At 44.6% G+C, this 72089-nt stretch overlaps 4 protein-coding genes and 2 pseudogenes across 10 annotated transcripts in view; 2 read left to right on the forward strand and 4 right to left on the reverse strand.

Moving 5' to 3' along the window:
- The first annotated feature begins 10353 nt into the window (after window positions 1–10353).
- LOC310777758 (ankyrin repeat domain-containing protein 34B pseudogene) lies at window positions 10354–12527 on the forward strand (annotated as a pseudogene). The gene is made up of 2 exons: window positions 10354–10520; window positions 11027–12527. The product of its transcript is annotated as an ankyrin repeat domain-containing protein 34B pseudogene (transcript).
- A 523-nt stretch (window positions 12528–13050) lies between these two features.
- oclna (occludin a) lies at window positions 13051–24645 on the reverse strand. Its single transcript, XM_083639293.1, has 9 exons — window positions 24593–24645; window positions 24185–24291; window positions 22689–23355; window positions 22084–22251; window positions 18025–18155; window positions 16002–16187; window positions 15254–15425; window positions 14356–14397; window positions 13051–14199 (listed from the first exon to the last, which is right to left on the reverse strand). The coding sequence occupies exons 2-9, from the start codon at window positions 24235–24237 to the stop codon at window positions 14101–14103; spliced, it is 1518 nt and encodes a 505-aa protein (XP_083495419.1). The 5' UTR covers window positions 24238–24291; window positions 24593–24645; the 3' UTR covers window positions 13051–14100.
- Window positions 24646–25398: 753 nt separating this feature from the next.
- marveld2a (MARVEL domain containing 2a) lies at window positions 25399–41643 on the reverse strand. 3 transcript variants are annotated; one of them, XM_083639289.1, is made up of 9 exons: window positions 41593–41643; window positions 40651–40711; window positions 38580–39560; window positions 38268–38488; window positions 37723–37758; window positions 36892–37049; window positions 31583–31754; window positions 29900–29950; window positions 25399–27273 (listed from the first exon to the last, which is right to left on the reverse strand). In XM_083639289.1, exons 3-9 carry the CDS (start codon window positions 39541–39543, stop codon window positions 27154–27156), a joined length of 1722 nt encoding a protein of 573 aa, XP_083495415.1. In that variant the 5' UTR covers window positions 39544–39560; window positions 40651–40711; window positions 41593–41643; the 3' UTR covers window positions 25399–27153. The 3 variants fall into 3 exon arrangements, with proteins under 3 accessions (XP_083495415.1, XP_083495416.1, XP_083495417.1); XM_083639290.1 differs by having other exon boundaries at window positions 40618–40711; window positions 41593–41616; XM_083639291.1 differs by lacking the exon at window positions 41593–41643 and having other exon boundaries at window positions 40605–40692.
- A 20271-nt stretch (window positions 41644–61914) lies between these two features.
- pi4kaa (phosphatidylinositol 4-kinase, catalytic, alpha a) overlaps window positions 61915–72089 on the reverse strand; it is a 69260-nt gene continuing 59085 nt past the window's right edge. For all 3 annotated transcript variants that reach the window (XM_083638978.1, XM_083638979.1, XM_083638977.1), the window contains exons 51-53: window positions 65147–65230; window positions 63834–63917; window positions 61915–63653 (exon numbers count right to left, since the gene is read on the reverse strand). In XM_083638978.1, the coding sequence (XP_083495104.1) occupies window positions 63602–63653; window positions 63834–63917; window positions 65147–65230 (220 nt within the window). In that variant the 3' untranslated portion in view covers window positions 61915–63601. The remainder of the gene's footprint in view (window positions 63654–63833; window positions 63918–65146; window positions 65231–72089) is intronic.
- LOC310778294 (palmitoyltransferase ZDHHC4 pseudogene) lies at window positions 67020–68030 on the forward strand (annotated as a pseudogene). The gene has a single exon. The product of its transcript is annotated as a palmitoyltransferase ZDHHC4 pseudogene (transcript).
- Window positions 71725–72089, reverse strand: part of LOC310778596 (caspase-7-like) — a 2270-nt gene continuing 1905 nt past the window's right edge. The window contains exon 3 of the mRNA XM_083639072.1: window positions 71725–72089. This exon is cut by the window's right edge and continues 511 nt beyond it. The gene's annotated coding sequence lies outside the window, so the exon portion shown is untranslated.

The raw sequence follows: 72089 nt of genomic DNA on the forward strand, positions 1-72089 counted from the left end.
CCCACCTCCTCCCTTTCCTGATCTATCCTCCCCCACTATTCTAAAGCATGGCACCCATTCTATCCTAAAGCATGGCACCCATTCTATTCTAAAGCATAGCACCCATTCTGTACGACTCTACAAACCAAGGAAATCTGAGAGAACTTATGAAACTCCGTGCCAAAGATAACGATCAAATCAGACGTTTCTTAATCAGAAGAGAGAAATTCTACACACACATAAATAGTGAATCACAAAATGAGATTCTTGATATAATGAGAGGTCCATACAAGGGGGTCGCTTCACGGATTCTAAAGGAGAACCCACTCGCCTATTATGTACACTGTCATGCACATATATTGAATTTGTGCATAGTTGATATCATCCACTGTGGCTAATGGTCGTAACGACTTTAGGAACATCTACAAGGCACTTAAGAAATCTTCATTCTGAGGAAGTGATAACGCCAGTAGCTGTTTGTGAGCTGTCAAAGCGTTCTGTACGAGGCTCGCACAGCTGTAAAACCCTCATGCTCTCTCAAACGTGTCCCACACCGCTTGGACATGTCGGGTGGAAGCCGACCTCAAGCGCCCATGTGCTCTCAAACCCTTTGATGCTTTTCTAGCTGCTCTGGCAGAAATAGCATGTTCAGGTGCAAAAGCTGCGGCCTCCTTCGAGGCACCTGCTTACCAGTGCTGAACGAGTATGCAAGACCTTTAAGCTTCATTTATTGTACTGTTTTCATGCGCCCGAGTGTTGGTGGGTTAACTGATACGCGTCAAAGCCACAGCGAAGACTGTACAAGAGATGAGAGGAGAAGCTTTTGCACAAAAAACATTTGACTATGTCCGCCAGATATGTGACAAGAACGGGTTTGCTGGTCCCACTGTGCCACGCAAAGGCATACCTGCAAGACTGGGTGGAGGTGGAAAGACCACGTTTGAGAGAGCAGAGGACTATTACAGGTGTGAGAGACTGTACAGAACGCTTGACACACTCACACAACAGCTCCAGGATCAATTCTCAGAGAATGACATGCATATTCTACAGTGCCTTGCTGATGTACTAAAGTCCCCCCGTAAGCCATGAGACACAAGTCTAAAAACTGTGTGCCAGACGTACAATATGGATCCAGAGGCCGTAGGCAATGAGATCAGACTGTTTAACGCCATGTACAAAGATGAGGAGCACAAAGATGACAAGCTGACACTCTTTGAAAGGAGGCTGAAATATTTTGGGGAAGAAGAGGGACTGCAAGATGCATTTGTGAGACTGAACGAGCTATATAAACTATCTTACCATACCAGTCACATCTGCATCAGCTGAACGTCGACACTGAAGCAACTAAACACTTACTTGAGGACCACAATGGGTGACATAAGGGTCTCCAATCTGGGAATACTGCAAATAGAAAAGGCCCAGGAAATCAAGTTTGACAGAGTCATCGAGAAGTAGGCCTATGCAGCAACGAAAAACAGGAGACTTCAGTTTACGGTAAATACTTAATTTATTTTATAGATTAATGCTAATGTGATGTGATCCATTTGATTTAGCATCTTTGGTCATTTGTGTATAATGGATTTGAGGCAGACGAATAGATGTTCCGTTGCTTCATGTTATGTCACTCCAGGCATGAGTCAGCAGTTACAGAGATGACGGAGAGAGGCAGAGGATCCGTGAGGTAAACATCTGGAGAGCAGGAGCAAGAGATCAAAGATGAGAGTGTAGCTTCTGCTACACTCAGCTGGGTAAGGATGGGTATAACCACGCCTCTCATGCACACGCACGCACGCACGCACGCACGCACGCACGCACGCACGCACGCACACACGCACACACACACACACACACACACACACACACACACACACACACACACACACACACACACACACACTTCACACTAAGACAAGTTTATTTGTATAGCACATTTCATATGCAGGCAATTCAAAATAATCTACATAAAATAGATACAAATAAAAAAGCATGCGGAAGTAAAAAGATCCCAAAGTGAAAAAGGTAGAGTTCAAAATGTAGGATAAAATAGTGGAATACATTGTTCCATTAACTGTGTCTCTCTTGGGGGGGGGTGCTTTTCTGCACAGACAGCAGATGTTATTAACAGTGACTGTGAAGCTAATCATCTGCTGTTGAAAGCAGGTCATGTATCAGTATTTTATAAGGCAATATTCCTATGCTCTCTGCTCCAGGTTGCTGGCTGAGGAGGAGAAGACCCTGATGTCCCTGCAGGAGGGGCAGGCTAGTATCAGCCTACATCCTGAAGACCCAGTAGGAGAAGCAGGAGGCTCAGGAGCTGAGGAGATGGAGAATAAGTCCCAGTCACTGCACGAGGCACAGAGGCAGCAGGATGAGGTCTGTGCCAACCGCCACCGAGTGGACCAAGACGTGGTGGTAGAAACAATCATTTTCAAATCAGATGAGCAAGATGAGGAGAGCAGAGAAAACAATGACACCAGCGCTGGGTGGGAGTTAGAGAAATGCCACTCACCTGCATGCCTCTAATGGAGACATGGACATCCCAAAATCAACCAGAGAGACTGTCAAATTACTTAATCCATGTCTTACTACCATTTCTATTAAATTCTGTATTTCTATTAAATGTATTCAACAACATGATGTTGTATTGTAAGTAGGCCTGCACGATATGAGGAAAATCTGTGATGTGCAATAACATTGTTCAATATAGCAATGACGATACGACTTGCGATAAATAAACACATATTAAAGTATGCATATTAGCTATCCAGTTCCTATGTCTTTCTGCTTTAATAATGCAAACATAGACCCCAAACATAGCCTATCTATGCCCACTGAAAAAATAAATGAAATACACACTGACTCTAGCTGAAAATATGATTAATTGTGCAGCCCTAATTGTAAGCCTGTCGTATTAAAATATCAAGATACTTGCCTCTGTTCAGATAACAAATGTGACATTTTATGAAACAATTTGGCAGTTTGAAAGATCCACCTCTGCTTAGATTGAACTGTCATTTCTCCAGACAGTAGTGTGAGAACAGATCATGTTCCATGACAATGGATATACTCTTTTGGTACCTGTTTAATGTTGAAGAACTGTCATAAAAGTGTCAACTGTCAAAAAAGAGAAAAGAAAAACTTCACAGACTTGAGCACATTTTGAAGATGAATATGTTCTTTCAATGGAGCTGTCCAGTGAGAAAAGAATTACAGAACAAACATCCTGTTGATGAAAAAAGCACAGTAGCCTAACTACTTATTTTTCATGTCTCCTTTCTTTTTGGGAATTATTAAAATGGAAATTATTGTGATTTGTTTTATGGCATTTAGTCTGGCATTTAGTCTGCTCTATTCTTTTTGCAATTTAATTATGTTGTTTTTATTGTAAATGATTTTGTAACTGTGTTTAAAAAAAGTGCTATATAAGGTTTATTATTATGATTATTACAATTAGTAAAGAGAAGCTTAAAATAAATAATTGTGCAATGCAGTATGTTTCTGACATTAAAATAAATGAAAGCCAATGTTACACAACTGTTATTTTCTTGCATGCTCTATAAAGTATTTAACAATCAATGTTTGAATAAGGTTTTTTTCTCCAAAAGCTAATCAACACAATGATAACACAAATGAACCATATCTATTGTACACTGATGAAACAGACAAGTCAGAGGCATATTTGAGTTCTGGTATTGGGCTGACCTAGATGATGTCAGAATTTTCATTTTTGGGTGAACTGTTCCTTTAACTTGACAGCATATAGTGGTGGGTGAGGGAGCTGAGAGAGAGAAAGTGGGTGACATGCAGCCAAGGTCATTTCCTGGAGCCAGTCCCACAGCTCCAGCGTCTAACCAGAAGGGTTAGATCTGTCTCCTGCAACACTGGGAAGTGTTGGAATAGTTCATGCATATAGTCCTCCATGCATATCTGTAAAATACGCAAATTTTCATTAGTTCAAGGATGGAGCAGCAGAGAAACAAACTAGCGAGCACACAAGTTGCAAAGTGAACACTGTCAGGGCTTTGTTGAAATAAAAAAAACACACACAAAAGAAAACAATAGGGATGGGACAAATATCTAAATTCAATATATCACAAATCATGGGGCAGAAAAATGATGCCCAATATTACCTACATTTTATTGTAGGCCTACTGTATAATTACTAATGAGATGGCTTGACAATCACACAAACAGGCTCAGACACAGGAAAAGAAAAAAACATACATATATTATCGTTTCAACATTACAATGTGGTGCTACCAGCTTATGTGCTTTTCTCGCACGCTACGCCCTGCAGCTCAGTGACATCACAACTACAGTGACATCACTGATGATGTACTTTTTATGCTGAAATCCTCATTAACCCATTGATACCTGATGCAGCATTTGTGTGTGTATCCCTTTAAAGGATACGCACACAAATGAGGGATATACACGCAAATGCTGCATCAGGTATCAATGGGTTAAGACCTCTAGGGGTGAGGGTAGCCAGTGTGTAGATCCAGAAAAGTTCTCTTCTCAGGAGTAAAGAATTAAGGTGGCCTCCCCTCCGGGGGCTTTGGACAGCTTCAATACCGATGTATCTGAGAGTGGTTTTATTGTGCCGTGCCTCTGTGAAGTGGACAGCTACAGGGTAGATGGATCATGATTACGGATTGCACACCTATGTTTGGTGATACGAGTTTTGAGGGCTCTAGAGTCTAGACGTTTTTCCAATGTAAACAAGACCACAGGGACATTGCAGCATGTAGATGACATTCTGTGTTTTACAAGTCCCTTGATATAATTTTTTTTCCCATAGTGTGGATGGTTGAAGGTCTAGGTTTTGTATGTAAAATGGCACTGCTGACAATTTCCACATCTGTAATTGCCTGAGGGGATTTGACTGAGAAAGTTAAGGGGGGGGGGGGGGATCATGGAAATGCAACAGTTGGGTTTTAGGACCTGTCCATATGAAGGAAATGTCATCCAGATAACTCTTCCAGTTACAGATGTGATGAAGAAAATGATTGATCTGTTTGTTGAAGATGGCATCTGCCTCAAAGAGTCCCACGTACAAGGAGGCAAAGCTCGGTGACATCTTGGACCCCATGGCCACTCCTGATACCTGTAAAAAGAAATCAGCGCCATACAGAAAATAATTAGATGTGAGTACACATTCAATGAGATCCAGGATGCACTGTGTGCTAGGAGTGTCCACAGTTCTCTTATCTGAGAAAGTAAAGTGTAGCTACTGTGCAGGAGTTCACAGTCTCCCCCTTTGAAATAATTCTTTCTGTATCAGCCTATTCAAGTTCAGGATGAGTGAGTCATCACATGACTTGTTTTCTTCAATGAGATCAGTGTTACTTTTCTAGAACAAACTGTCCGAGAGACTAGAGATCTGTAGCTGCCACCAGCGAGCCAAGCATGAAATTACCTGGCTGCTGAGGTGCTGATAAGTAGCCAGATCGCCCACAGACGTGCATGTGTATCATGCATGCATGATAATATGCATTTAAACTCGTGAATACACACACATACATGAATAGCTCCTACAATGTGCCGTCATTCCGCCTCCCTGACGGTTGTCATGGAGATGTCATTGATGAGGTGGACAAAACAATGTTTCTTCCTCTGCATCACTGACTCCTGTGCAGTGGTCTCACGTGCTTAATGGGCCCTCGTTGCATCAGATTCACACGAATCTAAAGACAAATCAGATAAATGATATGGCTTAATTAACTTGTTACACAAGAGTGCTTCACCTCTGTCACCGTTCCTGCTGCTCTCCCTCTCTCTCTCCCCCTCTCCTCTTAAGAGCTCTGCTGCTTAGTGATGGACTCATTATGTCTTTGAGCTGGCTGACGACAAGGCTGTGTGAGTCTCTCTCACTCGCATAGCTCCTCTAGAGGAGGACATACAATCTGAAAAGCTTGACTGCAGTCTGCCTGGTCAGAGAGGACCACATATCTGCAGACCTGCTACAGGAGAGTGCATGTGCGCAGGAGACGATTCACCCTGACTGAAGATTGGTAAGTAGCAACAGATGGAGCAAAAGTTCTTGTTTTGTCATTCTTACACAACTTTGTACATTTTGCATTAGTAGCAATGATTAGTATACTGTAAGCTAATGACAGAATCTGGTTGATAACTCTTTGAACCAAATTGACAATATAGTAGATATTATGAGCTGTGTGTGTGGGTGTGGTTGCTGAAAATGATGGTATCTTACAGTACATCATGTGATGGAGTATATAAATATGTCAGTGGTTGTCAATATGGGGTCCGGGGACCACCAGGGGTCCTTGAGGGGGTTCCAGGGGGTCCGGGGACCACCAGGGGTCCTTGAGGGGGTTCCAGGGGGTCCGGGGACCACAGGGGTCCTTAAGGGGGTTCCAGGGGGTCCGGGGACCACCAGGGGTCCTTAAGGGGGTTCCAGGGGGTCCGGGGACCACCAAGGGTCCTTAAGGGGGTTCCAGGGGGTCCGGGGACCACCAAGGGTCCTTAAGGGGGTTCCAGGGGGTCCGGGGACCACCAAGGGTCCTTAAGGGGGTTCCAGGGGGTCCCCAGCAAATCGATGAATTGTTAAACTTCAGAATTATTCCATTTACAAGAAGTAAACACAATCACATGATGTAGAAGAATGGCTAGTTTCACTGTTATCTCTCTACCGGCAATACAGAATTCTGGACACAATCATATCTGACCAAGAAAAATGAGACACACTCAGATTTTGGGCGAAGAGACAAAACTCTCTCTCTCTCTCTCTCTCTCTCTCTCTCTCTCTCTCTCTCTCTCTCTCTCTCTCTCTCTCTCTCTCTCTCTCTCTCTCTCTCTCTCTCTCTCTCTCTCTCTCTCTCTCTCTCTCTCTGACAACAGTCTGCTGACTGGGCAGAGAACAGAGAGTACATATACACACATGGTGTGTGTGTGTGTGCGTGTGCGTGTGTGTGTGTGTTAATAAACAAAAATATGGTTACTGGTGCACTGTGAAAACTGATGCGTCGCTAATGGCAAGACATGTTATATAAATACATAATTGATACGTAGGCTATAGCACTGCCCGTCAGGTAGACTCACTCAATTTGAGCAATATTTGTTTGGCATGTGCAGACATTGCAGACCATTTTCACTAAATCAGTCAATATGACAACTATGACAAGAATGCTTTGTTGTTCCATGCATATGTATGCATGCTGACACACACACAAAAAACAACCTGGAGAGGAAATCTATGAGGGAGGGGGAGTTTTTTTTTACTGAGCCAACTTCCTAACTTCCAACTTCCTCCAACAATTTGAAAAGCCCACCCGAGCATGTTCTTCTCTGACCTTGAATGAGACGAAGACTCTCCATCCTTTTACGACGCCCACAGACAGTCTGCTGCTCTGTCAGTGGTGTGTCATTCAGACACACAGGCTGCTCTGTCAGTGGTGTGTCATTCAGACACACAGGCTGCTCTGTCAGTGTGCCATTCAGACACACAGGCTGCTCTGTCAGTGGTGTGTCATTCAGACACACAGGCTGCTCTGTCAGTGGTGTGTCATTCAGACACACAGGCTGCTCTGTCAGTGTGTCATTCAGACACACAGGCTGCTCTGTCAGTGGTGTGTCATTCAGACACACAGGCTGCTCTGTCAGTGGTGTGTCATTCAGACAGGCTGCTCTGTCAGTGTGTCATTCAGACACACAGGCTGCTCTGTCAGTGGTGTGTCATTCAGACACACAGGCTGCTCTGTCAGTGTGCCATTCAGACACACAGGCTGCTCTGTCAGTGTGTCATTCAGACACACAGGCTGCTCTGTCAGTGGTGTGTCATTCAGACACACAGGCTGCTCTGTCAGTGGTGTGTCATTCAGACAGACAGGCTGCTCTGTCAGTGTGTCATTCAGACACACAGGCTGCTCTGTCAGTGTGTCATTCAGACACACAGGCTGCTCTGTCAGTGTGTCATTCAGACACACAGGCTGCTCTGTCAGTGTGCCATTCAGACACACAGGCTGCTCTGTCAGTGTGTCATTCAGACACACAGGCTGCTCATTCAGTGGTGTGTCATTCAGACACACAGGCTGCTCTGTCAGTGTGTCATTCAGACACACAGGCTGCTCTGTCAGTGTGCCATTCAGACACACAGGCTGCTCTGTCAGTGTGCCATTCAGACACACAGGCTGCTCTGTCAGTGTGTCATTCAGACACACAGGCTGCTCTGTCAGTGTGTCATTCAGACAGGCTGCTCTGTCAGTGTGTCATTCAGACACACAGGCTGCTCATTCAGTGTGTCATTCAGACACACAGGCTGCTCTGTCAGTGTGCCATTCAGACACACAGGCTGCTCTGTCAGTGTGCCATTCAGACACACAGGCTGCTCTGTCAGTGTGTCATTCAGACACACAGGCTGCTCTGTCAGTGTGTCATTCAGACAGGCTGCTCTGTCAGTGTGTCATTCAGACACACAGGCTGCTCTGTCAGTGGTGTGTCATTCAGACACACAGGCTGCTCTGTCAGTGTGCCATTCAGACACACAGGCTGCTCTGTCAGTGTGCCATTCAGACACACAGGCTGCTCTGTCAGTGTGTCATTCAGACAGGCTGCTCTGTCAGTGTGTCATTCAGACAGGCTGCTCTGTCAGTGGTGTGTCATTCAGACACACAGGCTGCTCTGTCAGTGGTGTGTCATTCAGACACACAGGCTGCTCTGTCAGTGGTGTGTCATTCAGACACACAGGCTGCTCTGTCAGTGGTGTGTCATTCAGACACACAGGCTGCTCTGTCAGTGTGTCATTCAGACAGGCTGCTCTGTCAGTGTGTCATTCAGACAGACAGGCTGCTCTGTCAGTGTGCCATTCAGTCTCAATACAAAATTGAGTCATTGCAGCTTCATTATGGCGGGCACATCTTTGGACCACACAGCCTATGATATCTACAGTATATCATATTAATTTCACATCTTCGATAAAGACATGAAATGTATCTATTTCATTGCCTGTAAATCCACAGGACAATATTATGTGAATGATAGGTCTTCTTTCGCCCCGGGCGGGGCAAGTCACAAATGGAGTAAGGTGAATCAGGGGACAAGGGCTGACTGAGACGACCTGGCACGAGGGTTAAGTAGCGGGCATGTCCTAGGCCAGACGACTCGAGGCCCGCTCGGGTTTGGCAGTCATTTCACACCGAGCGGTGACCTCACTGATGATGAGGTCAGAATGAAGAAAGGTTTTTGTGAACCATATTTATTATTTTAATGCCTAATTGATAATTTGGCATGGGATGGGATACGGTCATTTACTTTACTTTACTAGGTAAGGAGGAGAAGGTGAGGTTGAAGAGGTGGGTCTTGAGGGCCTGTTTGAAGGATGTTATGGAGTTTGATTGACAGATGTGGATGGGGAGAGTGTTCCAGAGGGTGGGTGCGGCAACTGAGAAGGCCCTGTCGCCCCAGGTCCGGAGCTTGGTCCTGGGGATCGTCAAGCAGTTGGTGTCTCCGGACCTGAGGCTGCGGGTGGGGACGTGGCGGGGGAGGAGATCAGAGAGGTAGGGGGGGGCCAGGTTGTTGAGGGCTTTGTAGGTGGTGAATAGAATTTTGTAGTTGATCCGGTATTTGACTGGGAGCCAGTGGAGGTTATGGAGGACGGGGGTGATGTGGTCTCGGCGGCGGGTGGAGGTGAGGAGGCGGGCAGCGGAGTTCTGGATGTATTGAAGTTTGTTGATGATTTTGTGGGGGGAACCGTAGAGGATGCTATTGCAGTAGTCAATTCTGGATGTGATGAGGGCATGGATGAGGGTTTCAGCAGCGGGGAGGGATAGGGAGGAGCGGAGGCGGGCAATGTTCCGGAGGTGAAAGAAAGCAGTTTTGGTGATATGATTTGCATGGGGGAGGAGGCAGAGGGTGCGATCGAGGATGAGACCGAGGTTATTAATTGATAAAGGCATAAGATAATGATTGATTGATTACATGTGATTACATTCACTTGTGTCACAGGCTTCATTTAGCTGCCTGCTGCTGCTCAACACTCACGCATCATGTGTGTTTCAACAATGGGGAGTCAGTGAGTGAGTGAGTGAGTCAGTCAGTCAGTCAGTCAGTCAGTCAGTCAGTCAGTCAGTGAGTGAGTCAGTGAGCCACTAAGATCCTGAGCCTTTTCTAGGCCGGCCCGTTCCGGGTCCAGAAAAAACATTGAGGTAACTTATTTCCATCACAATATTTTCAAATGCAAAATGGTTAACAAAAGTAAAAACAAACTTTTTTTTTTGCGCAAATACATTTTCAACTTGCTTTAATTCTGCATAATTCTCTAAAATCATTCTTTTATTCCCAACAGAACCCTGTCCTGCTGCTGTACCTCCAGAGCTGTCGGTTCTGGCTGCGCCCTGGGCCGCAGAGAGGGGAGCCATGGAGGGAGAGGGCGGCGTCTCTGGGCTGGCTGTGGACTCAGGCCACCCCCTGCTGAGAGCCGTCTTCCTTCGCCGCCTGCGCCTCACGCGGCTGCTGCTGGAGGGAGGGGCTTACATCAACGAGAGCGACGGGCAAGGGCAAACGCCCCTGATGGTGGCCTGCAGGTAAGGTGTTAATACAGTCTCATATCTATTCACAACTCGCAAAACACAATGCAAAAAACAACAACAGGGTAAAACCGGGTAAAACAGTCTCAAAATAATCCACACAAATAGGTGGAGATTCACAAATAGGCTATTTCCATTTAAAAATGCTAAGTGGATGCACAAATGATTATATAATCGTTACAAAACAGTTCTAAATTATGATATTCACCTTATGTAGCCCGGCCCACTTGACCCAGTTGTGTTATGACTTCCTGTTCAAAACACTGTCTGTTTTACCTGCTCACTAGTACTGTACTGTCACAGGAAGTGTAAACACAATAGGAAGTAACTGGCTGATGCCTGTGTTGGAACATAAGGTGAATACGAGTTATAAATTAGAGGCACAGATACATATTTACAGATACAAAATCCCTCTGCATTTATTTGTGCATTGTGTTTTATGAGGTACGTAACTTGACATTTGTTTGTGGATTATTTTGAGACTGTTTTATATCCATATGCAGGACCCAGCACACTGACGCCCAGAGTGCCAGCCGGGTCAAACTGGTCCAGTACCTACTGGAGAGAGGGGCGGACCCCGACATCCAGGACAAGGCGGGGCGGTCAGCGCTGATGCACGCATGCCGGGAGCGGGCCGGAGCCGAGGTGGTGTCTCTGCTCCTGGCCAGCGGGGCGGACGTCGGCCTGGAGGATCGCGCCGGGACTTCGGTGCTGGTCTACGCGGTCACGGCTGGAGACCAGAAGGTTCTGAAGCTTGTGCTCGACACCTGCAAGGCCAAGGGTAAGGAGGTGGTCATCATAACGATCGACAAGTCCCCCTGTGGGGAGCTACAGGCCAAACAGTATCTCAGCATGCTCCCTCTTGGTTCCCTCGATCAGATGGAGAAAATGCCACCCGCAGCGCCTGCATCTCCCTCTGAAATCCAGATCCTCACCTCCCCCCAGGGCGTCTCCTCTCTCTCAGACCCTCCTCCCAAGCAGGTGTTCTCCTTTATGGGAAGCCAGTGTTCTGGAGGGACCGGGGTCAGCTCTCACCCGTGTTCCCCGTCGCGGCTCCGAGGGCTAGGCCAAGGGGAGCTGGGAAGACTGCAGCAGCCCCTCCTGAGATTGAACTCAGAGCCCTGGCTGAAGATCCCAGCTTCTCAGTTGGCCCGGCGGCCTCGCGCAGCCCCCTCATCCAGAGAAGACCTTCCAAACCTCTCATCCAGAGAAGACCTTCCAAACCTCTCATCCAGAGAAGACCTTCCAAACCTCGACCTGAAAGAGGACCTCTCTCTCAGATGTCCCATATGGGACAGCGACGCTGGGAAGAACTGCTCCACTGATAGCTTAGAGAAGTCTGAAAGAAGATTGGAAAATGGAGAAGAAAGTAAGATTCAGGGAGAGGGAGAGTGCATCGCACGTCTAGGGTATAAAACATCTTTACCAGATCTCTTCTCATCCCACTCTGCCTCCCATCCTGACCTTCGCTCTCAAAACCTTGGCACAAATTCGGTCACCTCCTCTTCCTCCTTCAGAAACCTTGGTACCTCGCTTCACAACATGGCATCGTCCAGCCTGCAAAGCATCATTCAGAGGCGCAAGCTGTGTGCCGATCTCTACAGCTCCGATCCCCAGCTGGCCGCGCAGAGCCCAAACCTTCCCGAGGAGCCCCAGCAGAGAGCGAGAGACCCGGCAGAGAGCAGGAGGCTGCTCATGCTACGGCCCTCCGCCACGCTGGGCTCCAGGGAGTCGCTGGCGGGCGCGGGTCTGGCCAGAAGCGTCCTCTCTGGGTTGGAGCGCAGGGGGTCCGGAGCCTTCCTCTTAGACCACAGCTCCCAGTGCCGGCCCAGGTCGCTGCCGCCTCTGAACCTCAACTCCCCCAGCAGGCATGCCCAGGCAAGCACCAGTGGTAGGGTTTCATTCCTGCCCTCTGCTCCCCCTGGGCCTCCCAAAGAGCTAACTAGGAAGATGCTGCTGAGGAGACACTCCATGCAGACAGAGCAGTTCAAAACAAAAGTTTGACAGGCCATTTTTCAAATGCAAAGAAAGGACCATCACAGTTGATCAGTGTGCTTTAACGTAAAATAAATAAAATAATAATTGTCATGCAAATTTTCCACGCAGTCAAATTCAGTGTGGCAGACCAAAGAGGACAAGTGGAAAAATATATCCCTGATGAATACAACTATGTACATAACTGCCTCCCTCCGCTTCAGTAAGCTAGCTGGGTTTTGTCACTGTGAAACTGTAAACATAGCTTCAGTGTGCTACTGTACAATTTGCTGAAGCTTTCAGATGATTTGTCTTTTTGTCCACCACTAAAGGGAGGGGAGACTGACTATGATCAGTCTGTTCATCCATTCCTTAGTCACACTCTAACGTTGACTTTGTGCCCCTAGGGGGCGGCATTGACCCAAGGTACATCAGTTGTGGGGGACATGTTTACTATTCATTTGTTTCAGATTGTTTGAATATTTGCCACAACGCTCTTTTCAAAAAGCTGATCCTTGTATTAGTGCTTTACACAGACACATTTAGACAAATATAAGATCCAGGACCATGTTTAATTAATCAATCACGTAACAATAAAGGTGTCACTAATCATTATGAAAGTACATAACTGTTCAAAAAAAGCACTCAGCATAAAAAAAATGCATCATCTATAAGTGTCACGTCTGATCTGTACCACACATGAATGAAAAACACCATAATACATGTCAACTTGCTTCCAAAAAAATTGCTAAAAGAATATTAAGAACATCACAGTGTTTCCCGCATATTTACACGTTTATATTGAAGTAACAAAACCTGAGTGTGGACTAAAAATCATCAAGAAAAGACAGTAAAAAGGACCATCTCAAGTTGAGTCATAAACAATGGGAATAAAAAAAAATGTATGTGTTCACTCCACAAACTAGTAGCAGATATACTAGGCCACTGTATACAGATCATCATTAGGTAAATAAATACAGATAAAACTATCCATTCCATGGCAGTTCATATTCAAAATACAAATAGTGGCATAATACAAAATAGAAAATTTGTTTTCTGCGCTTCCAAAGTACCAAGTTGAAACAACCCTTAAAAAGCTTCACCAGCCATCAGCTCAGGAAGACTGATCACTCACATGTGGTCATCCGTTACACCAGTGGTTCTCAATGTGGGGTCCGGGGATCACCAGGGGCCCGTGAGGCGGGTCCAGGGGGGTCCCCAGCAACTTGATGAAGTGTTAAACTTCTCCATTATTTCATTTACAAGAAGTTAACACAAATAGAGAATGTACAAGTATTGCTGAGTTGTCATAGTTGCACCGTTATCTCTCTACCTACAATACAGATAGTCATGGAATCCTGGATAAAAACATATCTGACGATAGAAATATTTGCAGATTTGGGTCTGAGAGACAAATCTCATCAAATGGGAGGTCCGTGGCCCTAATGTGGACAAAATTATGGGTCCTTGATATATATGTATATATATATATTTTAAGTTGAGAACCACTGCTTTACACAACGCTTCGTCTTTGTCACTGTCACAGCTAACAGAGCCAGACCCGGTCTAGTCCCTCAGCCCGGCACGGTCGTGGAGGAGCTGCTCAGGCCCGGCGGCCATAATCGCTCACCATCCTCTTGATGTGGGACAGTTTGCCCTTCAGATATTTACACCTGCGCTTCTTCACCTGGTAATCTGAAGACTGGGGGGAGAAGGTCGGGCGGCAAGAACAATAGTAAACCATGATTAGAATGATGTTACGTTTATGTTATGGTTTAAATGAACGCTAAAGCTTGATTCTTAAGTTTTCAGATAGTAGCCTCCCTCGCTCTGAATCCAATTCAGTGACAGCACGTACCTTTTTAAAGTCCTTTAGCCTGTGGTACTCATCCAAGGCATCCTGTGGAAAGAATGCACAGTATTGAAAACAACTCAACAACATGGATGCAAAATACCAGCAGGTCAATTTTGCGGCTGGACCGTCCGATTCTCAGTGCATGACGTTGCTGTTCGAATTTGAAGCAAGGTCACATTAATGAAAGATGCCCCATGCAATTAGGCCTAATTTCATTATCGATTAATCTGTGAATTATTTTCTCGATTCATCGATAATAGTTGTTTTGTCTATAAAATGACAGTGAAAAATGTTGTTCAGTGTTTCTCAAAGCCCAAGACATCTTCAAATGTCTTGTTTTGTCCACAACCAAAAGATATTCAGTGTAAAGACACCAGAAAATATTTAGAAGCTGGAATCAGATCATTTTGACTTTTCTTCTTTTAAAAAGAATCACTCAAAACGATTAATCGATGATCAAAATAGTTGTCGATTAATTTTATGTCACTCGACTAATTTAATCGATTAATGGTTGCAGCTCTACATGAGATTGAAAGAAATATTTAACGCTATAAATTCTAAAGCAAACTATATGTTGATCACATTTCTCCAAACTCCTCTAACCTAAGACCTTGCTGCCAGTTACGAGACTTATTTTGATGAAAGGAACCAATTGCTGCATTGGTAGATTTTAGTTTCCATTAGATGACGGTGTCCATCAACATGATATTCGGTGGAGATCCAAACTGAATGGGATCGAAATGAGCAGCAATTTGCTTGAAATGCTGGAGGTATTGAACAACAGCTGAGGTGGGTCTGGAGATATTGAACAACAGCTCAGGTGGGTCTGAAGAAGATGACAGATCGACAGAGATAAACAGAAACTCAGTGAGAAATGAAATATGTTCCTTTAACATCTCACCAGGTGCTGCGGGCTGCCCTCCTGCAGCTGGTCCAGCTCTCTGTCCACATCTGACAGGTTCTTGTTGATGAGGTCCAGCTCCGCCTGCAGGTCTTTGTACTCCTGGTGGTCGCGGTCAAACTCCCGCTTGTAGTTGGCACGCTCCTTCTCATTTGCTATGGGCGGGAATTCACTGAGGCGGGAAGAGAGAGGGGGAGAGGGGGAATAGAGAGCATTTTTAAATAACAGAAGAAACGCATTGAAGTAACGTAGGAGACCACACCCCAAGTCTGATGGCCTGGTAAAACCATCCTGATCACGTGACCTCACATTCTGTTTCGCTCCACGGACCAGTCTGGACTTCCACCCGCCCCCGGCGATTTCCAGATCTTAGAATGTAACCGGGCCAATCAGGGAGCTTGCGGCATATTTGACAGGCAGTCAATCAGACAAAATGGTGTCTCCCGCAGCAACGAGCAGTAAGGTTAGCGTTAGGAGAGTAAACAGCCATAAGTGCAGTTATTGCAGAAGTAGACTCAATAACAACAATTAAACAAGAACAATAGCATGCACCAGTGGAGTTTCTCGGCGGGAAAGACGTTTTCGCCATTCTTCCGAGTGGATTTGGATTGGGCGACGCTGATTGGCTGAAGGAGTTGTCTGTCTAGGCAAGTACTCCCACCTACTGAAATCGATGTGAGGATGTGACGTCACGTTATCAGCTGGTTTTGACCAGTCTGACCCAGGAGTCCATCCTTTGTCTTTGTACCTGCCGAAGTCATCGTCGTCCAGCTCGTCTCCAGAGGAGGCGTAGTCGTAGTCGTAGTCCTGGCCGGCAGCGCCGCGCCGACGGCGGGGGCGCCGCTTCTTGGGCTTCCCCGCTGAACTGGCCATGTCTGAGTTACTGCTGTGGGGGGCGGTGTTTCGCACCGGCATGGCTTCCTCCACTGGGATGCTGAGAGAAATGAGTGTAGAAATGTTCATACAGCTGTTTATTGCGCAGCAAATCGTAATAATTGTGATTATAATGACATAAAACAGAAAGCAAAAGCTGCAACTACTGCTGCTACTAAAGTAAAGTAAAGGTAAAGTCCCACTGATTGTCACACAATGTGTGAAATTTGTTCTCCGCATTTGACCCATCCCCTGGGGGAGCGGTGAGCAGCGGCGTGCGCCGCGCTCGGGAATCATATGGTGATCTAACCTCCCAATTCCATACTTAAAGTCCAACTGAACCCGTTCGGAGCCCAAGTGGAGCGTGGGTCGGAGTCCGTTTCAGACTGAAAACATAACTTGTCTGAGATGACAGGTTGAGAGGCGGGTCATAGTAGCATGTCGATGATTTGATTTGACAATTCTGGGGACTGGCTTTGGCATTGGCCAATCCTGGCGTGTTCCACCCCCAAATCGAGTGGGATCCAGCGTGTTGTCGTGCTACGCGAGTGGGATCCGCCGAGTACCAGGCAGCCAGCTACTTCTGTGTGGAACGAGCGGACAATCCGATGCATGGGTGCTGCCCGCCTGCCTGGAATCTCCGAGGGGCGACCCCTGACAACCAGGCTATCAGGCGTGCGCCATTATCACTATTGCGGTAAATACAATATTCCTGGAATGTGAGTTTTAACGAGCCAGTTACATTTCTTTGCATTCTCAGACATTACAGTTAGGTTTATTTAGTATATTCCATACAATTGGCCAAGTTAATAGTTAGAAATTATGTCAGATGACAGGCACTAGGCGCCATTTTCTCCTTCATTTGGAAGAGAAAATTATCCTGAAATTAAGATTTGATTGACAGCTGCCATGTCGTGATATGATTGGTTGAAATGGGGTAGAAATTTGATAGTACCATTTGACGTCAGCAAACTGTAGATTACTGTTATGAATTCAATCTTGAAAAATGAACTTTGTTTGGCATACATTATTAAATAGGTGCACTGCATACCCAGGTATTTGAACTAAAAGAAAAGAAAAGTCATTTTCGGGTTCAGCTCGACTTTAAGCTTAGGTCTGTTTTTTATTGTTATGAGCTGTGTCTTTTCAGTCACTCTGGAAGGAAGCCAAGATGTATTATACATCCGTGCAATTACATAATAGGAAAAGATCCAAGAAAGATCCAAGAAACTCTGTATGGCAGTCGTATTTATATTCAGTCCCTCCTTTTACCTGGTGGCAGGTGGCGAAAAGTACTTGTCTTTATATTTATGAGCTCTCATGCAACAGTCCACTGTCTTAGACACACTCTTTCCTATGAGAAAGGAGGAAGTAAAAATACAGGCCATACCAAAGTGATGATGGTCACACTGCCAGCTCATCTCAGATGACTGTGATCTGGTAAAGGTGACTTCCTGTTTCTTGTCACCTCACAAGTATTTGCCATAGCTTCACGTCGCACTCAGCTGAAACTGGCTGAGAGCATTAATGGCCACATGAATTCAGTTACTATTTTGTTCAGATTATTAAAAATTTGGGAAAGTGAACTTAAGAAGGAAGCTCAATTCCACTGAAATACAACCAGTATTTGTGCAGCACTGTGTTGGCTCTACACACCCAGCATAGGAACATGTTCCAGCAGGCTATTCTACAGCAGCAGTCAGGACAAACATCCATGGCTAGATCAGAATGCACCACAGGCAAATTACTGCTCAGCGTGTCACTCTGTACTGCCACCTGCAGCATCCTGGCACACAGTGCATATTACATCATGTGTCCCATGTGGGATATATTATTATATACACATTCCATGGTACGTGCAGTTGAGTGCAGACTGCAGAGGCGCTGTCAGTACTCACTCTGGGCTGTAGCTGTACGGTGGTTTGTCATAGTTTGTACTGGTGTCATCCAGGTAGCTCCTGGACCCCGCTAGCTTCACAGGGTACTCGGACATTGGAAGCTCTTCGGGGATAGCTGACACAGTGTTCACCTTTGGAGATTAAACACACACACACACACACACACACACACACACACACACACACACACACACACACACACACACACACACACACACACACACACACACACACACACACACGTCAGAGTGTGTGGTAATGACATTTCTGGGTAACACATTTCTGTGCGATATAACAAGTTATTGTATGTCATCTACCCTGTGAAGGAATAATTTGTGCTTTCAGCCATAACAGGTATGATAGCCGATGCTTTTACCATTTTCCCTTCAACTTCCCATACGATGGGCGCCTCCTCAAGCAAAACAAACAACATTTTCTGGCTCTTTGCCAGCTCCAGGTAAAGACCAACACGCACAGACTTGCAGGAAGGTCTCTGACAACATCCAACTTACTATCTATGATCCAACTACACCTGTGCTGTGTACATTCCCCAAACAGATAGGCACAGGGGTGGGTAATTATGACTTCAAATCAAGATCACGATTATTTCAAACTTTTACCTCGATTATGATTAATGAACGATCGTTTATTTTAGACACTTTTGTTAACACTGCCCTCATAGTTCTCTGACAGGGTCTGTTCTGTACTGTACTGTTTGTTGGCTGGGTGTTTTCACTCCCGTCATCCTCCATGCCGACAGCTTCGCTTTGAATGAACGCCTGAACGCCGACTAACGTTAGATGGAGGGATGGAGGCAGGTGACTTAACACGACAGTTTTTTGTAGGGGGGGAGATCATTAACAAGTATTAACCGAATTAAGATTGAATTAATCCAATTAATTGACATGAGCAATTTCAAGGCAGGTAGGTTCTAAATGTCGGATACATTTCCGGGTAATTGCCCATCCGTAGTTAGGCATGAGGTGTCAGAGGTCACTGCCTCAGCACTTTTCAGACTCGTTTCCACAGGTTTCCAGTGTCACGCTGCGAGTTCCCAGTGTCGTGGTGCTGTCCTGGTGTCATGTGTCAGAGCTGGTGGGCTTCATCATAGCTGTGTCAGTACAAGTCAGACCTGTTCTTCTTCTTGTGTGAAGTCAACCACTACGAATTGACCTTTCATAAGTCCCGCCCCTTTTCCTCGGTCAACGTTATTATTAGTATTATTATTTTTGTGTGTGATTTTCTCCCCAATTGTACTTGGCCAATTTCCCCCCTGCTGGCCCGGTCGCTGCTCCACCACCTCTGCCGATCTGGGGAGAGCTGTAGACTAGCACCATGCTTCCTCCAACACATGCGCAGTTGCCAGCCGCTCCTATTCACCTGACAGCGGGGAGCTTCACCGGCAGGACAGACGTGGGAGGATCACGCGATTCCCACCAGTTCCCTTCCGCCCCGAACAGGCGCCCCGACCGACCAGAGGAGGCGCTAGTGCGCTAGACAGGCACATACTCTTAATTCGGCTTCCCACCCACAGACACAGCCAATCGTGCCTGTATGGACGCCCGACCAAGCCGGAGGTAACACGAGGGTGCGAACGTGCGACCCTCGTGTTGGTAAGCAGGGAATCTACCGCTACACTACCCGGACGCCCCAACCAAATGTTATTATCTCAAAAACTATACATGATTCACTTCACTTATGCAGAAGTAGCTGAAGGGTTTGATGTATAATATATCAGGGCTGTACGTTAACTTTTTTTGCACACAGCACTGGTGCTACAGAGGTTAATAGTTTTGTAGCAGAGGCCATCAAATTGTAGCACGTATATAAAATGTATGTTACATCTCTAAAAACAACCACAAGTAGTGCAGTTCATCCAATAGGTCTGTGACTGGCAAAAGACACTAATGTTGCATAAAGGGGACAAACAATCCAAACCTAACAAGAAATGTGTTTCAAAACAGTACAGAATTCATTCATAGCACAGACCCATTTTTTCCTATGAGGCCATTTACACCTGGCACTAACATGCATTTTCTGTGGTCAGATTGCAATCCGATAGTGCTTGACCACTTGAAAGTACAGGTAAACGGCCCCAAGACACATTGAGGACGGATTGCGATCTGATCGGCCAAACCACCTCCTGAGGTGGTCAGGGATGCATTGTGACCACAACACAACACAAGTGTAAATGCAATGTGTCCTCTCAATCCACATACAACAACTGTATGCGGATTGAGAGGACAGCCATTTTGCAATCTGATCACCCAAAACGCATGCTAACGCCATGAAATCAGGCTAATGTGGTCAAGCACTATCTGATTGCAATCTGATCACAGAAAACGCATGTTAGTGCCAGGTGTAAATGGCCTCTGTATGTACGTAGCACTGTACAGCCCTGTATATGCATCTAGTGTTACAAGTACCATGTGAACTGTCACAGTTTGAAAATGTGTGAATTTTGTGAAAAGTGCTGTAAAGTCTGGTAGAGTGAATTGGGGCACTATGCACTCTAGGCTGGCTCCATCCATAGGATGCCATTATAAAGGTTGAACAAAATGCATAAAATGTAAACTGCGATTTCTCAACAAGTACAAAAGATATCTAAAAGCTGAATAAGAGTAATACTGTACTAAAAGTGACCCGTTTAAAGTTTGAATGAAGTTTATAGCTTAAAGTATAAAGGAGTAGTTAGAGTTCATCCCATAGCTGGTACCTACCAAGTTTCCTCAACTGTTATTGGAGCACAGAGCAAAAAGGGGCAGGACTTAGGAAAGGTCAATTGGTTGCACTGAAGCCCATGATGACTATCAGCTATTAACAATACCAATATATGATTAATCTAGCACTGATGATTAGGCAAGTCAAGTGTATGTGTAAGATGTTACAAAATGTTTCTAAGAATAGTTTCATGCTTCATCATGACACTAAGAAACTAAGACAAATTCCTGTAACTTGCATACTGTGGCAATAAAAGTGATTCTGATTCTGACACTGAATTTTAAGTCGGACTAGAAAGCGCTCATTTCTAGTGTCGTCTGTTGCACAACTGTAACTGAGCAACTGTGCGCCGTGTGGAGCAAAACACCTGGCCACCTTAATATAGTAGTGAGATTTACTGTTTTCCAAAATATGTCGACAGTAGTGAACCTAGTTCTTATATTGTTGAAGTTCGGCCTACGATAGTGGTTCTCATCGTAGGGTCCGGGGAGCACCAGGGGTCCTTGAGGGAGCTCCAGGGGGTCCCCAGCAATTTGGTGAACTGTTAAACTTCACCATTATTGAACTGTCAATAGGTTAAATCAATTAGAGAATGTAGAAGAATGGCTGCTTTGGTCATATTAGTTTCACTGTTATCTCTCTCTACATACATACAGATACTCGTGGAGGTCTGGACACATTTTCAGATTCAGGCCTGAGGCACAAAATGTCACTAAATGGGGGTCTCCGTCTCCTCAATGTGGACAAAACCAGGGGTCCTTGATATGAAAAAGGTTGTGAATCACTGGCCTACACCCTACACCTTAACACCAGGTTGAAACTGCCATCCATGTACAGGCCACACCCAGAAACCAAGCGCACGACAGAGAGAGAGAGAGACAGAGAGAGAGAGAGAGAGAGAGAGAGAGAGAGAGAGGGCTTGTTGTTGCTCCACTCTTCCCCTCCCCCTCTAACACACAGACGATTGTCAGCAAACAGGTTGTGCGACTTCAGCTGACACACACACCAGCCAGGCCTACTGCTGCACTTCATACAGTCAGGCACACAGAAAAATGTCTCTTTACCTCCTCCACCCCGGACCCCAGCTGGCTGTGAAGACAGTGATCCAGCTCGTCTTTTCTACTAAGCCATTGATACCTGATGCAGCATTTGCGTGTATATCCCTCATATGTGTGTGTGTATCCCTTTAAGACCGCGAACCGCGTCAACGCGGTTCGCGGTCTTAAAAGGGATACACACACAAATGCTGCATCAGGTATCAATGGGTTAAGCTGAGATGATAGCCCCGTTTGATTTGACCTCTGGAGAGAGGAGGGAGGCAGGGATCATCAAACTCACCCATGCCTCGACATCCTGAGGCGGGGCTGTGTCGTCGATGACCTTCACCTTCCTCCACAGAATGTTGCTCTTGCCGTAGTTCCGGATCTTCTGGCGAGTCTTCAGAGCAAACACCAGGATGATGATGAGAGCCGCAGTGACCAGGAAGCCAAACACCACCGCGATCGCCTGGAATGACAGATTCCGGAGTGTCGGAAAACACACACATTATTAGGCCTGGGCGATAAACTGTCATGCATCTTATAATATCGTGATATGAGACTGGATATTGTCTGGGACATTGGTTGACATAATACTGTGAAAATATCACTTCTTCCTGTTCTTAAAGGCTGTGTTACAGTCAGATGAACTTGCTAGTCGGTTCTGTCTGAGAGAAATGAATGATTGGTTTTAACTGCTCATCAAATCCACATGATTTATTAACTGATTACACATTACTGTCTGATTACTAATTATCATGACTAATTTTCACATCTTGTTTGTGTGTAAAAAAGAGATCTTATGAACGCACAAATATTCATCCCGAAAATATCGCCACATTATTGATGTTGAGGTATTCCGTGTGAACATCACCAGGCCCCGACACTGAAAACAGCTGCTCTCACCTCCTGCGGCTCCACGACACAGTAGTGGTAGAGGTACTGGTTGACGAACATTGTCTGGGACTGTGGCTGCTGGTACTGGGCACACAGGCCGGCTATCTGGCTCCCGTACACCGATCCCGCGGACTGGGCCATCGGGTTCACCGCCATCAAGTACACTATGCTCGCTATAAGCATCAGCAGCGCCAGGATGGCACTCACAATCACCACGGCCAGGTAGAACCTCCGGGACTGGGACAGGCTGTTCCGAGACACCACGATGATGAAGATGGCCAGGGCGGCGATGAAGGTGATAGCCGCCATTGCGATGATGAAGCCCTTGCCCTTGCGCGGGTCGTTGTAGTTCCCTCCGATTCCGCCGTAGCCGTACTGGTTACCCGCTCCGTATGCGCCGCCGCCAAAAGAACTGCCGCCGCCGTAGCTCCCCCCTCCGTAGCCTCCTCCATAGCCCCCGCCCCCGCCACCGTAGCCGCCCCCTCCAAAGCCAGTCATGCCTCCACCCTGCATGTCCCAAGCTAGCGTGGAGGCAACGCAGGCGAATATGGCCACGCACAGCACGATGACGATGATGCCCATGATTTTGATGATGCCTGGAGGGGAGGTCCAGCGGTAGAAATGCTGGAACTCGTCATCTGGGTAGTAGGAATAGGCCGGCTGGGCTGGGCCATTGCTGCGAACAGAGCAGCAGATGAAAAAAACAGGTCACGGGCCATAGAGTTTGGGAGTAGAAAATCCAAACTGACATACAGTTGAGTTGAGTTTAACTTTATTGTCCCATAGGGAAATTTGTCTTAGGCATTTGTGCAGCAGCAATAGAGCGTGACAGACGTAACAGACAGTACAGCACATAGACAAGAGGACAACATAGTCAGACATGATGGCAGCCTGGGCTACGGGTCAACAACTCTACCTAACCACGTATTGCACTTCAAGTATTGCACTGTCCCAAAACCGCATTTCATTTAATCTCATCACATTTCATCACACAGTACATCCATATATATATATATATATATATATATATATATATATATATATATATATATATATATATATATATATATATATATATATCCATCCATAATGTGGTTGGCTGGTACTACGATTATAATAATAATAATAATAATTTTGAAGCATATTAAGTCAGTGGTTCTCAACGTGGGGTCCGGGGGACCACCAGGCATCCTTGAGGGAGTTCCAGGGGGTCCCCAGCAAATTGATTAATTGCTCAACTTCACCATATTGATAAGAAGTTAAAACAGTTGGAGAATGTAGAAGAAGAATGACTGCTTTGGTCATATAGTTTCACTGTGATCTCTCTACCTACAATACAGATAGTCATGGAATTCTGGACATATTTTCAGATTGGGCTGTGAGCAGTGGAACATGTCCATGGCCACAATGTGGACCAAATGAGTGGTCCTTATATGAAAAGGTTTGAGAATCTGTGGATTAAGTGATGATCAAAGTGAAGATTTTTTATACTGAAAGACACTCACTATCCATTGTCTGACTCGTAGGGAGGCGGGCTCCCGTTGGGCCTGGAGGACATTGGTGGATCCTCTCTGGTTGCCTCCCTGTTGAACTGCTGTTCTGTACACAGGATCTGCAAGGAGATAGACGGTTACGAGAACAGTTCCTTACATCGAAAATCAACTTTGAGAACATGTTAAAACCATAATAATGTAACGCTGGTGTAGTGTAGCGTTAACTCCTTAATTAATTGGCACAACAGGTGCCAGGCTATCAGACAGTAGACACTAGACAGACCAGAGTAGGCTGCTGTTGACGAGATTTTAGCTGTAACCAACAACACACCTGTGGCTCGTACAGGTAGAAAGTTAGAGATTTAATATCAGATTCAGAAGCCTCCAGCTAACGACACAAACTACAGTGGATACACTCACCTGTCGCTAGGTGCGTCTGCTCCTCCCAGGTCCGCGAGATATTTCAGTTGAAACTGTAAAGTGCCGATAATAAAAAACAACCTGGGCCACACCCAGCTCATCCTCCGCGTCAGCTGGGACCCGCCCCCTCCCTCCCCCCCTTCCCCCTTCCCCCTTCCCCCTTCCCCCTTCCCTCCCTCCCCCCAGGTGTCGCATTACCTCCAAAGAGTTCTTTGTTAGTGACCTTATCATACAAGTATGATGTCTATACAGTAGGCTGTATATCAGTAAGTTTACTGATATACATAGCCTGCTGTACATTTGCCAAATATTGTATCATTGTAATAGTAATATAATTGTATCTGTAGTGATCAATAGTTATGGTATTAGTTATAATATAGTATTTTAATTATAATTCATTATACAGTCTGTGGTACTCTCTATAACAATTTCAGATAGTGGCCTTGTTGTAGACTGTAGGCTATATCTTATATAACACTAGTTTAAACCTACATAGACTTTCTATAGACATAGTTTTGCTGTTGTTGTATCCTATACCATAGAATGTATAGGATTAGTATGGTTCTTCATAATTGTTCTCCCCAGTTCCACAAACTGATGGAAAGCACAGGGAGAGTGAAAAAGGTGACAGATACCAAGGCAGACACAAACTACTCAGAAATCAGTCACTTAAGTGCCCTATTTCAACATCAAAAGGTGACTGTGACCTGAAGGTGACTATTTACATGCCTGAGAATAAAGCAACAGACCACGAGCTGAAAGTGCATAAGCAAAACTGTATTGTGAAGACAGCAAGCACCAGTTCATTCATTAATTTATGAAACATGGACATTTTACAGCAACATATTTACAATTATATTTGGTCACATAAAAGTGAGAAACACACAGAAGTTGCAATAGGGTGAGCGGTTAATGACGAGGTCCACAGTCACATCACAGTGGTCAGTTCATCTTGGATGTAGTGTTAAGAAGTACTGTGGTAGCATAGTGGTATAAGGAAGATGGCATTAAGATATTTAGGGTTAAGTAAGGCACTTAGGATATTTTACCTACACTACAAAGTACAAAATGTCTAATCTACTGTATGAAATGGTTGAACAAAGGCAGTAGAAAGTATTAAAACACACATAACTGCTGACAAAGTGATTTCAGTAATGCCATTATCAAACCTGTAGGACAGGGCACACGTTTACCCATTCAGATACTTGTCAAACTGTTATCACAAAAAACAAACAAATAATGTGCAATCACAAACAATCAAAGTCTTTACAGCAGTTGGATAACTCGGTTGGGATGGGGACATTAGAGGTGTTTCTGTCAGGTGTGAAGCTTCTGCAGGCATATGAAACAAACCTGAAGACCTGAAGCACAGGTATATAGGTAGGCAGGCGGTAAACATTAATTAACAAACATTTGCAACCCATTTCATTTTGTTTAGGAAACAGACTGTCTTTTGTATCGTTCTCCCCATTCTTAAGTCCAGCAATATCTCCCACTAGGAATGCACGATATCGGCACATCATCGATATCGGCCGATAAAGGCTTTAAAATGAAATGTCGATTTGCCATCGGCCTGAAAGGAACATTTCTGCCGATATGACGGGCCGATAAAATGACACTTTATGCCCAAATGCTCCATGCTTCACTAAAAATGCTTGATTATGAAACTTGTGAAATAGGTCAAATTGGCCGTGGTTGTGTCAGGATTCTCAGGGAGAGCATCATCCAATCCTGTTTAAGTAGGATTCATCTTACAATTTTGTTTGAAAGAAACATTTTACATTAAAAAAATAAAAAATAAAAACTAACAAACAAAAAAAGGCATGTTTTATATAACCTAAGTTATAAGTTTTCTTATTTTGCCCAGTGAATGTGTACATTTCTAAAAGCATTGGATTTATGTCTGCATCTGCCAGTGGGCCATCACAATAAAGAGTAGACATAATAATGTGTTAATTCCACTACTGGAGAGACTCGATGTTCTCTGAAATTAGGTGGAGAACGAATGTGCGCCTATATCGGTATCTGCAATCAGCCAAAAGAGTTGGAAAATATCGGCATATCTGATATCGGCAAAATGATCCAATATTGTGCATCCCTAATCTCCCACTGATTACATTAAACATTCACGTGGGATCCCAGTGTTATTTATGAAATGAAGTAGTAAGCCTCAGCTACAATTACAGTCACAGTGTCATACATTATATAGTGCGTCCTTTGCATATTCAGACCAATTTAAGTATAAAAGTAAACCATTTCTCCCCCTTTGGTTGCATTTGTGGGCATGCACACACGCATAAATACACGCACCCATACAAACCTGCTGACAGTTGCTTATAGATAGCTGCGGTACAGATGTGATCAACAAAGCAGTTGGAAAGATCAGTGCCAATACAAAGTTTCATGAACTGTATGCTGAGTTCCAGTCCATTGACTCCCACTGTGTTCTGCGGTCTGCACGTTAGCCCACCTCAATGTCATTTTCACCACACCGCTAACTGTCACACAAACAGTTTTGCGTTGGTTTCAGCGGTGTCCCAAGGCGGAGAAGCCGTAGTAGCTTAGCTGTAGCCGTCGTTCCACTCCATGACTTTATCATATTCGTGGATCTTCTGTTTGATGTGCGAGAGTTTGTTCTTCAGGTACTCACAGCGCTCCTTCTTCTCAAGGAAAGTGGGATCCTAGGAGGGTAAAGTAGAAGCAGAGATACATCCATTGGCTGCATTATGTTTGAAGAAGTAACGAATACATTCAGCTATAAAAACACACACACACACACACACACACACACGGTCTAGCGAGCCTTAGCTAAAAACACACATCCCCTTTTCTGTCTAGTGAGCTTTAGCTATAGAGATTGACAGCCTCTGACTGCAGCTACTGTTCTACTTACTCTCTAGAAACGCACACAGCAGAGAAGCCACTTCGATGGAAATAAAATAAATAAAAAAAACAAAAAAAAAACTGTACTGATGTTTAATGTATGCTTGTTGACTGTATGCTTTGGAATGAATGAATCCGAAAAAAAAGAAAGAAAAGAAAACGCACACAGCAGAGAAGCTTGTAGCTTAAAGAGCATGGTGCAGGTTAAAAAGAAAATCTGAATTGACATTTTGGGCTCATGATTACAGTGAAAACACTCCAAAAAGACAAAGACCCCCCCCCCCCCCCCCACAGGCCCCCAGGGTATAAATATGGAGGAAAAGGTGGCATTTTATAAATGGGCGTGTGACATAACAGGAGTGACATCACAAGAGGAGAATGTTCTGCTGGGGCTGACACAGGGATGCAAAGTCATGGAGAGTGAAAAAAGGTGACAGATACCAGGGCAGACATAAAACCACTCAGAAATCCTCATATTTTGGGCTGAAAAATGTGACTGTCACCTAAAGGTGACTATTTTGCATCCCTGTGACATCACAAAAGGTAGTTCCATTAAATGGACCAGTGCCCCCTGCTGGTTACAAAAAATAGTCTAAACGCAGCTATGTGTGATTGAAAAAAAGTTTTTTCCCCCCAAATCCCATTGCTATATACCCCTTCCACATATTAATGCAATGTGGTCTCCAACCTGCACCATGCCCTTTAAACCAGGGCTGTCAAACTCATTTAACTTCACGGGCCACATGCGACCCAATTTGGTCTCAAGTGGGCCGGACAAAGAAAATCAATAATATTAACTTATAAATGACAAAAGCTGCACATTTTCTTTTAATGGATAGAATTAGGCCTACAGGTACATTTAACACATTGACTGCCAGCCGTTTTTTTCTTGCTGTAGGTAGCTTCTGCCAAGCCGTTTTTTGAGGATTGTGGCTCATTTTACAAGAGCCGAGGATTCTTTTCTGCTTGGAGTTTGTGAACATACAATATCTCAAAAGTACTAATAGAATGTGTACTTTCTCTGTCTAAAAGAGTTAGTTTGTAGAGTTAGTAGTTATGTAAGCATTAGCAGTTGAATACAGCATGGTTTTAGCGTCAGAAAAAATATTCAGAGATAAACGGCTTTTTGTGAAATTCGATAGAACAGTCACTTTAACCATTCATTTTTGTCTCTCTCTCTCTCTCTCTCTCTCTCCCTTCCTCTCGCTCTCCCTCCCTCTCTCTCTCTCTCTCTCTCTCCCTCCCTCTCGCTCTCCCTCCCTCTCTCTCTCTCTCCCTCCCTCTCGGGAGGGAGACGCACTAGGTTTAATCCTAGTGAGAGGGGGAGAGGGAGAGAGAGAGAGAGAGAGAGAGAGGGAGGGAGGGAGAGAGAGAGCGAGAGAGAGAGAGAGAGGGAGAGAGCGAGAGGGAGAGTTGCTTCAACTCCTCCCTCCGTGGGCGTTCTTCTTGGCTGCAGCGGCCGTCACAAGCTTGTCACCAGTCTCAGTGCTTTGCTGCTGTCCTGTGCCTGTGGCTGCGCGGCCGCTGTTTGAGGAAGTCGGCATGGACTCGCTCGCTTCTTGGAGTTTTGGTTGAGAGAAGCTTTTGCGATTCTGGTCATATTTATGCTGCGTGTTTCAAAGTGTGTTCCACCTGTAATCTATTATGTAAATTTGCAATCCCGCATCGCCAGCAATCAGCGCGAAAACGAAAGCGTTTTCCCCCATCCATTTTCATGAGAATGGCTGGGGTGAGAATGGCGTGACAAGTTAAAAAAATGCTTGCCTTCCTCTAGTCAGGAGAGCACTGTTGCCACTTAGTGGGTCGGTGGAATGGGTTGTAAACGTTCGGTGGCTCCAATAATTATATAAGAGATGTAAAAGGGTTAGATGCACATCCCACGGTCAAAAAAAACAAAAACATTTTTTTGACGACTCAACTCGTCGTTGGCAGTGAACAGCTGGATTGTGTTTGACGACTCAACTCGTTCTTGGCAATTAACGTGTTAAGAATGGTTTCACATAGGTTTATCTCAGCTACCATGGTACCATCAAATAAATGATCAAATCTTCGGTATAGAACTGTGCATTATTTACAATTGACGGCAACTGTGCAATTCTCTGTAGTCAAGGGTAAATGAAAATATTTGACCATTTAGTGATGAATACGGAAAACATGAATAGGCAACTTAATATTTAACTTGCACCTGAAACCTGGTACCTCTTAGCCTCCACTTTACAAGTGCATCTCATTGGATTGAAGGGCTTCAGTGCCATTTTTACAGTTTGCAAAGTCCTCCTGTGGGCCGGGTTGGACCCTTTGGGCGGTCCGGTTTTGGTTTTGGTTGTTTGACACCGCTGGCTTCAACTAACATGAGCTGATAAGAGAAAGCCACTGCTGCACACACAATATTAAAACAATCAACACACAACACAATGGACTCACATTTTTCTTCCTGTGGTACTCCTGAAGGATTTTGTTGATGCGATCGTACTCCTAGAAAAGAGAGTAGTTGAGTCATTAAAGACTAGAAAAGAGAGTAGTTGAGTCATTAAAGACTAGAAAAGAGAGTAGTTGGGTCATTAAAGACTAGAAAAGAGAGTAGTTGAGTCATTAAAGACTAGAAAAGAGAGTAGTTGGGTCATTAAAGACTAGAAAAGAGAGTAGTTGGGTCATTAAAGACTAGAAAAGAGAGTAGTTGGGTCATTAAAGACTCAAATAGGACACAAAAAAAATCCCTCTCACAAATATCAAAGTGCAGGACTGATGCCATAAAGCACTGTATGGGACAGGGAAGGAATTGGAGGGTGGAGGGGAGGTCCAGTAGGAACAGGACACACAGACAGGGGGCGACATTTCAGGACGGGGGAAATGAAGCAGAGCGACACGGACACAACAAAGAAGACTGATGCAACATTCATGAGACGCAGGTTGGCTCTGTCCTGTACGGTTCCTCAACACATGAAACCAGGTGACTCTGATGTCATCTCTTCAGTAGGGCCCGAATTGTGAGTTATTAGGGAAAAGTGTAGAAATGGTTGAACATTTGTTATTTTTGAATGAATTAAAATTCCATTAGGAAAACATGGTGAGACACAATTCAATAATATCATGGCAAGGTGTGTTCGCCCTGTACAAGTCAGTTGTAGAAGACAATCCTTGATTTATTTGCTTTTTTTAAGTGGTGCAGCTGCTTCTATAAGTGACACGTGTGTTTGTCCGTCCGTATTGGCCGAGGGATGTGGGCGAGATGTCAGGTATGTGCACGACATCTGCAGCCTAGGCCCCTCCTCCCCCAGCTCCCCGGTCGACACAGGCGTAGAGAGAGGGGGGAGAGAGAGGGGGGGGAGAGAGCGTCTCGTCTCGAGGTCGACAGCGCTTCAAAGCCGGTGAAACACGCACGCAGTTTAAGAAACGTCTGGACATGAATGGAGAATTCACTTCCTCATCGGCGAGACTTTGGCACGCTATGGAGAGTGCGGCTCGAAACACGATGTGCGCGTGCACGCACAGTGCCAGAGAGGAGGGGGGGGGGGGGGGGGGAGTGGAGGTGAAGGGTCAGACCTGCAAACCTGCACCGCTTACTTCAACACCTGGGTGTGATTTTTGTCCTACTATTTTCACAGTTTCTACTGTTTAGTGTCATCACTACTCGATATATTATAATCTAGAACTAGACTCTATATTCTAGACGTAGACCACCCAGATATTTTCCAGACAGTACAGCTCTGCCAAAACAATCACTTGCAAAATACGAGCAGTTAAATCCAATAACAATGTTTTAAACCGCTATCAGATACAAAAAATCTGCAGTTGCAAAGACACTAAAATATCAACATAACATCAATTATATTCTATGCCTCCTTCACATTTAGGTATTAATAATAGCAGGCATTTAAGTGTACAAAGTGTACATATAAAATGTGGCTTCTGAGAGAGAGGGAGAGAGAGAGAGAGAGAGAGAGAGAGAGAGAGAGAGAGAGAAGTAAAATCGATCCCATAGCACCTTGATGTACATTTTACACCTAAAGGAAATCAGCCAGTTGCCAACATGTACAGTATACCAGCTGAGGAAAAAAAGTGAGCATTATTTTGGGAAGCGACAGATATATGGAAGTAACCAATCACCATCTGGCTGGCAGGGTTCTGGGGCAGGCTGTGCATCATGGAGTCCATCTCGTCAAACTTCTTCAGAGTAGCCTGCACCTCCGAGTGCAGCTCTTTGTACTCAGCATACTGGTCATTGAACACGGCCCGGTACTGGTCCCGCTCATCATCAGACCGGATGGTTGGATACTTACTGCAGGATGGAGATAGAGAATTATACTTCCTTAAAAGGATGGCTTTACCGGTAATCAACCCACTTAATATAAAGCACATGGACAGCCTTTATCTTCTCTCTCTGTTTACCTCACAGAGAAAAATGCTCCTGCTCCCGTCTGCGGAAACTCGCCTGGGCCAGCTGCAAGTCATTAAGGCTTGTTAAGGCTCTCAATGGGATTCTCCGTGGATGTGCCCATACTTAACAAAATAAAAATAAACAATAACAGCCGCCCTTGGAGCGGATTCCACGTCTGCAGAGGCCTATACCACGAAGCAAGATTAGTGGGTGTGCCGTGCTACGACGCTAGTTCACTTACCGAGATAGATTTCCATGGTAACTTATGCTTCACAGCTAACCTGGTCCAGAGCAGGTTAAGTTGCAAGGATAAAGCGCAAATTATGCTCGAGCGAGGGGGTCGCCGCAGCTGGGCGTCCTATCGGCGCAGCTCGGCGTAGGGGGCGTGCAGCTCCTCGAAAATGTGACTCTGCGCCGTCTAGCGCCGTCAACTCCTTGTTGTGAGGAATGAGGAAATGCCATTTCCTCATTTAACAGTGCTTGTCCCTCATCTAGCAAAGTATTCTGTAGGCTCACCGGTATGAGTTTTGAAATCGAGGGACAATAAAATTTCCCCCCACCGACATGATTGAAAGTTCTTGGTAAACGACACGATAATGTTTTGAACGAGTTACGTTCGAGTATGCATAGTCTCGCTGTCGCCGCTCGGGCTGCGCAAAACCATGCTGGGCACTTAAGATTAAACCTTAAAAGGCACCGCCCACGAACCAATGAACTTCCTGGAAAATCAGCAGTTTGGAAATGGCCAACCCTTTTCTGAAAGAAAATGCCCATTGCCCATCGAAGAAGGCGCACGGATAGTGAGGGGGGCTCTCAGGAGAGAAAGAGTCTTTCGCGACCGACAAGACCCATTTAATCATACAGGAGACTATTTATACGAGCGGTATCGCTTCTCCAGTGAGGGATTAAGATATGTGTGATTTGCTGCAGCCGTACCTTGCAAATGTGACCCGCCGTAGCCATGCCCTAACTGTGCCCCAGATGGTCTATACGTACAGTATACGTATAGTGACGGGGATGCTGAAAACCTCAGCAAAAATACTATCTGCAGGACGATTCATAAAGTCGCCCGTGTACTAAGCTACTGCCCGGATTTGTGTCATACACGTAGCAGAATACTGTATAAGCAACACATTAATTTAATGGGAATCACCCGCGTCAAAGCACACGTCTCCAAAGCGCACCGTGTGCGCAGCGGAGATGCCTGAACTTCGGTGGCGAAATCAAGCAAGCTGAATAACGGCGTGCTAGTCAAACACAGGAGCACGTTCAGTGAGAGGCTGATCCCACCTAGATGCAATACGGAGAGGCACAGGAAATCATTCCTGCCTGTGGCCATTGGACTCTTTAACGCCTCTCTCAGTCTCCCTGAGACTGAGCCAGCCGATAGGTTAACTGTGCCTGGCTGAGCCACATGTAATGTAATGGGCAAGCCGACTTAATATACTGTAAGTCCAGTGTGCAATAACTGCAATTTGACACGTAATGTACATCACTTACTCTACTTTATGTTTGCTTACTTTATCGCATGTTACTACTGTTTATTTTATGCTATGTTGTGTTCTGAGTGCGAGCTGCTGTAACCTGTCCCAATTTCCCCCCGGGGATCATTAAAGTCTTTCTGATTCTGATTCTGATAAGTTGTGCATTTAGACAATCTGCATGAATTTTTTTTTTGCCAGCCCTCCTTTCTGTGATTATTATGTGCAGCAGTGTTGCCTTTTGTTTTTATTACATCTTTGAATTCTTCATATTTCCTTAAGATTATAGTTTGTTCCTCCAGTGCGAAGTATACATTTTTATTTTCTCCCAAGCACGTTTGACCCTGCCGAAATATCACTAAATCACCTGCGTAAAAAGGTTACCATAAATGTCTCCAAAGCGCACTACGGTGCTCTGTGGAGCTGCTATTTATATACCGGTACGCTATTTTTATCAATGAAAACTACGCCCGCACCGTGTTGATTCAGAGCCTATCTATTCTATCTATGATCTAAATAGGCCTACGGATTTTGCAAATTTAGACTGAGATTACACTTCTACTCGCAAAAAAGATATGCAGGTTTTATAGAGTATAAGCTGCTGTAAACTCATGTAGGCAGAAACGGCAGCAGAAATCAAATGACTGATGTGAATAAAAGCGGTAACTTTAGACAGTCCTTCAGTAACAGACTCATATCCAACGCAGACTTTGATTCCGACATACAGTGAAGCTCCGCTAATTAATACACTTTCAATGAATGAGGAAATAGGCGTGTCTGACGCTGTAAAATCCGGAGCTGTCCATATTGCATTGTGATTGGCTAGTTGTTACAAACCACGCCTCTTTCGTGGGCACGAGCTCCTGTTCACGAGCATTTTCATGTGCACGAGCTCAGAGCTGGATAGGGAAACCCTAAATTGACAGACCCAGCTGATAACCACCGTTGTGGTACGGTTTAGCTTGATCTGGTTGATCTGGTTAAGCCAAACCAGATCAAGGGACAGATCCAGGATCTGGTTATCCTCCATTCATGGTATGGGCCGCTGCAGAACTTGCGCAGCCCCGTCGGACGCGTTGTGACGTAAAACGCGTCAGAACGGAGCGCTTTGCCAGAGGAGGAAATGGGGAGATCTCTGTGAGGAAAAGACAGAGAGAGGTAAACACTGCGCATGTGCTTATATTACCGAGACTATTAATGATACAAAGTGGGTTGATTACGGTAAAGCCATCCTTTAAGATGCGATTCCTTTACGCTACAGCACTAAGAAGTAAGGTTGTACTAGGTTTAATTCATTTGCAATGCTAGATATGGTTGCCTTTACCATTACTAAAGTAATACAGTAACATATAATATTAGGAGTTTGGCGGTAACACACTCACGCACACCACGTGACACTCTGACACAGTAACTAGCTATTTCATCATCCATTAAGTGTAATTGCTCTTTTTATACGCTTTTGTACAGTTATGTTTACAGACTCTCTCCATCTCCCTACACTCGTATTTTGAGTGTAATTAATTTGCCAGAAAAGAGATGAAACGCATGATAAACAAAGTTAAAGATTAATTTGACTGATAGCATAATAATAATAACAATAACAAGTATAATAATAATAATATTATTATTATATTTATTTATTTCAAATTTTCTATTATATCGTGAACATATCATTACCGTGAATTCTTTTGGCCACGATAATCGTGTAGTGAAAAGCTCATATCGTGACAGACCTAGACATATACTGTATGTATATCATGATGGCAAAGGACTGGGCTATAATTACTTTGTTAGAAAACATAAGTCTCTAAAGACTGCAAAAAGAAAAAGAAAAGAAAACATTCAATTCTCATCGCAAGCCTCGGCTTATCCAATGGGGGTGGATTTGCATGCGTGTGATTAATTTGCCTGTGTTGAGTTTAAGGAAGTGTAAGTACTGTGTTGAGTTTAAGGAAGTGTAAGTACTGTGTTGAGTTTAAGGAAGTGTAAGTACTGTGTTGAGTTTAAGGAAGTGTAAGTACTGTGTTGAGTTTAAGGAAGTGTAAGTACTGTGTTGTAGTCGAGATACTGTAAACCCCCCTAATGGCTCATTTCCACCACATTTTACAGCCCTGCACAGCTCGTCACCACTCGGCTCTACTTGTTTCGACCCGATGGACGTTTTGCTTCCACCCATTGTCCACCGCTGCTCGATCTATCCCCGCCCACCCCCGCCCACACCTGGTCGTCATAGCGACCGCATATCTGCCCTCCGCCCATAACCGAAGTAGGCTATAACATCTAACGTTAAAATTAAATCCATACACAGAACTTTTAAACTGTTTATGAAATACTGGTGCCTCTAATGACCTACAGTGTACATGGGCAAATGTGACAATCGGCCAGGAGAATGGATATCACTTTTGTTGTTAGTCAAACTCACATGCATGCGCTGCGCGAGGGACGGGGGTTGCGCTACGGGGTGAAGTGAAGCATCAAGCCTCTACCCCGGCGGCCTCTCACCAGGCAAGACCGCGGCTTCACCAAAGCCCCGCCTGCGGCCTAGCGGAGCCGACGCTGCACACAATTAAGGGCTTCCTGAGGAGCAGATTTTTTCTCTCTCAAAACAATTGAAAACCACCGTCATGTTAAAGCTGGGTAAGGATATCGATTTTATTTCACCAGCAACACAAAAGACTGATGGAAATAACATAACAGAAGAAGGTAAGCCCCACTGAACTGGTATGCACATTGACAGTCAGTAGATAGAGTAAACACGATTCTGCCTGACCAATCAGTCGTCTGCAGTGTTTTCACGTCACCGTATGAACCCGGGTTCACAGAGCTAGAACCTCAGCAGAGCAGGGACCAAGAGCAGCACGACTCAACCCCGACTCAACCCGGGCTGTCCACGTTTTTGATCGGTGGAATGAGACAAAAAAGCGAGACGAGCTGGGCGCGGCCGCGTTGATACCAGCGGTGGAAACGGGCCATAAGAGGGATATTTGTGGCTGTGACTTACAACTGATCATTCAGCCCACTTTGTAGAAAATACGGAGATATATTGTGTATCGCCATTTAGCCCTTTACTTATCAGGAGGAGCGCTTTTAATTCAGCTCATACCACCTGAATACAGCGTCCTTTTACAGACCAACAGTCTGGGATCACAATTATACCTTCAAGCCACAAAAAGGTCATCCAAGAAGCACTGACATTTCAAACTCACCCCCCGTCACCGGACAGTCTTACAGTCAATCGCGCTGGGGTTTTGAAAGTCAGCGAGGCTGATAAAAACATTTTTAATTATTTCTCATAAACTGGTCGACTTAATCTTACTATATTGAGCTAAATTATATCGGGTTTGTGTGGAGTTTGGGAACTCACGACCTCTAGTTCAAGTGACATCGCTAGGTCAGCACTAACCCCGCATAACCTGGCTCTCTCTCTCACGACACTTCAGGGAAGAGGTGACCACGTGACCTGCTAGTACCGATTCTTACAATTGGCGGAGCCTGCGGTGCCATCTCTCTAATATTAACGATCTCTTGGTTAGTCTGTAGATCTGAGCAGCACTCACGCTATGTAGTCCGGCATGATGACAGGCTTTGGGATGTATCCTGATGGAATGCCTCCCTGTAAAACCTTGGGAGGTCCTGCCTTGGGGGCAGCCTGGATAGGAACCACCGTGGAGCCTTGGACCGGCTCTGGAGCTTTGGGAACAGGAGCTGGAGTCAACTGCAGAGGCAGACAGCAGACAAGAGAGCAACTCGTCAAGTCGGAGGAAATGTGGTGACTGAGCTAAATTGATTAAATAGACAGATGTCACCAAGCTCAACCTGGGTATGTTATAAACTGCTGTATTGCTTTTAATGTGATGGTGAACGTACTTTGGGTTCTTCTGTAGCTTCCTGGACATGACATAACCCCCAAAATCAGTGGTTCTCCCTCTCTCTCTACTGCCATTATATGAACAGGTCTCAAACATCTAACTTTTTTCCATTTTTAAGTACTTTGATTGAACAAGTGCAACACTGATATTCTTCCTGTCAGATTTTAGGCAAAAATATGACTTGGGCTTCAGTCAGGACAAGATTATAATATTATAATGTTTGACCAAAAATAAACCATTCAAAGATAAAAAATATATATAAAGGTGTTACACTTACTGGTTTAAGAACATAAATAAAGCAATTAACTTAAAAACATTTCAGTAGAATGAGTTTTTTTTATGCCATATGATGGCAGTGAACAGAGAGAGAAAAAGAAAAAAAATCTCCAATCATCTCTACTGGAGCAACAGATAAGAGAGAATCACCGTTGTATCATGTCCAGGAAGCTACACAACCCAAGGTACTACCAAAGTTCACCATCATTTCAAGCATAGAGTCTTACATGACAGAATGCTTACCAAGGATTGAGCACCTCGCATCTCTGAAGGCTGCATCTGTGCAAATGGGAAAAAACAAAACCTTTAATATACAGTAGTATAGACGGTTTTCACCAGAGCGCAACCCCACAGCACTTCCTTTTTCTCAGCATTCGGCAAACTGCAGAAATATTCACTCGACATCGTTACTTTTGTTTTCGCCGCTCAGCTGTATAGACCAGACTGTTTTCACGGAATGGTCAGTCCTGCACTTGAATGTTTTTTTTTCTCTTTTATGTCCATAGCAAACACTGCAACAGGAAGTGAGCGGGGGTTCAATTTAGAATGTATTTGTTGTCAAGTTAAAACCGTCTATATAATCACAATACACTGTGTGTGTGTGTGTGTGTGTGTGTGTGTGTGTGTGTGTGTGTGTGTGTGTGTGTGTGTGTGTGTGTGTGTGTGTGTGTGTGTGTGTGTGTGTGTGTGTGTGTGTGTATATATATATATATATATATATATATATATATATAAACAAAAAATATATCATATAAACATGTGCTGTAAACATAAGACTGAGATCTTACCTCCTGGCCGTACTTCTCCCGATATCTGCGTGCAGCTTCATGTCTCCACAGCTTCAGACACACCATGGCTCCTATCAGATACACCACCAAGGTGACAAACAGGAAGATGATGGCAGCAGTCTGGCCGGCCTCAGTGCGGCAGAAGGCCCCGTTGATGCCGTTGTTGAACACGGGTAAGGAGCAGAGGCCGCCGCGGGTCGTGTCTCGGACATACACGATCCCTGGTAAAGAGCAGAAATAAAAGGCTGTGATACAAGATAACATGTGGTCGTTTGACTTTCCACGACTTGAGGTTAACTCGTGATGTCCTACCTGCTGCCATGTATAGCACTGCCAGAGCCAGGTTCATGGTAAACTCAGTCAGAGGCCACCAGGAGGAGTCCAGCAGGATGGTGCGGTAGTACATGGTCATCCCCAGCACTAGCAGGATCACAGTCACCACCCAGGCAAGCCCCGCCACCACCAGAACAAACGGAGTCTTCGGACCTGAGTAGTAGGACGCGCCATTGCCGTACATCCCCCCACCGTATGCCCCATAGCCTCCCCCGGGAGAGGAGTATCCAAACATGTTGAACCACTCGTTGTCCTTGTGGACGTACGCGCAGACGCAGGCGAATACTGCTGCGCCCAGTAGTAGCTCCACGCAGCCCAGAATCCTCAGCAGCCCCGCCCAGGACTTCATGTAGGCGTAGCGCAGGTGGTACTCCTCCACTCGCTCACTATAGGTCAAACCCGTGTAGTGGGTGCGCCCTGAAATGGACTCATGGGGCTCCCGTACTTCCAGGAGCTCTTTGCGGGAGTTGTAGCTGCTCCCCGACCCCCCATAGGGATCGCGGTGGGAGCCCAGAGCAGAGGGGGACTGGGGAGGAGAGCAACGCACCCCCTCACTGGTGCTGTTGTTGTTGTTACACGAGGAGGCAGGCATGGGCCAAGGCTTGGTGCTGCTCCGGCCGCTGTTTCGGAAGAAGTTCTTCCAGGAGTCGGGGACGAAGCGGTGGACCGGTTTGATGTCGAGGGCGGGGTCGTCGGGGGACTCCGGGTCCGCGTTGTCCTCGCTGCCACTGGGGTCGAACTCGGGTCCCACGGGCGGGTGGTCCGGCAGAGGAGGGGGAGGCAGGGGATCTGCGCTGCGGGCGAGGTCGCCTGCTCTCTGCTCTCTCAGCGGCTGCAGGTCGTAGGAGTCTTCTCTGGGTAAGGAGCCGTGGGGAACCTGGTCATAGTGGGGCGCCTGGCGGACACGCTCAGTGCCTCCGTTAAAGCCTCCTCCATATGACATGAGGATGATGATGGTCCCTAAGAGCAGCACACAGCACACAAACACACACACACACACACACATGCAAAATATTACCATTTAGATGAGAAAGCAGTTTTCTCTTGTTCCTCATAATAACAGGATTATACAATGCGAGTTGCTAGATTATGTATTAAAGATTTGATGCACTACAGCATATTATTATTAGGGCTGGGGATCAATTACAATACCAGTACCAATACCAACAATTAGAGTGCGGCACTTAATTCGATACATTTTGGTGGCATCTTAGCACGCTGACTGGCCAGCTGTGTCACATACACACCACACTAACTCGACCGCACCACCACGGACTGTATAGGTTCAGGTTGTAGCTGCTGCAGTAGTGGGCCAATCACACGTTGCATGAAATCTAAGAACGCTTGCGGTGATTGGCTGTGAGCAACACCATACAAATAGTATTTATTGTTTCTAGATCTGTGTACAAAGAGAATTGAATATATAGGTATTGTTTAACTGGAGAAGTTTCAATGCGACTTGGTATTGTGTTATTTTGGTCTATACCTCAAAGGTATTGCGTACCGATATTATGAACAGCCCTAATTATCATCAGACATCATTAAGGGAAGATGGCAGAGAACAACTAACCAGAAAAGAGGAAGAAGAGATCACATAGAATCCTATTGGTCCAGTTCAAATGAGATCAGCATCATTATTCATGCAACGTTGCTTTACTCCAAAACCAAGGGGGAGATACCACCTTAACGCTAATCCCAGTACCAGAAGTCACCAGAGAAACTACGCTCAGCCAGAGCCCTGGGAAATCAAGATGTTATCCAACTGAAGCACCCTCCATGCAAGCCTAGTCAAGAACACATTTTTGTGCCAGCAGCAGCACAACCAAATAAGCACAAGTCCCCTTCTCGTTGTAATAATAATCAATGATGTGCTGTATTGGTGGTTGCAGATGGCACAAAAATACATCCGTGATCAAATCAACCACCCCGTAAGAGAGACCACTTGTTTTAATGGATATGATCTTGAGAGGTAATAGTTTAACATTTTAAAAAAAATAAACATACTGTGCTTGAATACCTCTTTCACACGCAGTCACTCAACACGACTTACATTGGCTTGCGGGTCAGAATGCAAACCTTGTATGAACTCACACAGTGTGCCGAGGATTCACCTGTAAAGACAAACAAGGCTGCTGTTGGCTCATGTATCATTAGCTAGATAGCTGCAGTGTGGATCTGATCACATCAGTGTGATCACTCACCGTGACACGCCAGCTCCGGAGAGTCAACAGCTAGAGAATAGCCCCTGGGCTAAGATATATCTTATGTATGTGCGCTTTTCACACTGCATATATTATGCTAACTTAGCATATATGCAGTCTGAAAAGCGCACATACATCTGATTTTCTCAAATAAAGCAGTCAGTGGGCTCCGAGGGCTTGTGATTCTGTGCTTTACTACAAGTTGGAAATATGAAGAGCTTGACAATAGCATACATTCTTTAGGTAAGCTCAGCTGTAATAGCATCAGGTTACGAGACTGGCGCCTACTCATGTTATGAGGAAAAGCTGTTACTTTGCAAGTCAGGTTAGGGCAAGTGCAGCTCGGTCTATGAAGCATGATATTTAAACAAAAAGACGGAAATATGCATGGTTCAGTCAGTGCTTGTGGTAAGGATGTGAATGCAGTGGCACTGCTCAGGAAGGCCTGACTGGTCCAACTTCAAACTGGACAGGAGGCAGCAAAACACTCTAGCTTGACATGTTCGTGTTTTTCTGAATGCATCAACAGCTTCGACTTTCTCAAATATAACGCTAACGTTAGTCATGGAGGACTTGACTGGATTTACTCGTTGTTTACGATAACAACGGCCCCCCTAGCCTAGTATGGGTAAACTTTACTCGCTGTTCGAGTATAAAGTTGCGACAGTTACAGCTGACTTTTCGGCACAAAGTTTAGATCTCAAACGAAATAATTACCAGCCAATATCGTGCTAAATGCATGGATACCTGCCTGGCTTATTTGACATAAATATGGCTTGTAGTTCGCCTACCTTATTGTCTTCCCTTCGCTGCCGCCGTGTGTCTTCTTTTCTCCATTTCAGTAACCTCGCGTCACCAGGCTCTTCTCGGCGAGAAAGAGCCTGGCTCCCGCCCACAATTGATTTTGTCACCCTACTGGTTCCCGCCTAGAGCCCGCCCTAGACCGGATGGCAGCGTTTCTAGCTCGTCAACTTTCACGTTAACTTGACAATTTGACCCAAGTATCAGAATCCTCTTTCACCGTTTTGACCGGTGTGTCAGGCGGTGGTGGCGGAGATGCCATATTGCATAAACGTTTTGTTTTATGTAACGCTAGCTTTGTTTTGATCAGACTCTAGTTTAGGTAACATCACCGCGTCAAGCTAACGGCAACAAAGACGTTGTTAGGCGCATTGCCATCCGGTGTTAATTCTGGGTCCGGGGTTTACGCCCCCATGACAAAAAGCGGGGTGGAAGGTGCCCAGACTACCATTTCAGTAACGTTAGACAACAGCCACAGGTTTCCCACAGACCTGACCACGTGACCTGCCCATCCCCGTGACGTCACTCAAACAGGCAGCAGTCTACCTGGTAGCCAGAGACTTTTCTGTTTGCCCAGCAGTTACCTGGGTGCGGAAATCATCTCAAATCTAGTAGGAAGTGATACTGTCTGTGACTAATGTACACACACACACACACACACACACACACACACACACACACACACACACACACACACACACACACACACACACACACACACACACACACACACACACACACACAAACACACGCACGCACGCACGCACGCACGCACGCACACACACACACACACACACACACACACACACACACACACACACACACACACACACACACACACACACACACACACACACACACACACTACACTACACTTCACCCCCATCAGCTGGCATGCTGTAATTGGGGTAATCCCTAGAATCAGCTGCTTCTACTAACTAGACTGCTACTACTTATATTATTATTATTATTATTAATAATAATAATGAGAACAACAACATGACTAGAAGTGCCTTTTTTGTTTAGCTTGTATGTATATACACCCCCCCCCCCTCATGTGTGAGTACATTGAGAGCAACGTAAACCGGAGTCAAATTTCTTGTATGTCTATACTTGGCCAATAAAGATGAGTCTGATTCTGATGATATCAAAGCATAAAAAAGAGCCCTAATTGAGGATACAGGCTTTAAATGTAATCATCTGTCCATCTAAACTGCTGCTATGTATGAATTCAGATTGGCTCTATGTTATTGTGTGATGATGATGACCTCACACTCGTGCTTGGTGCACAGAGGAATGTAACACAGTGTGGGAGACAAAGCCATTCCCCAAGGCCGCAGCGGTGTTTTGGTTTTACATGAAGTCACCTGCTGACTCAACGTATCATCTGTCCCTTTACAGACAGAAGAAACGGGACATGTGAGGACAGGATGTATAGCTACATATTTAATACATCTCCATCATTATGCTCAGGCCACGCTCCAAATAGATTTAGGCTACAGCTTTATCAATCAGCAGTTTGCTCACACCAGATCAATATACATTATGAATATTTATTACATAAAATGTATGAATCAACTGTGAACAAGGATGTATTGTGCAACAAAGTCACAACTCACCAACACAAATTCCTGTATCACAGTGTTAGTCCTCCTGGCTATACAACGCATTCATCTTGACCTATTTGTATAAAGCCCAGTTTAGACCAAAGATGCAAGCTGGATTTCTGGTTGGTGACGCCATCAGCTGGCTGGAGTCGAGATGAGACGGGCCAGTTTACACCACTGCAACTTTTCCCTGCAACGTTTTGTCTCGTTGCAAATCTTTGTTGGAAACTGGGCTTAAGTAATGTCCTTTATATTCAGTAGTGTAGTGCATATAGCTGCTGTGTAACACAGGAATCGCCTGCTAACAAAGCATTACATTATTAATGGCAGAAGGCGAGTCAGTATTGAAAATGGAGAAGTCCAGGCCACTGACCTCCATGACTGCTACAGACTAGCCCATTTCACAGGATGAAGACCTTATTGGATTCCCCAACACTTGAAGCCCTCCACACACCAAGTTTCAGATTTGATAGTGATAGACCTAATAAAGTGGCTACTGAGTGTAAACCTCACACATGACATCACCATTACGCGCTAATTACAGGACTGTGTCTCTAAGTAAAGCCATGGCATGATACACATTCTGGAAATGCTTAATGTATGTTGATAGATAGGAGACAAGTAGTAGTCAGAGTCATGAGTTCATCATTACTTTATCAAGAGTTCAATCAATTCTGTCCCCCGAGTAAAGTCACACAAAGTTCTTTATAGTAATGATGAAAAGCATGAGAGGATGTCAATCAGAGTAGTCTCCCACCATTGGTGCATTTGAAGAATGTAGAAGAGATGGAGCCCATTCCCATTTCTTATTTATATCCCTTTTTGAGTGCCCCTCGCTTTGCCCCTTGCCCTTTAAAATGGAGCCACAAGGGGTAGTGGTTGAAAACAATTGCCTAGGAAATGGGACACCACTATAGTCTGGCTTGATAGAATAGTCTGGAGTGACTATAGTGGGTACTAGATGGCACTGTAGTTGCAACAGATCATGTGAGCTCCCGCTGGGCCCCTGAAGCAAAAGGCAACTGCTCCATCAAACAGGGATCGGATGGAGACAGCCACTCACATGAGGCTTCTTCACCAGTGTCAGTGCCACAGCTGCTGTGAGACTGCTGGAGTCACTGTCAGGGAGGCAATGTGACAACATAACACTCACTCTGCCCCGGTCTACCTGCAGACACTCACTCTACCCAGGCCTACCCCCCCCCCCCCCATCCCCAATTGGCCATGAATTAGTTGTTAGACACACACACACACACACACACACACACACACACACACACACACACACACACACACACACACACACACACACACACACACACACACACACACACACACACACACACACACACACACACACACACACACACACACACACACACACACACACACACACACACACACACACACACAAAAGTGGGGTAACAAACTATGCCTGTCTGGTAAACAAATGTGCATGGCTGGTACAATTTAAAACGACCAGCCACGTTAGCTGGCAACAGGCTCATCAACGCTTTCCCTTATATGCTAGGTTTCACTTCAACATCAACCTAGCCTTGTTTTTATTTATTTTTTGTGGAGTTCATTCAGTTCAGTTTGAATCCAGTAGATGGCGGTAATGCAACACTTAGGATGCCAACCGCCATTACACAGTAAACAACAAAAGAAGAAGTTGTACAGTTGTTTAGCAGTAGCTAGTGTGGCAGTAGCGTATTATTTCCCGGTACTTCAGAAGTTTATTTACAAACATATTAGCACAAATATATAAACTGGAACCGGGGCTCCGTTTAACTCTGAGGGAAGAAGAATCTCCTCTCTTATGGGACTCAGGTGAATGGTTTAGCTGTGAAGCTAACGTTAGCTTAGCTGTGAAGCTAAAGTTAGCTTAGCTGTGAAGCTATTGGAGCTTTGAATGATAACGTTTGTCAGTATAGTTCCAGTCACTGAAAATGAAAATATCTCAAGTCCAGAAGCTGCACAGAGAAGCCTTGCCTCCAGACATGCAGCAGCTGTTGGTCATTAAAAAAGATGTCCCCCCTGAGCAGCAGGAGTGGTGCTCCAGTCTGGACCAGGAGGACCCAGAGCACCCACACAATGAAGAGGAACAGGAGGAACTCTGGACCAGGCAGGAGGGACAGCATCTTCAAGGGCTGGAGCAGGCCCATATCACCCAGTTCACATTCACTGCTGTTCCAGTGAAGAGTGAAGATGAAGAGAAACCTCAGTCCTCACAGCTTCATCAAAGCCAAACTGAGGAGAACAGAGAGACAGAGCCTCTAGCCAGCAGTTCAACTGAACAGATGAAAACAGAAGCTGGTAGAGAGGACTGTGGAGTATCAGAACCAGCCAAGAACTTATATCCAGCTAGTAGTTTACAACCAACTAGTGATGACAAGACTTCAGACTCTTCTGAACCTGAGGACAGCGACGATAAATGGATGGAAACGAGTGAACCTCAGTCAGGTTTAGATTCACAGAGAAACAGTGAAGTTCTTGAGAAGAAACATTTGAGTTGCTCAGTTTGTAGTAAACATTTTGGTCAGAAAGCAATGTTGAAAAGACACATGATAGTACACACAGGAGAAAAACAATTTCTTTGCTCATTCTGTGGTAAAGGTTTTGGTCAAAAAGGAGACTTGAACAAACACATGATAATCCACACAGGAGAGAAACAATTTATTTGCTCATTCTGTGGTAAAGGTTTTGGTTATAAAGACAACTTGAAGAAACACATGATAATCCACACAGGAGAGAAACAATTCATTTGTTCAGTCTGTGGTAAATGTTTTGGTCGTAATGGATCCTTGAAGACACACATGATATGCCACACAGGAGACAAACAGTTTATTTGCTTAGTTTGTGGTAAAGGTTTTGCTCTTAAAGGAGACTTGAACAAACACATGGCAGTCCACACAGGAGAGAAACGATTTATTTGCTCATTCTGTGATAAAGGTTTTGGTTATAAAGACAGCTTGAAGACACACATGATAGTCCACACAGGTGAGACACAATTTAAGTGCTCAGTCTGTGGTAAATGTTTTGCTCGTAAACGAAGCTTGAACGGACACATGATAGTTCACACAGGAGACAAACAATTTATTTGTTCAGTCTGTGGTAAAGGTTGTGTTCGTAAAGGAGACTTGAAGAAACACATGATAGTCCACACAGGTGAGGGACAATGTAAGTGCTCAGTCTGTGGTAAAGGTCTTGGTCGTAAAGATGACTTGAAGATACACATGCTAATCCACACAGGAGATAAACGATTTAATTGCTCAGTCTGTGGTAAATGTTTTGGTCATAAAGGACACTTGAACAGACACATGACAATCCACACAGGAGATAAATGATTTAATTGCTCAGTCTGTGGTAAAGGTTTTGGTCATAAAGGACACTTGAATTACCACATGATAGGCCACACACGTGAGACACAATTTAAGTGCTCAGTCTGTGGTAAAAGTTTTGCTCATGAAGGACACTTGAACAGACACATGATAATCCACACAGGAGAGTAAACATTTAATTGCTATCTGTGGTGGACGGGGGATTTGATTGTGCATGCAAGTATGTACTGTGGATGTGTGTGTATGTGTGTTATACACACATACGTATGTATGTATATGTGTATGTATGTATAGTGCTTTGTGTTAGTTCGAAGTAGTAATTACCACAGCCCTCAGTTGCTTTACGCAGGATGCCGCAATTTGGCACATTTTAATGTATAGACGGTTTTAACTTGACAACAAAAACATTCTAAATTGAACCCCCGCTCACTTCCTGTTGCAGTGTTTGCTATGGACATAAAAGAAAAAAAAACATTCAAGTGCAGGACTGACCATTCCGTGAAAACCGTCTATACAGCTGAGCAGCGAAAACAAAAGTAACGATGTCGAGTGAATATTTCTGCAGTTTGCCGAATGCTGAGAAAAAGGAAGTGCTGTGGGGTTGTGCTCTGGTGAAAACCGTCTATAAATAGGCAAGTTACCCCACTACATCTGCTCCAAGTGTAATTAATGTTAAATGTTGATGAATGCTGATTTCATGTTGAATAAGCATATTTTGTTATAGATTGCTACTTACTATTTTACAAAGAATAAGACACGACAGAGCTGGCTTTGCCTTTCAACGGCATACTGTATACAGTGGAATCTGCTGATAGTGATCACGGTTATAGTGATCAGTGGATCAAAAGGCTTGGTACAGAATCATTCCTATACACATCCTGTTTGAATTATTCACTTATAGTAATCAGGAGAACGCTTACAGTGAGTAAGTCACTTTGGTTCTTCTCATACATGAGAACAATGGAGAAAATGTATAAAACTACAGTAATTTTATATATTTTTTTATAAATTACAAACTGCCAAAAATGAACCACTGAGATGCAGCAGTGATATTGGTACATGTCTGTATCGCAGCATCTCTGTCTTTCTATGCAAGACTGCTGTGTTTGAAACAGCTGGAGACCTATAGGCTAACTTACTGTACAGTGGTAGACCTATAGGCTAACTTACTGTAGAGTGGTAGACCTATAGGCTAACTTACTGTACAGTGGTAGACCTATAGGCTAACTTACTGTACAGTGGTAGGCCTATACCAGGGCTATTCAACTAAATTGTTCAGGGGGCCACATTGTCAGAAACCTAAGGGGGCGGGGGCCGGACCCCGAGCCATTATATGAACACTTGACACAACCCGCCACCACATTTTCGCAGCCGTGCTGGAACTATTACCCCTATTAACTATTAAATAGGGGGTGCTGTAAGGAATGGAATAAATTTTATGTTTTTTGGACTTTTATCCATATTTAGAATATTTAATTTTAAATTAACATTAGGATTTGTTGTGATGTCATTATTCAGTATCTTCTCCTTTTCTCACTCACTTTCATGTAACCACCTGCTCTCCCTTTAGTCGTTTTACACTACAACAGACAGCAACACAGGCATAAACACTGAACTTATTATTATTATTATGGAAAACCAGATGAAAATCAAACACTGTAATGTAACAAAGGAAAAATGAAATAAAAAAGCTTCTCCTGGGCCCAGTCATAGATCTTTGTCCACCACCCAATTTTTTTTATTTATTTATTTTTATATCAAACTCTGGCGGGCCGGATCAAAATTCAAATGGGTGTATCCGGCCCGCGGGCCGCCAGTTGAATAGGCCTGGCCTATAGCCTACTATAGGCTAACTTACTGTACAGTGGTAGGCCTATAGGCTAACTTAATGTACAGTGGTAGACCTATAGGCTAACTTACTGTACAGTGGTAGGCCTATAGGCTAACTTACTGTACAGTGGTAGACCTATAGGCTAACTTACTGTACAGTGGTAGGCCTATAGGCTAACCTACTGTACAGTGGTAGACCTATAGGCTAACTTACTGTACAGTGGTAGACCTATAGGCTAACTTACTGTACAGTGGTAGACCTATAGGCTAACTTACTGTACAGTGGTAGGCCTATAGGCTAACCTACTGTACAGTGGTAGGCTTTTAGGCTAACTTCTGTACAGTGGTAGGCCTATAGGCTAACTTACTGTACAGTGGTAGGCCTATAGGCTAACTTACTGTACAGTGGTAGACCTATAGGCTAACTTACTGTGCAGTGGTAGACCTATAGGCTAACTTACTGTAGAGTGGTAGACCTATAGGCTAACTTACTGTATGTATTTTGAAAGTTGATACCCCGGTCTGCCTGCAGACACTCACTCTACCCCGGTCTGCCTGCAGACACTCACTCTACCCCGGTCTGCCTGCAGACACTCCTCGGTCTGCCTGCAGACACTCACTCTACCCCGGTCTGCCTGCAGACACTCTGCCTCGGTCTACCTGCAGATACTCACTCTACCCCGGTCTACCTGCAGACACTCTGCCTCGGTCTACCTGCAGACACTCACTCTACCCCGGTCTACCTGCAGACACTCTGCCTCGGTCTACCTGCAGACACTCACTCTACCCCGGTCTGCCTGCAGACACTCCTCGGTCTACCTGCAGACACTCACTCTGCCTCGGCCTGCCTGCAGACACTCCTCGGTCTACCTGCAGACACTCACTCTGCCTCGGTCTACCTGCAGACACTCACTCTGCCTCGGTCTACCTGCAGACACTCACTCTGCCTCGGTCTACCTGCAGACACTCACTCTGCCTCGGCCTGCCTGCAGACACTCCTCGGTCTACCTGCAGACACTCACTCTACCCCGGTCTACCTGCAGACACTCACTCTACCCCGGTCTACCTGCAGACACTCACTCTACCCCGGTCTGCCTGCAGACACTCACTCTACCCCGGTCTGCCTGCAGACACTCCTCGGTCTACCTGCAGACACTCACTCTACCCCGGTCTGCCTGCAGACACTCACTCTACCCCGGTCTGCCTGCAGACACTCTGCCTCGGTCTACCTGCAGACACTCACTCTACCCCGGTCTACCTGCAGACACTCTGCCTCGGTCTACCTGCAGACACTCACTCTACCCCGGTCTACCTGCAGACACTCTGCCTCGGTCTACCTGCAGACACTCACTCTACCCCGGTCTACCTGCAGACACTCACTCTGCCTCGGCCTGCCTGCAGACACTCCTCGGTCTGCCTGCAGACACTCTGCCTCGGTCTACCTGCAGACACTCACTCTACCCCGGTCTGCCTGCAGACACTCCTCGGTCTACCTGCAGACACTCACTCTGCCTCGGCCTGCCTGCAGACACTCCTCGGTCTACCTGCAGACACTCACTCTGCCTCGGTCTACCTGCAGACACTCACTCTGCCTCGGTCTACCTGCAGACACTCACTCTGCCTCGGTCTACCTGCAGACACACAAAAGTGGGGTAACAAACTATGCCTGTCTGGTAAACAAATGTGCATGGCTGGTACAATTTAAAACGACCAGCCACGTTGGCTGGCAACAGGCTCATCAATGCTTTCCCACGCCGGCCATATCCTAGGTTTCACTTCAACATCAACCTAGCCTTGTTTTTATTTATTTTTTGTGGAGTTCATTCAGTTCAGTTTGAATCCAGTAGATGGCGGTAATGCAACACTTAGGATGCCAACCGCCATTAAACAGTAAACAACAAAAGAAGAAGTTGTACAGTTGCAAAGAGCATGGAAGGAAAGAGACGAAACTCCGGCCATTTTTGGAAACAGAATGCGCCTCGCAGTGGTCAGCTGCGGTAGCGCGGGCCCCTATAATCAGCCTCTCTAAACAGTAACTCAACGGGAGAACACTCTAAATTTCGTGGATTCACATCTTTTCTGGGCGTACTGCAAATCTTGATTGAAGTGGTGTAGTGCAGGGATGTAAAACAACAACCATATTGTGGAAACTAAGCAAAATTTTTCGTTTTTTTCTTTTAGTTTTTTCAAGATAAATAGTAAATGCAAAGGACCCGAGGTTAAAACCACGGCAACACACTTCTGACGGAGTGGACGACAGCCGCATTAGCTATTTATCTTGAAAAAACTAAACAAAGAAAACGAAACATTTTGCTTAGTTTCCACAATATGGTTGTTGTTTTACATCCCTGCACTACACCACTTCAGTCAAGATTTGCAGTACGCCCAGAAAAGATGTGAATCCACGAAATTTAGAGTGTTCTCCCGTTGAGTTACTGTTTAGAGAGGCTGATTATAGGGGCCCGCGCTACCGCAGCTGACCACTGCGAGCCTGTGCGAGGTTCTTTTGGCGCTGTCACGCTTCCAAAAATAAAAAATGGCGGAGGCTGCTGGGCGCTGATGTTGCAATGGGGCAATATGGAGCTTTCAGTTCTTTCCATAAAAGTTCTTTGACAGTTGTTTAGCAGTAGCTAGTGTGGCAGTAGCGTATTATTTCCCGGTACTTCAGAAGTTTATTTACAAACACACGACTCGTATGTGCGGGTGATATTAGCACAAATATATAAACTGGAAGCGGGGCTCCGTTTAACTCTGAGGGAAGAAGAATCTCCTCTATGGGACTCAGGTGAATGGTTTAGCTGTGAAGCTAACGTTAGCTTAGCTGTGAAGCTAAAGTTAGCTTAGCTGTGAAGCTATTGGAGCTTTGAATGATAACGTTTGTCAGTATAGTTCCAGTCACTGAAAATGAAAATATCTCAAGTCCAGAAGCTGCACAGAGAAGTCTTGCCTCCAGACATGCAGCAGCTGTTGGTCATTAAAGAAGAGGTTCCCCCTAAGCAGCAGGAGTGGTGCTCCAGTCTGGACCAGGAGGACCCAGAGCACCCACACAATGAAGAGGAACAGGAGGAACTCTGGACCAGGCAGGAGGGACAGCATCTTCAAGGGCTGGAGCAGGCCCATATCACCCAGTTCACATTCACTGCTGTTCCAGTGAAGAGTGAAGATGAAGAGAAACCTCAGTCCTCACAGCTTCATCAAAGCCAAACTGAGGAGAACAGAGAGACAGAGCCTCTAGCCAGCAGCTCAACTGAACAGATGAAAACAGAAGCTGGTAGAGAGGACTGTGGAGTATCAGAACCAGCCAAGAACTTATATCCAGCTAGTAGTTTACAACCAACTAGTGACAACAAGACTTCAGACTCTTCTGAACCTGAGGACAGTGATGATAAATGGATGGAAACGAGTGAACCTCAGTCAAGTTTAGATTCACAGAGAAACAGTGAAGTTCTTGAGAAGAAACACTTGAGTTGCTCAGTTTGTAGTAAACGTTTTGGTCAGAAAGCAATGTTGAAAAGACACATGATAGTCCACACAGGAAAGAAACAATTTATTTGTTCAGTCTGTGGTAAAGGTTTTGCTCTTAAAGGAGACTTGAAGAAACACATGATAGTCCACACAGGAGAGAAACAATTTATTTGTTCAGTCTGTGGTAAAGGTTTTGGTTATAAAGACAGCTTGAAGAAACACATGCTAATCCACACAGGAGAGAAACAATTTATTTGTTCAGTCTGTGGTAAAGGTTTTGGTCGTAATGGATCCTTGAAGATACACATGATATGCCACACAGGAGACAAACAGTTTATTTGCTTAGTTTGTGGTAAAGGTTTTGCTCTTAAAGGAGACTTGAACAAACACATGATAATCCACACAGGAGAGAAACGATTTATTTGTTCAGTCTGTGGTAAAGGTTTTGGTTATAAAGACAGCTTGAAGAAACACATGATAGTCCACACAGGAGAGAAACAATTTATTTGTTCAGTCTGTGGTAAAGGTTTTGGTCGTAATGGATCCTTGAAGATACACATGATAGTCCACACAGGAGAGAAACAATTTATTTGCTTAGTTTGTGGTAAACGTTTTGCTCTTAAAGGAGGCTTGAAGAAACACATGCTAATCCATACAGGAGAGAAACAATTTATTTGTTCAGTCTGTGGTAAAGGTTGTGTTCGTAAAGGAGACTTGAAGACACACATGATAGTCCACACAGGAGAGAAACAATTTATTTGCCCAGTCTGTGGTAAAGGTTTTAGCCAAAAACGACACTTGAACAGACACATGATAATCCACACAGGAGATAAACATTTTTCTTGCTCAGTCTGTGGTAAAGGTTTTGCTGAAAAGGGAGTCTTGAAGTCACACATGATAATCCACACAAGAGACAAACTATTTATTTGCTCAGTCTGTGGTAAAGGTTTTGGTAAAAAAAATGTCTTGAACAGACACATGTTAGTCCACACAGGAGAGAAACAATTTCTTTGCTCAGTCTGTGGCAAAGGTTTTGGTCGTAAAGCAGACTTGAAGACACACATGATAGTCCACACAGGAGAGAAACAATTTCTTTGCTCAGTCTGTGGTAAAGGTTTTGGTCATAAAGCACACTTGAAGTCACACATGTTAGTCCACACAGGAGAGAAACAATTTCTTTGCTCAGTCTGTGGCAAAGGTTTTGGTCGTAAAGATGACTTGAAGACACACATGAGAATCCACACAGGAGATAAACAATTTAATTGCTCAGTCTGTGGTAAACGTTTTGGTCGTAAAGGACACTTGAATTATCACATGACAATCCACACAGGAGATAAACGTTTTAATTGCTCAGTCTGTGGTAAAAGTTTTGGTCATAAAGGACACTTGAATTACCACATGATAGTCCACACACGTGAGACAGAATTTAAGTGCTCAGTCTGTGGTAAAAGTTTTGCTCATAAAGGACACTTGAACAGACACATGATAATCCACACAGGAGAGTAAACATTTAATTGCTATCTGTGGTGGAGGGGGGATTTGATTGTGCATGCAAGTATGTTTGTTAGAAGTAGTAATTTTACCACAGCCCTCAGTTGCTTTACGCAGGCACATTTTAATGTATAAATAGGCAAGTTACCCCACTACATCTCCTCCAAGTGTAATTAATGTTAAATGTTGATGAATGCTGATTTCATGTTGAATAAGCATAATTTTGTTATAGATTGCTACTTACTATTTTACAAAGAATAAGACAGGACAGAGCTGGCTTTGCCTTTCAACGGCATACTGTATACAGTGGAATCTGCTGATAGTGATCACGGTTATAGTGATCAGTGGATCAAAAGGCTTGGTACAGAATCATTCCTATACACATCCTGTTTGAATTATTCACTTATAGTAATCAGGAGAATGCTTACAGTGAGTAAGTCACTTTGGTTCTTCTCATACATGAGAACAATGGAAAAAATGTATAAAACTACAGTAATTTTATATATTTTTTTATAAATTACAAACTGCCAAAAATGAACCACTGAGATGCAGCAGTGATATTGGTACATGTCTGTATCGCAGCATCTCTGTCTTTCTATGCGAGACTGCTGTGTTTGAAACAGCTGGAGACCTATAGGCTAACTTACTGTACAGTGGTAGACCTATAGGCTAACTTACTGTACAGTGGTAGACCTATAGGCTAACTTACTGTACAGTGGTAGGCCTATAGGCTAACTTACTGTACAGTGGTAGGCCTATACCAGGGCTATTCAACTAAATTGTTCAGGGGGCCACATTGTCAGAAACCTAAGGGGGCGGGGGCCGGACCCCGAGCCATTATATGTACACTTGACACAACCCGCCACCACATTTTCGCAGCCGTGCTGGAACTATTACCCCTATTAACTATTAAATAGGGGGTGCTGTAAGGAATGGAATAAATTTTATGTTTTTTTTACTTTTATCCATATTTAGAAGAATATTTAATTTTAAATTAACATTAGGATTTGTTGTGATGTCATTATTCAGTATCTTCTCCTTTTCTCACTCACTTTCATGTAACCACCTGCTCTCCCTTTAGTCGTTTTACACTACAACAGACAGCAACACAGGCATAAACACTGAACTTATTATTATTATTATGGAAAACTAGATGAAAATCAAACACTGTAATGTAACAAAGGAAAAATGAAATAAAAATGCTTCTCCTGGGCCCAGTCATAGATCTTTGTCCCCCACCCATTTTTTTTTTTTTTTTTTCATATCAAACTCTGGCGGGCCGGATCAAAATTCAAACGGGCGTATCCGGCCCGCGGGCCGCCAGTTGAATAGGCCTGGCCTATAGCCTACTATAGGCTAACTTACTGTACAGTGGTAGGCCTATAGGCTAACTTACTGTACAGTGGTAGACCTATAGGCTAACTTACTGTACAGTGGTAGGCTTTTAGGCTAACTTACTGTAGAGTGGTAGGCCTATAGGCTAACTTACTGTACAGTGGTAGTCCTAGGCTAACTTACTGTACAGTGGTAGACCTATAGGCTAACTTACTGTACAGTGGTAGGCCTATAGGCTAACTTACTGTACAGTGGTAGGCCTATAGGCTAACTTACTATAGAGTGGTAGGCCTATAGGCTAACTTACTGTACAGTGGTAGACCTATAGGCTAACTTACTGTACAGTGGTAGGCCTATAGGCAACTTACTATAGAGTGGTAGGCCTATAGGCTAACTTACTGTACAGTGGTAGGCCTATAGGCTAACTTACTGTACAGTGGTAGGCCTATAGGCTAACTTACTGTACAGTGGTAGGCCTATAGGCTAACTTACTATAGAGTGGTAGGCCTATAGGCTAACTTACTGTACAGTAGTAGACCTATAGGCTAACTTACTGTACAGTGGTAGACCTATAGGCTAACTTACTGTAGAGTGGTAGACCTATAGGCTAACTTACTGTCTGTATTTTGAAAGTTGATAACATTCAATAAGTAAATAGCGAGGCTATCCATTTCATTACTTTATATGTAGTACTGTATTCATGTATACAAATGTTAAGTAGATGACAATCTGTATGAGAAATAAAGAAAAATAAAAACAATCTGTGATCATCCGCTTATATATCCCACAGGCCCCAGTGCAACTGCACTGTCTGTATATTTATTTGATTAAAATGCAGGGCCCCCCAGCAGAGCCTGGTCAGGACAGGAGACAGAAGAGACACAGGTGATTGGTCAGGACAGGAGACAGAAGAGACACAGGTGATTGGTCAGGACAGGAGACAGAAGATACACAGGTGATTGGTCCGCCAGCTGTGGGACGTCCTTTGTGCACAAGTCAAAGTTGCATTCCCACAGCCGCCTCACCCTTTGTGCCGCCTCACATAATCTTTCGAATGTTCCCACTCTACTGCTTTCCTTAGTTTAGGAGAACATAACTAAGTGGTTGCATTATGATTTAACCACTTCTTAATAATCAATTGATTTTAGAGTACTGTCGTTTTATGCACAAAAGTGACTATAGTGGGTACTAGATGGCACTGTAGTTGTAACAGATCATGCTGAGTGAGCTCCCGCTGGGCCCCTGAAGGAAAAGGGAACTGCTCCATCAAACAGGGATCGGATGGAGACAGCCACTCACATGAGGCTTCACCAGTGTCAGTGCCACAGCTGCTGTGAGACTGCTGGAGTCAGGGAGGCAATGTGACAACATAGACACTCACTCTACACCGGTCTACATGCAGAGTGCAGACACTCACTCTGCCCCGGTCTGCCTGCAGACACTCACTCTGCCTCGGTCTACCTGCAGACACTCTGCCTCGGTCTACCTGCAGACACTCACTCTACCCCGGTCTACCTGCAGACACTCTGCCTCGGTCTACCTGCAGACACTCACTCTACCCCGGTCTGCCTGCAGACACTCCTCGGTCTACCTGCAGACACTCACTCTACCCCGGTCTACCTGCAGACACTCACTCTACCCCGGTCTGCCTGCAGACACTCACTCTACCCCGGTCTACCTGCAGACACTCCTCGGTCTACCTGCAGACACTCACTCTACCCCGGTCTGCCTGCAGACACTCTGCCTCGGTCTACCTGCAGACACTCACTCTACCCCGGTCTACCTGCAGACACTCTGCCTCGGTCTACCTGCAGACACTCACTCTACCCCGGTCTGCCTGCAGACACTCCTCGGTCTACCTGCAGACACTCACTCTACCCCGGTCTACCTGCAGACACTCACTCTACCCCGGTCTGCCTGCAGACACTCATTCTACCCCGGTCTACCTGCAGACACTCCTCGGTCTACCTGCAGACACTCACTCTACCCCGGTCTACCTGCAGACACTCACTCTACCCCGGTCTGCCTGCAGACACTCTGCCTCGGTCTACCTGCAGACACTCACTCTACCCCGGTCTACCTGCAGACACTCACTCTACCCCGGTCTGCCTGCAGACACTCCTCGGTCTACCTGCAGACACTCACTCTACCCCGGTCTACCTGCAGACACTCTGCCTCGGTCTACCTGCAGACACTCACTCTACCCCGGTCTGCCTGCAGACACTCTGCCTCGGTCTACCTGCAGACACTCACTCTACCCCGGTCTGCCTGCAGACACTCCTCGGTCTACCTGCAGACACTCACTCTACCCCGGTCTACCTGCAGACACTCACTCTGCCTCGGCCTACCTGCAGACACTCACTCACTCATTCAGTTCAGTTTGAATCCAGTAGATGGCGGTAATGCAACACTTAGGATGCCAACCGCCATTAAACAGTAAACAACAAAAGAAGAAGTTGTACAGTTGTCAAAGAGCATGGAAGGAAAGAGACGACACTCCGGCCATTTTTGGAAACACAATGCGCCTCGCAGTGGTCAGCTGCGGTAGCGCTGGCCCCTATAATCAGCCTCTCTAAACAGTAACTCAACGGGAGTTGAACCTCGGGTCCTTTTCATTAGGTCTTGAAAAAACTAAACAAAGAAAACGAAAAAATTTGCTTAGTTTCCACAATATGGTTGTTGTTTTACATCCCTGCACTACACCACTTCAATCAAGATTTGCAGTACGCCCGGAAAAGATGTGAATCCCCAAAGTTTAGAGTGTTCTCCCGTTGAGTTACTGAGAGGCTGATTATAGGGGCCCGCGCTACCGCAGCTGACCACTGCGAGCCTGTGCGAGGTTCTTTTGGCGCTGTCAAGCTTCCAAAAATAAAAAATGGCGGAGGCTGCTGGGCGCTGATGTTGCAATGGGGCAATATGGAGCTGTAATTTCTTTCCATAAAAGTTATTTGGCAGTAGCTAGTGTGGCAGTAGCGTATTATTTCCCGGTACTTCAGAAGTTTATTTACAAACACACGACTCGTATGTGCGGATGATATTAGCACAAATATATAAACTGGAAGCGGGGCTCCGTTTAACTCTGAGGGAAGAAGAATCTCCTCTCTTATGGGACTCAGGTGAATGGTTTAGCTGTGAAGCTAACGTTAGCTTAGCTGTGAAGCTAAAGTTAGCTTAGCTGTGAAGCTATTGGAGCTTTGAATGATAACGTTTGTCAGTATAGTTCCAGTCACTGAAAATGAAAATATCTCAAGTCCAGAAGCTGCACAGAGAAGTCTTGCCTCCAGACATGCAGCAGCTGTTGGTCATTAAAGAAGAGGTCCCCCCTAAGCAGCAGGAGTGGTGCTCCAGTCTGGACCAGGAGGACCCAGAGCACCCACACAATGAAGAGGAACAGGATGAACTCTGGACCAGGCAGGAGGGACAGCATCTTCAAGGGCTGGAGCAGGCCCATATCACCCAGTTCACATTCACTGCTGTTCCAGTGAAGAGTGAAGATGAAGAGAAACCTCAGTCATCACAGCTTCATCAAAGTCAAACTGAGGAGAACGGAGAGACAGAGCCTCTAGCCAGCAGCTCAACTGAACAGATGAAAACAGAAGCTGGTAGAGAGGACTGTGGAGTATCAGAACCAGCCAAGAACGTATATCCAGCTAGTAGTTTACAACCAATTAGTGACAACAAGACTTCAGACTCTTCTGAACCTGAGGACAGTGACGATAAATGGATGGAAACGAGTGAACCTCAGTCAGGTTTAGATTCACAGAGAAACAGTGAAGTTCTGGAGAAGAAACACTTGAGTTGCTCAGTTTGTAGTAAACGTTTTGGTCAGAAAGCAATGTTGAAAAGACACATGATAGTCCACACAGGAAAGAAACAATTTATTTGTTCAGTCTGTGGTAAAGGTTTTGATCGTAATGGATCCTTGAAAAGACACATGATAATCCACACAGGAGAGAAACAATGTATTTGCTCAGTCTGTGGTAAAGGTTTTGGTCAAAAAGGATGCTTGAACAAACACATGATAATCCACACAGGAGAGAAACAATTTATTTGTTCAGTCTGTGGTAAAGGTTTTGGTTATAAAGACAGCTTGAAGAAACACATGCTAATCCACACAGGAGAGAAACAATTTATTTGTTCAGTCTGTGGTAAAGGTTTTGGTCGTAATGGATCCTTGAAGATACACATGATAGTCCACACAGGAGAGAAACAATTTATTTGCCCAGTCTGTGGTAAAGGTTTTGCTCTTAAAGGAGGCTTGAACGAACACATGGTAGTCCACACAGGAGAGAAACAATTTATTTGTTCAGTCTGTGGTAAAGGTTGTGTTCGTAAAGGAGACTTGAAGACACACATGATAGTCCACACAGGAGAGAAACAATTTATTTGCCCAGTCTGTGGTAAAGGTTTTTCTTTTAAAAGAGATTTGGACAGACACGTGACAATCCATACAGAAGAAAAAGAGTTTGTTTGCTCAGTCTGTGGTAAAGGTTTTAGCCAAAAACGACACTTGAACAGACACATGATAATCCACACAGGAGAGAAACATTTTTCTTGCTCAGTCTGTGGTAAAGGTTTTGCTGAAAAGGGAGTCTTGAAGTCACACATGATAATCCACACAGGTGAGGGACAATGTAAGTGCTCAGTCTGTGGTAAAGGTTTTGGTCGTAAAGGATCCTTGAAGAAACACATGATAATCCACACAAGAGACAAACTATTTATTTGCTCAGTCTGTGGTAAAGGTTTTGCTCTTGAAGGACATTTGAAGGAACACATGATAATCCACCCAGGAGGAGAGAAACAATTTCTTTGCTCAGTCTGTGGTAAAGGTTTTGGTAAAAAAAATGTCTTGAACAGACACATGTTAGTCCACACAGGAGAGAAACAATTTCTTTGCTCAGTCTGTGGCAAAGGTTTTGGTCGTAAAGCTGACTTGAAGACACACATGATAATCCACACAGGAGATAAACAATTTAATTGCTCAGTCTGTGGTAAACGTTTTGGTCGTAAAGGACACTTGAATTATCACATGACAATCCACACAGGAGATAAACGTTTTAATTGCTCAGTCTGTGGTAAAAGTTTTGGTCATAAAGGACACTTGAATTACCACATGATAGTCCACACACGTGAGACAGAATTGAAGTGCTCAGTCTGTGGTAAAAGTTTTGCTCATAAAGGACACTTGAACAGACACATGATAATCCACACAGGAGAGTAAACATTTAATTGCTATCTGTGGTGGAGGGGGGATTTGATTGTGCATGCAAGTATGTACTGTGGATGTGTGTGTATGTATGTGTGTTATACACACACACACACACACACACACACACACATATATATACATTACATATGTATGTATGTATATGTGTATGTATGTATAGTGCTTTGTGTTAGTTAGAAGTAGTAATTTTACCACAGCCCTCAGTTGCTTTACGCAGGATGCTGCAATTTGGCACATTTTAATGTATAAATAGGCAAGTTACCCCACTACAACTCCTCCAAGTGTAATTAATGTTAAATGTTGATGAATGCTGATTTCATGTTGAATAAGCATAATTTTGTTATAGATTGCTACTTACTATTTTACAAAGAATAAGACACGACAGAGCTGGCTTTGCCTTTCAACGGCATACTGTATACAGTGGAATCTGCTGATAGTGATCACGGTTATATTGATCAGTGGATCAAAAGGCTTGGTACAGAATCATTCCTATACACATCCTGTTTGAATTATTCACTTATAGTAATCAGGAGAACGCTTACAGTGAGTAAGTCACTTTGGGTCTTCTCATACATGAGAACAATGGAGAAAATGTATAAAACTACAGTAATTTTATATTTTTTTTTATAAATTACAAACTGCCAAAAATGAACCACTGAGATGCAGCAGTGATATTGGTACATGTCTGTATCGCAGCATCGCTGTCTTTCTATGCGAGACTGCTGTGTTTGAAACAGCTGGAGATCTATAGGCTAACTTACTGTACAGTGGTAGACCTATAGGCTAACTTACTGTACAGTGGTAGACCTATAGGCTAACTTACTGTACAGTGGTAGGCCTATAGGCTAACTTACTGCATGTATTTTGAAAGTCAATAGACAGAAGAGACACAGGTGATTGGTCAGGACAGGAGAGAGACAGGTGATTGGTCAGGACATTTGGTCCGCCAGCTGAGGGACGTCCTTTGTGCACAAGTCAAAGTTGCATTCCCACAGCCGCCTCACCCTTTGTGCCGCCTCACGTAATCTTTCGAATGTTCCCACTCTACTGCTTTCCTTAGTTTAGGAGAACATAACTAAGTGGTTGCATTATGATTTAACCACTTCTTACTAGAGTACTGTCGTTTTATGCACAAAAGTTCACTTGGGCCTGAATATTGGACTTCTTCTTCTGCAGACACAATGCACATTCCAGGGTGCACACACTTTCTTGAACATCAATTGTAAGGACTTTTCAAGGTCCAATTCCCTCCAATTCAAGGACCCAACATGGCATAGTTTGAGACATGGATCAAGGTTAATTAGGCTATTGTTACCACTGAAAAGTTTTATAATGAGAACTAGGCTAAGTGTCACTTGTTCATTTCCATCAGCCATCATTTTCCCTAAAGTCTAACCTTGTTGTAAATAGACTGAGAAACTCCATCTCTTGTGGCGTCAGGCTTTTTAATGGGTTGTAGTTAAGCGTTGATTGTATTTTTGATGTTGGTGTTTGTTTTAATAATGCATAATGTATGTGTATTTTTTGTTTTTTTGCAAGTGTACATTCTGCATAATTCAATCATGTATTGCAAGTCAGAATGATTAAACTCAAACTCAACTTGTTCCACTCACACACGTTCTTTTGCTAACATTAGCCTGCCAACATGCAACATTATAATGCGACGGACCCCTTTGGTGCCAAGCACTCTGCGGGCCCGCACTCCCCTGCTGCAGCTTAGAGGTCGGAGGTCAACACAACAGGCTGCACGTTCATGTAACCCTCCTTTCTCCTTATTGCATGGCCATATCGCACAGCTTATCCCCGCAGCCTGCCTCCAGTTAGTCAGACTGCAAACATTTATGTCAAGTTAAAACCGTCTATATAAGAATAGCTTAAAAAAAAAGATACAATGGCAATGCAAGAAAAGAGAAGCATCGTGTTTCGAAGATAAATAAATGCGAAAATGAGTAGTGCAGTGTGCGGACTCGACTTTTATTTTTCATTGTCTTCTCCATTTGTCTGCCACCTGCGCCTTCCAGATTTTCACAATACCGACAAAGGGGCAAATATATTCCCACAGACTGACAAAAGTGCACACACATGCGCACACATAGATATTATGTACATACCAAGTTACCTTTTTCTACCTTAATGTTCACACATAATAGTTCATACATAATAGTGGTAGAGATGGCGGATGATGAAGATGTTTAAAAAGCAGTAAATTCCTAAAATCAACTACAATAAAATGGCTATTTCAAGAGATGTCAGCCATGACAACAGTAACAATAGCTCTGTAAAGTATTTGCCTTTTATATGGCATTAAAACAGTTCTCTGAATACTTAAGACGGGTTCACCCCTAAATTATATAATGACTTACAAAACGTATATGGATTTCTAGATGCAACACAAAACAGTGGTCACACAAGAATCTGGAGGATGATACAGCGACCTCATTGGTTGAACACAATGTAAAAGATTATTACACATGATTGAATATATTGCATAAGACTGATTGTTTTTCTTTTTTCCCTCAAGTATTATGACAGTTCTGTACCAAGGGTAAGAGAAATGGCTTTTTGGGTATAATCGTCATCAGCATCAAATACCCTCATCAAATAAATCCCTGGAGGTTCAAGTACGGAGACGGACAGAACTGAAATACTCATGAAGAGGAATGTCTCAAAACAGGGTAGCTTAAAGGGAATGCAACGTGGAGTAACACTTGTATCCTGACATCCTATTGAAATAGGCTATCAGATCTATATTTGAAACATGCAGGTTGTGATGTTGAGCAGCGAGTGACCTGCAGGTCCACACTGCTGTGTCAACCGTTTCCTAGATTAGTTTGAAATTCTAGTCGATGTTCTCACAATAAAGGTGTTTTTCAAGATGTGACTTACTCTATCAGTTCCAAGTAAATCCCAGTACAGTCACTGTGATCTTTATTCGATTCTAAATACTACAACATAACTAGTTGGTTTTCTAATCTAAATACTCTTATACTACTGAAGATATGTTTAGGTTAGATGTTTACAGATTTATCAAGGAAATGTAACTTTTACCCCCGACAATACTGCCTTGTGTTCTTAAATCAAGAAAAATTAAATATAACTGAACATCTGACCAAACTGCAGAATCTCTAATATCTAATGTATCTATTTATGCTCTTGATCATAGGCAAATAAGACCAATCAAATATTGTGATCTATAAAGTGCATAAAAGTGGATAACAGCATTGTGTAATTAATTGTCGAATTAATTGTCTTGTAATAACGATGACGCCTGCTTCAACAAACACTGTAAATATGGCTAATACATCGTCCTTTAGTGTGACACTTCTGTTCAGGCTTTCGCTGTGTCACAAATAACAGCATAAACGACAAAATACTTAAAGGAGATTTCAAGTACTTGTGAAAGTCAGTGTTAAAGCTTACTCTCAAGTCAAAGAACCCTTTTAACGATCCCACGAGGAAGTGGCATTTTCTATTTGGATGCACGTTGTCAAATTCTGAAACTTTGTCTAAATCTGGAGGTTTAGGATGATGGCGCCACATCAGAAGCTTGAAGAAAAATGTCTGGGACAGTGATCTCAGTTCAGAAGTAGTTTGATCACTATTGGAAGGTGCAAAGCTAAGATCAAAGCCTGTGTCTGTTTGCACTGTTGGAGAAGAGAGCTCTGCATCGTGTGCAGACGTTCGGCGAGAGGAGAGGAAGTCTTCAGTAAGGAATCTGGTTCTGGTAATACTGAAGCATGTCATACGTTTTGCTCCTGTTGAGAGAATAACGCAACAAACAAAGTATTAGCGATGGGAATAGTGGCGAATGCAAACCTTATACCATGTTTACGTCGTCACAACCAGCAGCACAGTTATAGCAAGATTAGCATATGAGGTGCACACGTTGAGTGATGAGAGAACGGAGGTAAGAGGGCGAAGAGTCTCCATCTCACCTGCTGCTGAGGAAACAGCTTTGGATGATCTTAATGATGAAAGCCGCGGCTTCCTTCTCGCTCAGCTGAGGGTTAAAGCGTCCTCTGAAAAACAAACACGTTCATGTCTTATAAACAGATATTTGCATAGAAGATAGAAATAACCGCCTCTTGGTTGTATGCCTCCGCCAACAAGTCAAGTGAGCAGTCTACATCCATGTCTGTCCAGACTCATACAAGCACAAATACCTTGAAGCCCACGGCGCGGTGGTGTGGCCGTTCAGCCTTATGTCACTTTAGGCAATGTTTGGGGGGTACCTCAACAACACGGTTAACAGTTTTCAACATGGAAAATGGTCCTACCCCTACCCTAAGCCACCCACATCCCTCCAACCAAAGTGGCCAGGGACAGTGAAGTTTGCTGAATCTGCTACCTCTGCGATCTGACCCCGGATGAAGCGGATGAAGATGGTTGGATATGATAGATGGATGACATCCATAGTAGTACAGTAGTTACCTATAAAAGCATTTTGATTTGAGCATACAGTATGGAAGAGTATGGAGGGGAAATGTCAAAATCTGAGATAGGTGCCTGATTCTAACTCATATACTGTATTACACAGACATACTGCTGTATAGTACACAGACATACTGCTGTAGTACTATTACACATACATACTGCTGGATATTACACAGACATACTGCTGTAGTACTCACTTAACCCTATATTACAGACATACTGCTGTAGTACTGTCCCATATATTACACAGACATACTGCTGTAGTACTCACTTAACCCTATATTACAGACATACTGCTGTAGTACTCACTTACCCCTATATTACACAGACATACTGCTGTAGTATTCACTTACCGCTATATTACACAGACATACTGCTATAGTACTGTACCATATATTACACAGACATACTGCTGTAGTATTCACTTACCGCTATATTACAGACATACTGCTATAGTACTGTACCATATATTACACAGACATACTGCTGTAGTATTCACTTACCGCTATATTGCAGACATACTGCTATATAGTACTTCTGTTCTAACCCATATATTACACAGACATACTGCTGTAGTACTCACTTACCCCTATATTACAGACATACTGCTGTAGTACTGTACCATATATTACACAGACATACTGCTGTAGTATTCACTTACCCCTATATTACACAGACATACTGCTATAGTACTTCTGTTCTAACCCATATATTACACAGACATACTGCTATAGTACTTCTAACCCATATATTACACAGACATACTGCTGTAGTACTTCTAACCCATATATTACACAGACATACTGCTACTCACTTAAGCAGTTTGATGGTTTGCCCTCTGAAGCACGGTAGTCCAGTGTCCAGCATGAGAGTCACTAAAGAAACCACTGCATCCAAGGTGCAGTATCAGAAAAGCAAACAACAAAGTTACATAGAGACAGAGAAAATGCTCATAGACTACTACAGTACATTAATAGTTTAATTATTTGACGTGGGGTTGTGCGAGGTGCTTATGGATAGTCAGCAGTGAACCTCCGTATTGCTATGCATGACCAGTGTTTTCCACTAGTGCAGGCAACCATACATTTTCTATCACGCTTACCTTTTTTAAAATCTAAAGTTCAATTGTCTACCTGACCCTGGGTCTGTGGGGGTCCAACCTAGGTCCAGTGTAGCACCAAGTGGCTACAGAAGGTTTTGTGTCTCTAACTTTCTCAGTGGATCTCTCTAGTTCGGTGTCTCTCTCTGGTTCTGTCTCTCTCTGGTTCTGTCTCTCTCTGGTTCTGTCTCTCTCTGGTTCTGTCTCTCTCTGGTTTTGTCTCTCTCTGGTTCTGTCTCTCTCTGGTTCTGTCTCTCTCTGGTTCTGTCTCTCTCTGGTTCTGTCTCTCTCTAGTTCGGTGTCTCTCTCTGGTTCTGTCTCTATCTCGTTCTCTGTGGACCTCCCTGTGCCGAGCTGATGCTGTAGCGTAGCTCAGCTTGTTTCTCAAGATTTCAAGTGACGGTGACGTGACTTGGAACAGAAAATAGTCACCTGGAAATGTTCTTTAACGTGCGGATATTTGGCTGGCGCTTATGGAAAACCCTGCATGACACGTACGTGTTTTACGCTGTTTGGGTCAGAAACATGCTATTGCGGAGGAATGCAGAAGTTCTACGGTTGAGAAGATGTAGTAGTTACCTCACATCAGTGCTTTTCTTTGCTTCTGTGCCGCGGCTACTCTCTGCTTCTCCAAACTGGAAGCGCACCAACCTACTGTAGGTAATACCCTGACTATCACACCTCATACAACCCCACGTCAAATAATCCAAACTACAGAAGCCCTTTAACCACCTCAGAAATCCCTCGCCAGTCACTGTGTTTCTTACCGTACAGCCAGATATCCCCTGACACACATCTCCATGAACCATTTGAATGGCGTAGCCTCCATCTTGCCCCCCATGATCATCACCATCTCATCTGTCAGCTTGATGTCGGGCTCCCAGCCTAGATTGCCGCCTGGGGAACTCTCGAACATGAAGCCAAAGTCTGGTGTGAGAAAATGCATACAAACATGAACGCACCATTATCCTGAGTATTTGTGATGGTTGTTGATGGCTCTAGAATATCATTTATAGGATCTCTCTTCAATGTTATTCATTATTTTAACTCATTCGCCGCCACAGTTGAAAATAAAAAGTCACCAGCCACCGCCAGGGTTTGTGAGCATTTTCAGTGATTTTCCATGACCCACAGAATATTTTCTTCTATGACTATTTAAACACAGAATATCACAAAAGACAGAACAAAGCCTCTACTTTCATGGGGAAAAAAGTTTGTTTCTCCGTTCTTCCGTTCTTTAGTTATCGACACATGAATGTGGCTTGTTTTCACTGACACCGTGTGTCTCTCACCAGAAAGCTGAGAAAAGGGCCTTTTTGTGCAGCAAAGCGTGCGGGGGCGTTTTGAATGTTCCAGAGAGAGTCTGTACTTCAGACCATTAACATTTGTCATCTTTCAAAGAAAAGATCAATTGTGATGTCATCGGTGATGATGGCATCAGTGGTGATGGCATCTGTGATGTCACTCGAGCAGTTGTGATGTCATCGGTGATGATTTCATCACCAGTGTTTACAGAACATGAGAACGGAGGCTACACCTCCAACAGAAAGGCAGCTAGCTATGTGTTACCTGTGACAAAAGGTGAACCATGGATTTCCTCACTCTTTTCGCTGTCTATGTCACAGTGGTGCTGACATGCATAGCTCTGGTCTGCAGATACTCAGGCCAGCAGCAAACCCCCGTTAGTTTACTCTTCAACCACAGAGCAAAGGTAACGGCGCCATTTACGCCGAAATGGCTTCAGAGGTTTTCACAGTGGACCTTGCACAGGCTGTTTCATCAAAGGAACAACTTGTTCATCTACCTGCACATGGTGCTGGAGGGCGCCGTGTATGCAGAGTTCACCTACGAGGTGTTCGGCTACTGCAGGGAGACGGACACCACTCTGACCAGCCTGTCTGGGCCTTACGTCCTGCTGGCCTTCAAGTCTCTCCTCTTCTACCTCTGCATCAAGAGAGATCCAGGCACGGTGACGAAGGAGCGGGTCGCCGGCCAGCTGCAGATTTACCCGTACGACCGGAGGATGTTTCACCCCGGAGTCTCCTGTCCCACCTGCCGGCTGCTCAAACCCGCTCGCTCCAAACACTGCAGCGTGTGCAACAGGTGCGTCCAGCGTTTTGACCACCACTGTGTCTGGGTGAACAACTGCATCGGGGCCCTGAACACGCACTACTTCCTGCTGTACCTGTTCAGCATGTGCGCCATGGCGGGGGACATGGCCCTGCTGACGGGGGACATGCTGCTCCAGGCCGTGCTGCGTTCAGGGCTCCTGAGGGCCAGCTACATCGACGAGCAGGGCCAGCAGCAGCAGGCAGGGACTCTGTTCGTCATACAGCACCTGTTCCTGACTTTCCCCCGGGTTGTCTACATGCTGGGCTTCCTGGTCTTCCTCTTCTTCCTGCTGGCGGGTTACACGCTCTTCCACTCCTACCTGCTGCTGGCCAACCAGACCTCTAATGAGTGGCATAAAACAGCCACAGACCACCTCTGCAGCCCGGCGCCCCACCGCTCAACGACACACTACTACAGCAGAGGGATCGTCCAAAACCTGCGAGAGATTTTCTTCCCTCCACGACCCGTTAAAAAAAAGGACAACTGACAAATACTGCCTGTATTGCATTATGCTACATTCAGGTCATGTTGGATTTACCAACCAGGAAAACAGTCAATACCAGGTTCCTAGTGGTAATTACAAGTAGGGATTTGTAAAAACACAGGGCCCTATCATCGCAAAAGCGGCAAGTTAGAGTTTGCGCTCGTTTAACGCTGCGCACAATGCAAATTGGGGGCGTGCACAAGCGCATTTATATTCTCCCTGCCGCGCTATTACTTACTTACTTATTATTTAATGTTGACGGACCCAAGGAAGAATAGCTGCAGCTTTGCTGTAACTAATGGGGATCCTAATAAACAATAAACAATAAACAATATTACCTCTATGCCTGTTATAATTGGCCACATGCCAAACCAGGCGTTTCCACGCAGAACGCGGGGCGTAGATGGCATTCTCCGATCGGCAGCATGTGCGCAATTACTTTGCGCTAAGAGCTTTGAAAAGCACCTCTTACGCGCAAAAATACCCCGCTGTGCGCTTGAGCACACCATAATCTCCGCGCTGCACAGCGCAGAAATGTCATTATGCACGGATGACATGGCCCTTGCTGTTATATGAGAGTGTGTAGTGTACCTATGTGGATGAGATGGCCCTTGCTGTTATATGAGAGTGTGTAGCGTACCTATGTGGATGACATGGCCCTTGCTGTTATATGAGAGTGTGTAGCGTACCTATGTGGATGACATGGCCCTTGCTGTTATATGAGAGTGTGTAGCGTACCTATGTGGATGAGATGGCCCTTGCTGTTATATGAGAGTGTGTAGCGTACCTATGTGGATGAGATGGCCCTTGCTGTTATATGAGAGTGTGTAGCGTACCTATGTGGATGACATGGCCCTTGCTGTCCAGCATGATGTTGCCATTGTGTCGATCTTTGATCTGCAGCAAGAACAGCAGAAGGCTGTAGGCCGCCATGCTGCGGATGAAGTTATAGCGTGCCTGTGGAAAGGTGGTGGGGAATAGCAGAGTACCATGTAGAAAGAGCAGGGAAACGTCACAGTGTAAGAGCCCTCACTTTGGCATTTGGGCAACATTGTAAGGAATACTCAAAGGTTAACATGTTAAGGATTTCGGGGGTTAAACTCCACACCTTCTGGAAGGCCAGGGTGGACTCATCTCCATACTGGTTCCGGAAGTAATCGTACATCCCAAAGTCCGTCTGACGGCCAAGTTGGTCACGGGACTTGCAGTCTGGGATGCACTCGATCACGCCGCACTGAGGAAGAGAGGAGCGGTCCACAAACATCTGATTATTAACGTCAGGGTATCATGTGACCAAAACAATCACAATCATGTACCAATATATTTCATCATGTACTGTTTTCACTCAAGTATCTGAAGTCTGTTTAATATCACTTTAAGTGATTTTCTTCCAATCCCTGTCAATAGATGATATCGTACCTATTTTTGAGATGTTTTGTCTGTGTCGGTATAGTCATATACTCAATATTAACCCTTTATTAACCCTTGCCGTACCTTCAGATACATGTAAAAAAAGTGCAGGCCGTGTACTCAAAGCTCTTATTCTTCCATATATCAGCTAATACTGATTCTGTGACGTATTTCCAGGACATAACGTTTGGAGTTTGACTTGACCATTGAAAAGTGGCACGAGGGACGTGGATGTGATGATATTGGTTGAAATTGCTTCATACAAGCTGAAGTAAGCACATCACATATTTAGTTTTACAGGAAGAAAACATGATTGAATTTTTATATAAAAATCCAAAGATTTTGTGTGTGTGTGTGTGTGTGTGTGTGTGTGTGTGTGTGTGTGTGTGTGTGTGTGTGTGTGTGTGTGTGTGTGTGCATATATTGCTAAATAGGTGCACTAATATGACCGGGGATGTGATCTAAAAGAGTTAAAAAAAGGCATTTTTAATTTCAGCTCGACTTTTAAAGGTTTCCCACTTCTTGTTTGTGACTAAGTTTGTAAGTTAGTGTTTCATATGCTTAACGTATTTATGAAATGTGATACCTAGCTTTCCTAAATACTGGTATGTATGAATTTATGTATAAAAATGCTGGTAAACACCGGAAATTGGTGTTGGTTCAGGGGTTTAACGGGGCAGAGCGGTCTTACCCCAGGGGCGGTGGCCACCACTCTGTAGGGGAAGACGAACAGATCCAGGCCCACCAGCTGGAAGATGTTCTTAAAGAGGCCAATGATCTGCAGAGCGAGCATATCCTAGAAAGAGGGAGGGCACAAGATTACAAGATTACAAGATTCAGCTGTGAGTATAATGTCCCAGTAAATGTGGTTGGTGCGAGTGAAGCAAGGTGCGCTACCTGTCTACAGTCGTCTCCCACTTTAAAGATGGCGGCCTGCCAGCAGACCCGGCGTAATCCATCTGCGCTCTCCTCTCCGTCTTCCAGAGAGTCCGAGGGGCAGCGGAGACCCTCCTTCTCCAGCTCGCTCACTCCGCAGCGCTTCACTTTAAACTTGGCCAGGTAGGGCGCCTTGGCAGCACTGTGTGAGCACAGATATCAAACACATCACATATACTATGGATAGCTTTGGGTCATTTTGCAAATGTCAGTGGCATGTCAGAAGCATAAAACACAAATAAAAACCCGTCTTTACCTCTGCATGGGTGTTCAAGACTTAAAACACAAATTAAAAACCCATCTTTACCTCTGCATGGGTGTTCAAGACTTAAAACACAAATTAAAAACCCATCTTTACCTCTGCATGGGTGTTCCAGACTTAAAAGACAAATTAAAAACCCATCTTTACCTCTGCATGGGTGTTCAAGACTTAAAACACAAATTAAAAACCCATCTTTACCTCTGCATGGGTGTTCCAGACTTAAAACACAAATTAAAAACCCATCTTTACCTCTGCATGGGTGTTCAAGACTTAAAACACAAATTAAAAACCCATCTTTACCTCTGCATGGGTGTTCCAGACTTAATCTGTCTTTACCTCTGCATGGGTGTTCCAGAATTAATCTGTCTTTACCTCTGCATGGGTGTTCCAGACTTAATCTGTTATTACCTCTGAATGGGTGTTCCAGACTTAATCTGTCTTTACCTCTGCATGGGTGTTCCAGACTTAATCTGTCTTTACCTCTGAATGGGTGTTCCAGACTTAATCTGTCATTACCTCTGAATGGGTGTTCCAGACTTAATCTGTTATTACCTCTGAATGGGTGTTCCAGACCCTGTGTTTTTTATGTTGAAGCTCTGTATGAACAGACAAGGATGTCAAAAGAATTCAAAGAAGTTCAGATATGACCACTGCATATTTACATTTTATTGTGATACTATATTACATCATACACTTTTGAATGAGTAGACTATATCAAAATGCACATTGCACACATGCACAAGTGAAGAGCAATTTACAATATACAGTACACAGACCACTTGCAGCTGACATCTATACAGTATAGGTAGACAGAACATGTTATCACAGACAAAAGCAAGATATAAATGGCAAAAACTCCAGTCTGCAACGTCGGCTCTGAAATGGAAAATTCCAGAGATGATAATAGAGTACAGCAGGGATGATGCATTTTTGTAGGTTTACCCAGAAGTCCCTGCACGTCCTGGTTCATCAGAAGTCCCTGCACGTCCTGGTTCATCAGAAGTCCCTGCACGTCCTGGTTCATCAGAAGTCCCTGCACGTCCTGGTTCATCAGAAGTCCCTGCACGTCCTGGTTCATCAGAAGTCCCTGCACGTCCTGGTTCATCAGAAGTCCCTGCACGTCCTGGTTCATCAGAAGTCCCTGCACGTCCTGGTTCATCAGAAGTCCCTGCACGTCCTGGTTCATCAGAAGTCCCTGCACGTCCTGGTTCATCAGAAGTCCCTGCACGTCCTGGTTCATGGGAATTTCAGTTAAATGCATGAAGGTCTGTGGCTCAGCAAGATAATCTCCACAAATGAGGACCACTTTTATCACTTTTGAAGCGTTTTCTGAAAATCTTGTAAAAAACAACAACAAAAACGCATTCACGCCTTTGCAAAACAGAAAAAAGGCAATAAATAAAGAAATAATAAAATGTTTTACTCCCGTTACAGATGGAATGTAAAAACACGGG

Source organism: Poromitra crassiceps (assembly GCF_964638095.1).
Source record: "Poromitra crassiceps genome assembly, chromosome: 6".
Taxonomy (NCBI): domain Eukaryota; kingdom Metazoa; phylum Chordata; class Actinopteri; order Beryciformes; family Melamphaidae; genus Poromitra; species Poromitra crassiceps.

Coding starts and splice junctions, on each gene's coding strand:
- oclna (XM_083639293.1), bottom strand. CDS start 24,237: ATGTCCTCCAGGCCCAACGGGAGCCCGCCTCCCTACGAGTCAGACAAT. Junction 23,356..24,184: donor TACGAGTCAGACAATGGATA/GTGAGTGTCTTT, acceptor CTCTGTTCGCAG/CAATGGCCCAGCCCAGCCGG. Junction 16,188..18,024: donor CCGTACAGCTACAGCCCAGA/GTGAGTACTGAC, acceptor CATTTCTCTCAG/CATCCCAGTGGAGGAAGCCA.
- marveld2a (XM_083639289.1), bottom strand. CDS start 39,543: ATGTCATATGGAGGAGGCTTTAACGGAGGCACTGAGCGTGTCCGCCAG. Junction 38,489..38,579: donor AGTGCTATACATGGCAGCAG/GTAGGACATCAC, acceptor GCTCTTTACCAG/GGATCGTGTATGTCCGAGAC. Junction 29,951..31,582: donor AGAACCCTGCCAGCCAGATG/GTGATTGGTTAC, acceptor TCTCTTTTCTAG/GAGTACGATCGCATCAACAA.